General features: G+C 50.0%; 3 protein-coding genes across 3 annotated transcripts; all 3 read right to left on the reverse strand.

The window, feature by feature from the left end:
* Nucleotides 1-5,580: 5,580 nt before the first annotated feature.
* KRT5 (keratin 5) lies at nucleotides 5,581-11,465 on the reverse strand. Its single transcript, XM_046012256.1, has 9 exons — nucleotides 10,908-11,465; nucleotides 10,145-10,359; nucleotides 9,321-9,381; nucleotides 9,116-9,211; nucleotides 8,394-8,558; nucleotides 7,876-8,001; nucleotides 7,400-7,620; nucleotides 6,607-6,641; nucleotides 5,581-6,154 (listed from the first exon to the last, which is right to left on the reverse strand). The coding sequence occupies exons 1-9, from the start codon at nucleotides 11,463-11,465 to the stop codon at nucleotides 5,856-5,858; spliced, it is 1,776 nt and encodes a 591-aa protein (XP_045868212.1). The 3' UTR covers nucleotides 5,581-5,855.
* A 21,817-nt stretch (nucleotides 11,466-33,282) lies between these two features.
* LOC123946702 (keratin, type II cytoskeletal 71) lies at nucleotides 33,283-41,874 on the reverse strand. The gene is made up of 9 exons (XM_046012357.1): nucleotides 41,428-41,874; nucleotides 38,877-39,091; nucleotides 38,132-38,192; nucleotides 37,529-37,624; nucleotides 36,997-37,161; nucleotides 36,673-36,798; nucleotides 35,040-35,260; nucleotides 34,269-34,303; nucleotides 33,283-33,494 (listed from the first exon to the last, which is right to left on the reverse strand). Exons 1-9 carry the CDS (start codon nucleotides 41,872-41,874, stop codon nucleotides 33,283-33,285), a joined length of 1,578 nt encoding a protein of 525 aa, XP_045868313.1.
* An 11,633-nt stretch (nucleotides 41,875-53,507) lies between these two features.
* KRT74 (keratin 74) lies at nucleotides 53,508-60,601 on the reverse strand. Its single transcript, XM_046012340.1, has 9 exons — nucleotides 60,131-60,601; nucleotides 59,313-59,527; nucleotides 58,867-58,927; nucleotides 58,295-58,390; nucleotides 57,656-57,820; nucleotides 56,352-56,477; nucleotides 54,679-54,899; nucleotides 54,198-54,232; nucleotides 53,508-53,719 (listed from the first exon to the last, which is right to left on the reverse strand). The coding sequence occupies exons 1-9, from the start codon at nucleotides 60,599-60,601 to the stop codon at nucleotides 53,508-53,510; spliced, it is 1,602 nt and encodes a 533-aa protein (XP_045868296.1).
* Between the last annotated feature and the right edge of the window lie 347 nt (nucleotides 60,602-60,948).

Raw genomic sequence — 60,948 nt, forward strand, 5'->3', positions numbered from 1 at the left:
AGTCAGGCTCAGACTCTGGTTCTCCTTCCCCATTTGAGAAGCTCCATTAACAGCTGGTTACCCTACAGGCCTCCCTCACATCCTTGAGTAAAGCCCAAATGAGTCCTAGTTCTATGGATGCCAACTACTTACCAGCAGGTTTGATACTCAGGGCAGACATTACTATCCCAGTCACCTATGAATTGGGCCACCCAGCCAAAACAGAGGACATATAGTTAAATTTCAATTTCATGTAAACAACATAAGAAATTCAGTATGTCCTAAATATTGCACGGAATATACTAACACCAAAAAATTATGTGTCATTTATCTGAAATTCAAATTGAAGAGCACATCTCATATTTTTATTTTCTATTTCTGGTAACCCTGATATACACCAATATAGATCTTCCCTCATATTGAACTACAGATAAGGGCACTGGTGATTGGGCTGCTGCTCTGGATTTCTATTGTAAAGGAGCAGGCAATAGGTAATGACCGAACTTTAGACCCTTTCCTTTAAACTATCCCCTTATTAACTACCATGGGTTATTTAGCAGTTTGGTATCTAAATAATTAGGATTTTTAAGATATTTTATTGTTTTTTATTTCTAAATTAATATACCACAGTTATAAAACAGTCTATATAATTTCATTTTTCATAGAATTCAATCTTATAAAACTGGCTTAGAACATGGTCTGTGTTTGTGAATGTCCCATGTACACTTGAAAAGAATGTTGCTGTGGATAATTTTTGAATATCATATAGATATTGTATGTTCTGAATCCAATTTCTTAGAGAGATATATGTAATGTAAACATCTTTTCCTGGGTTGTGGCTTTCTGTTTTGCTCTTTTTATGTTGTTTTGTGAGTAGAAGTTTATACCTTTGGTAAGGTAAGCACTTTTTATGATGTTTAGAAATTTTGTCTATCCTTAGGTCATCATGAAAAATTTGTTTATTTTATATACATTATCATTTTATCTTTCACATATAAGATGATTTAATATAGTTAAATTGATTTTTGTCTATGATGTGAATTAGGACTCATGATACAGTTTTTACCATATGAAGACTCAATTGACCTTATACCATTTGTTGTGCAAAGCCATTCTTTCCCTATTACACTACAATGGCACCATATGTAAATCAAGTGAGTCTGTATGTGTTTTGTTTGTAGAGTCTATATATTATCCTACTGGTCCATTTTTCATTCATTTCCCAACATCACACTCTCTTATTTGATATATTTTTATAGTAAGTCTCAATATCTGGAACTCTAAAAACTTTGGTCTTTTTAAAGATATATTTTTTTCTATTTTAGATCTTTTTCATTTCCATACAAATTTTAGAATAGTTTTATCAATTTCCATAAAATACCACCTGAAATTTGACTGAAAGTACTTTGAATCCATAGTTCAAATAGGGGTTGACATATTTACAATATTAAGTTTCCCAATCCATGAAGATTGTGTATACCTCTCTTTATTAATTTTCTTTAGTCATTTCCAGTAAGCTTTTATAGTTTTCTGGTGCATATGTTTTGCATATCTTTATTCTTAGGTAGCATATTTTTTAAATCTTTTTTAAAATTTCTTTTCAGTGTAACAGAATTCATTGTTTATGCACCACACCCAGTGCTCTGTGCAATATGTGCCCTCCATAATACCCACCACCAGGCTCCCCCACCCTCCCACCCCCCACCCCTTCAAAACCCTCAGATTGTTTTTCAGAGTCCATAGTCTCTCATGGTTCATCTCCCCTTCGAATTTCCCTCAGCTCCCTTCTCCTCTCCACTTCCCCACGTCCTCCATGTTATTTGTTATGCTCCACAAATAAGCGAAACCATATGATAATTGACTCTCTCTGCTTGACCTATTTCACTCAGCATAATCTCTTCCAGTCCCATCCATGTTGATACAAAAGTTGGGTATTCATCCTTTCTGATGGAGACATTTTTGATTTTTTAGAACTTAATTTTCTAAGTGTTTCTTGCTAGTATATAGAAATCCAATGACTTTTATATTAATTTTCTACTAACTTTGATAAATTTACTTATTAATTCTAATAGTTTAGAGAATATTTTCATTTTCAACATACATAATCAGGTCATATGTGAATAACTGCAGCTTGTTTTCTTTCTTTCTAATCCTTAAGATGTTTACCTCTTTGTTGTGCCTTATTGCACTAGCATGATCATTCAGTATGATATTTGCTGGTGTGTGTGTGTGTGTGTGTGTGTGTGAGAGAGAGAGAGAGAGAGAGAGAGAAGGAGAGCATTTGGTTTCTCTCCTTTTATTCTGTTAACATTGTGTATTACATAATTCTGTGCGTGTTTTTTTTTAACTTTATTTTATTTTTTCAGTGTTCCAAGATTCACTGTTTATGCATCACACCCAGTGCTCCATTAAATATGTGCCCTCCTTAATACCCACCACCAGGCTCATCCAACCCCCCACCTCCCTCACCTCCAAAACCCTCAGTTTGTTTCTCAGAATCCACAGACTCTCATGGTTTGTCTCCCCCTCCAATTTCCCCCAACTCACTTCTCCACTCCATCATCCAACGTCCTCTGTGTTATTCCTTATGTTCCACAAGAACCACCCTTACTGTAATGATATTTGACAGCTTCTAAGCCCTATTACTACCTCTTTCCCTCTTCCCAAATCTGAGAAAACAGATAAGAAAGCCTGGGTGTTCCCTTTTTTGTGATCAGTGAGAACTTCAAGCCATGTGTGGGAATCCTCAGCCTGGCCTCACCCCTAGTTACCATAAAAACCCCACTCCATCTCCATTCTCGGCTCTTCCAAGCCATATTTGGATCAGCTTGTGAGGCCTTCCCTTCTCTCCCCAGAAAGCCTTATTATGTGAGTAATGTATTTTCATACCATGTTGGTGTGTGTTTGTGTGTGTATACTGTCATCAGTCTCAATAGATGAACCAAATTTTGAGTGGAAATCCATTCTGCCTCTGTAGGGGAGCCACAATGATTGGTACTGTGAGCAGGTTGTCTAGAGGATGACTGTTACCACTGAGGTCTTTTCTTTTCTTGCTTTGCTTTGTAATATAGCTCTGCTGTGTACTTGTGAGCATTCAGTTTGAGCTACTGCTTTCTATCTAGTAGGTTTGAGTTGTGTTGCTGCCTGCTCTCAAACTTGCATTCTGAGCTATACTGATTTCTGCTACATTTACTGAGTTCTACCAAGACATCTGTTATAGACTTAACTGGCCTATGTCAGAAGTGTCAATAATTGTCATTTAGAGACAAGAGTGTGGGGCTGGGGCCCTCCTTAAAATGGCATTGGGTCATGCACTCAGCCCAGACCTGTCTGTATGTCTCATATTGAATTGTATTTCTCAATCCTCCCATAAGCAATGATTGATGCTAAGATCATGAGAATGACTCTTACCCTGTGAACATTAATGTGTCTCAGGCAGGTGTTGGTCTCCATCCTGTGAAGTGCTCAAAGGAAAGATCAATAACCTGTGCAATATATTGTCCCATCAGGTGATCACTCATGTGGAGAAAGAGCAGTTCCTATGTGGCATGCTAAGGCTACACTCTGAAAAGCAGGTGGTTCACTAGGACCCTGCAAAATGACTTTGATGCCGCTGCTTCTCATTACTTTGTTGCCCAAAAAAGATCCTCACCTTCAGGGCTATAGGGAAAACACATGTGGTACAGCTGTAACACAACTAAGGGGTTAATTCAACTATTTCCATGAAGGAAGCCCTAACCCCTGATGATACAATTTGAAGTTCTCTGGAGGAAGACAGTCATAGATTCAAGCAAGGTAGGGAATAATCCCTCTCTTCCTCAAGTATATCAAATAAACACAACAAAGAAAAAAAGAGAGAATGGGAGGGATAAAGGAAGGGAGGGAGGAAGGGAAGGAACAAAGGAGGGAAAGAAAGAAGGGAGAAAAAGAGAAAGAGAAAGGAAGAAAAGAAGAAGATAAAGTAGAGATGAGAAAGAAAGGAATGAAAGAAAGAAATCTGGAAACAAGGAGGAAACAAAGAACTGAAACAATCTGATACAACCGGAAATTCAGTTTACTAAAAGAATTTATACATCAAGAGATTTTTTTAAAAGGCATGGATTGGCTTTAATATTTGAAATACATTTGAAATACACTAGCTGGAAAATCTTCATGGTCTTAATTCGTACTGGAGGTCAAATTACACTTCTGCTTGGGATCTCACTAAATTTAAACAAGGTATCCCTATAATCTTGGGGGAGTTTTTGAATCCCAAATAGAGAACAGGCAGATATGCTTCACCTTATTTATCAGAGCTATTGATTTGCCTAAATTTCATTCATGGACCCTAACACCTCTCACAGTGGTCATGCACACTTAAAACCAATAAGTAACAAACTAAAATTAAATCAAGTCCTCAACACTTACACATTGGCTTGAAAAAATGGGACTCAATAGACCTTCCCCTCGTTAAAACAGTTAATATGTCCCAACGTAAATTAGAACAGGGTCTTCAAAGAGTAAAACCCATTATATGGGATCTGTTTAGAGAAGGGGGATTATGCTCACTGTTTCTCCATTCAACAACCAATTTGGTTTGGTTTCAAATGTGGAAAGAATAAAGGTATCTCACAATGGATTACCACAGCCTTAATCTAATGGTCACACCCATTAAGGCCCCTACCCAATACTAATGAAATTGCTGACTCTACCCAATCAGCAACTGGTAAATACTTTGCTTTTATGGATTTGGCTAACAATATTCTGTTCAGTACCCATTCCCACAGCCTTTCAGCCACAGTTTGCCTTCACCCCTGATGGGGCACAATACATCTTTAACTCAGGTGTTCAGGGAAAGCCTCAATAACCCTGCCATTGCACACAATCTTTGCCTGGACTTTCGCCAGGAGCACAGGTATAATATTACACTGATGAATCCTCCTTGGAAGATATTCATTGGATACATTCATTCAGAACATGCAAATACAAAGGAGGTCACAAAGAAGGATAGGTCACTTCTCCACACACAGTGCAAATTCTTGCTACCTCAGTTAAAAACCTGGAATTATCTGGTAATCTGAAGGCCACCTGGACACTGTCAAGAAACAGCTAGTTACTTGCTTGGCACCCACAATACTAGAACAGACCTAACATCTTTGAGGCCCTTTCTGAGTTGTGAAGGTAAAATATTCCTTATTTACAAATTTTACTTAAGCCCATTTATGCCATTACTTGCAAATCAGCCCACCTTGAATGGGGGCCCTCTCCAACAAAAGCCCTAAAATCTGTCCAAATTGCAATATAGTGGACATTACCGTTCATACCCTCCAGACATTACTTCATTCTAGAGGTTTTAGCAACATCCTTTCATGCCTCTTGGAGTCTCTGGACCACCCATGTTGGCCACTTGACCCTGAAGGTCATTCTATTCTCCCCATGAATCACCATAGGAACCAATCATATCTGGACAAATTGACCCTCATGGGGTCTCTAGATTAGTTGTACACCTTGAAAAAAATGATTCTTCACAATAGCTTATATTATAAAAGCATTTTATTGAACACACTCTGGAGGTACTCAGAACCAAAACAAAATTTGTGATTTGAATGGGGACCCTGTTCTGAAGGTTTAGACACCAGAAAACTTTAGATTCTTCTCTCATCAAGGACCATGCTATAGAGACCCACAGGCTGATTTGAAGCAGAACATAGAATCAAAACATGGGAGACTAGAGACCGAGGATTAGATACTTCCAGGAACCAAGAACGTTGCTCTGCAATACATTGGTCTAGACCACACTCCAGAAAAAGAAAACTTGGCTTGGGCAGCCACCTGGAAGAGGCAGTCACCACAGGCTGGGTTGCTGCACTTGGGAGGCAGTGACTTGCAGCAGGCTCTTAGCTCTTGAAGCTCTTCCGGGAAGAGGAGGTGGTGGAGACAAACTTCACACTGGAGCTACTGCCCCCACCGCTGCCAAAGCCCATCCCCAGGCTTCGGCCACTGCCTGCACTGAAGCCAGAGCTCCCCACACTGAGCCCTCCGCCCAGGCCAACGCCTCCACTGCTGCTGGAGTAGTAGCTTCCGCTGCCACCTCCTCCAAGGCCACCACCAAGACCACCACCAAGACCTCCACCGAGGCCACCGCCAAAGCCACTGCCGCCGCCATAGGCAGAGGACACGCTGTTTGTGATGACAGCTGCAGAGAAAGGAGGGAGAACTTGGTGAGACCAGCATGCTAGATTGATCATATACATCCAAGTTATTTGATCCCACTAGTGTTAGCACTGTACCTGGCCTCTTTCACAGAGTAGCAAATGAGGCTCAGGACTATGCCATTTAGTTAAGGTCCCTAACAGAGGCTGGTGAGCATAGAAGGCAGGGGATGGTCCTCAGGGGGTAGGACAGCGAGGGGAGAGGGTACAGGATGTATGGGATACTGGGCCTACGTTTTAAAAAATAAGACATGAGCCATGTTGGTTCATGTCTCAATTTGTGCTCTTTCCCCTCCACTACCTCCGTCTCTCTAATATATTGAATAACTATATACTGAGATGGGAGTTTCTGGTATGTCGAAACAATAGGATTCTCAGTTGTCACCAAATACCCACATATTATCATCATTGTTAAGGTTTATTCAAAGTTACTTACAGATGTTGACTGGTCCAACTCCTTCTCCACTCAGTCTAAAATGGGAAAAATTAGAGTAAGAGTTAAAAACTCCCCAAAAGACAGTACTAGTCATGTTTAAATCTTGTCCTACAAGCAAGAAGCCTGCATGCCCCAAAGCTGCTTAAATCAGAGAAAGAGAGCCCTCTAGAGTGACTTCCCAATGAAGAGGAGTATCAGCCTGTTTGACCTAAAAACAGGTTATTGGAACAAGATTGTAATTCATATTCTCCTCCACCCATTATAAGGAAAGCATGAGTAAGAGGTTGTGGGAACTATGCATATGTATCAAGCAGTTTTGGCCTGGTAGGAGCTTACATTCTCTGAGGGAATTTGGCATGGACAGAAGTATTTCTAATAGGAAGGATGCAATGGGTAGTGTCAGAAGATTGCAGAAAACAGAGTAGTTTGAGAATCCAAAGGCAAATGAATTTAACTGAAGAGGAGTGATCATGAAAGACTTCCTGAAGGAAGGGGTACTTGAAGAATGGGGAAGACATTTGTTGAGTTGTTTGAAGGAGAGGAATCTGGTGGTGGGAACAGGGTGAGAAAGAATCCTACTGGTGGGAAGAGTGTCAGAAAAGTGAGTTGGGGTCCCATTGTGTAGGTCAGCTGTTTGCCTAGGTGTCAGATTGAAACTGGATTAGTGAAGAATAATTATCATGTACAAGATAGTGCTCACTCGTGTGTGTGATTTACACCCTGTAGTGGAGAAGAAGCTCCATTTTGTCAAATGGGAGGCCATCCTGCTTGTGGAGTTGGTCATGATGCCCACCTGCACTCCTCGCCCTCCAGCAGCTTCCTATAGGTGGCGATCTCCACGTCCAGGGCCAGCTTGGTGTTCATCAGCTCCTGGTACTCCCTCAGCAGCCGGGCCATGTCCTGCTTGGCCTTCTGCAGGGCGTCCTCCAGCTCGGCCAGCTTGTTCTTGGCATCCTTGAGGGCCAGCTCCCCACGTTGCTCAGCATCAGCGATGGCGTTCTGTAGGTTGGCACACTGCAGAGGGAAAGAAGTGAGTGGGAACCCTTTAGTAGCTGCCCTAATCCTGAAGTGTCTCTTTCTGGGATCCCAGGGAGAAGCCAGCACATTTTTCCTGGTCACTGTAAATGGTGGAACATTGAAATGCTGGTACTTGTTCCAGCTCTGGGGTGGGTGTGTGTGTGTGTGTGTTTATAAAAAGTAAAATAAAACAAATGGGTCTCATTTTCAGAGCTCAGGTCCCTTCCTTGCCTTCTTGCGACCTCTCCCTACCTGCTTCTTGACATTGTCGATCTCAGCTCTCAGCCTCTGGATCATCCGGTTCATCTCAGAGATCTCTTGCTTGGTGTTGCGGAGATCATCCCCATGCCGACCTGCTGTCTGCTGCAGCTCTTCATACTGAAGTCACCGGAAAAGAGGAAAGACCCCATTTGTTTAAGAATGGAAACAGTTTCTCAAAGCTCACAGGCAGGAGCTACCAAGAAGTGGCAAGTAGTATCGTTATCTGAGGCCTGGGGCTGGTTTCAGCTTTGTCCAGGTGGACCTGGTCTTAGATACTTTTCCCCTTAGTGCCTTTGCTTTCATGGAGACAGAGGTGTGGGATTCAGAATGAGATTCTTAAGGTTCTTAAATTTATGTGGCTAATGTCATGCATGACTGTTCCCATAAGTCACCCCACAAGGCCTCACTCAGCAGGTTTCAGGAGCCCTATCCTTAACATTTTGTCAATGGCCTGGAATCCTAGACACATGTCCATCCTTCACTCAGGATGCATTTTCCACAGCACCCACCTTGGTCTGGTACCAGGACTCAGCTTCTGTCCGGCTGCGGTTGGCGATCTCCTCATACTGGGCTTTGACCTCAGAGATGATGCTGTCTAGGTCCAAGGAGCGGTTGTTGTCCATGGACAGGACCACAGATGTGTCTGAGACGTGCGTCTGCATCTGAGACAGCTCCTGTGGGGAGATTTGAAGTCAGTCATTCCTTTATTTAATGTTGGGTCCATTCAAATCTCCCACTCATTGTGGTATGTAAACTTGAGAAAAGAAATAATAACCACCTACATCAAAAATTAAGATAAGTCAATAAGCAATCCAGATCATGACTCAAGCCTAGTTGTTAAAAAAATCTTAAACAACTTTGAGTTTCCAAGAAACCCCTATCATGTAACCTCTCAGACTCTCATCTTCTTGGACCATAACATATTTTTAAAATAGTGTAGTTGCATGGATTGCATGCTAGGAGAAAACAGAGAAGGGAGCCACTCCAGAAAGGGGAGGTGGCCAGGAAAGCTGTGCCTTTAGTAATGCACTCCATACCTCACTCTGTACAATGACTGTTGAAGAGATCTTTTGCTCTAAATTTGACTTTCTTTTTTTAAACTGTTGGTTTCATAAGTAATAAAGTGTGAGTAGTACCAAAGGGGAAGGAGAGACACTGAAGTCAATCCTGGAGCCCCTAATTCCTGGTGATGTCCCATGTCTCTAGGTCCCAAATAGGAGGCATTTCTTACCGCCTCAAAGAACATCTTCATGAAGTTGATCTCATCCATCAGGGCATCAACCTTGGCCTCTAGCTCCACCTTGTTCATGTAGGCAGCGTCCACATCCTAGAGAAACAGGAATTGTTGGCACTGCACCCAATTTTACCCTGCCTTAAATGAATGACCCCTTAAGACAGCATAGCCTTGGGCTGCGGACTGTCTTCTACCCACTCACCTTCTTCAGCATCACAAACTCATTCTCAGCAGTGGTACGTTTGTTGATTTCATCTTCATACCTGGTGGTAAAAAAGGATGGGAATTGCTGATCAGAGAATGAGGGACAGGTGGGGCCTGGGGTCTTTGTTGCATGAAGACCACTGTCAGCCTGCCTTCCTGCGGGAAGGGTCTTCTCACACCATACAGCCAGAGAGGGAGAGAGTGCTGGTTGTATGAGCCCCTGGGCAAGGTCCTCACCTATAAGGACATCAGTTTTTCTGCAACTGCTTACCAATCATCATTATGTTATTGCTATCATTCAGTTGGTTCAAGAATATTCCAGTAAAGAAGCTGTGTTATTTCTCCCCAACTCCATATCTAGTCAATTTCCCTAGTGCTTTTTTTTCATCTTTCACAGCCTTGTGAAAAAAACAAAAAACTATCAACCCAGCTGCTGCTCCATAAGGACTAAAGAAATTATTTGAGTCACTAAGTTGGGTTTAGGGAAAATCCATCAGAGAACCCATGCTGTGGACTTCGAGTATACTGGCGAGAAAAGCCCCCAAAGAGTAAGGATTACATGATGGCTCATTTCACCAGGCGGTACCAAGGGCACTGAGCCTGTTGCTCTGACTGGTGGCTAAGTGCTGGTGGTACCAAAGGACTGATCTTGGGGCTGGTACTTTTTAAACATGGCGGGATTTTTTTCCCAGTACTTCAGGTACCCATGGAACACACATGCATCTAGCCCGTGGGGAAGGCATAAGTGGCAGAGTGTGTTTATAAAGTACATCTGGTGTCAAGAGGACATCACCCGCCCCATCTCTGCTCCCTGCAACCCACTTGTTCTTGAAGTCTTCCACCAGGTCCTGCATGTTCCTCAGCTCCGAGTCCAGGCGGCCTCTCTCCCCCAGGATGCTGTCCAGCTGTCTCCTGAGGTTGTTGATGTACTGTTCAAACAAGGGCTCCAGGTTCTGCCTCACGGTCTTGGTGCCCTGCTCCTGGAGCAGAGTCCACTTGGTGTCCAGGACCTTATTCTGCTGCTCCAGGAAACGCACCTGGAGAGGGCAGTGTTTGAAGGTGGAGAAACTTGAATTTCAGGTTTTGATGATCAATTCATCAGTTTCCCTCCCATTTCATGCTGGTCCCCTATGCCTTCCATGTACAATGCCAGGTCCTGGGCCCCAAGAGTGGAGGTCCAGAGTGAGGAGCTTGCCCTCACTCCTCTACGGGAGACAAGACTCCCAGACTGCACTGGACACAGCTGGGTGGCTGTAAAGACACTCAAGCTACTGCCAGATGAGCTCATCTATCTCTCTGTTCAATCAGCCCTGTTATAGGGAGCACAGAACTCTTCCCTTTGCCCCATAGTCATCAAGGAGCCCTTATGAGGTCATCTCAGAAGGGGAAGAAATAAGACCCTCTCTCTTAAGTAGCCAACGAAGCAGTCTAACTAAGAAAATGGGCCACAAATCCAGGACACAGAAAAAACTGTAACGGCCAACTCTGAAGGTCTTTGCACAAAGTCAGAAAATCTCCCATCTTCCCACGTTCTTTGGCATTTACTCCACATGCATGGTGGTTTTTCACAAACGATCCTACTTACCTTATCGATGAACGAGGCAAACTTGTTGTTGAGGGTCTTGATCTGCTCGCGCTCCTCAGTCCGCACCCGCTGGATGGCGGGGTCAATTTGCAGGTTGAGGGGAGTCAGGAGGCTCTGGTTGACGGTCACCTCTTGGATGCCTCCAGGGGGGCACACAGGGAAGCCAGGACCACCAAAGCCTCCTCCAAAGCCAGCGCCGCCACCAAGCCCAAAGCCTCCACCAGCTCCACCGCCAAAACCAAATCCACTCCCGGCTCCACCTCCGAAGCCATAGCCACCTCCAGCACCAGCACCTGCACCAAATCGGTTCCTGAAGCTGCCACCACTAGTGCTGATGGAGATCCTCTTGGAGCCTCCCAGGTTGTAGAGGCTCCGGCTGCCATAGCCGCCGGCTCCACAGGCACCCCCCAGGCTGACCCTGCCAAAGCCGCCACCGCCACCCCCGGACCGGGACACGGAGGTGAAGCTGGTGCGGGAGACAGACGGGGTAATGGCAGAGGCAGCGCTGAAGCTACGGCTGCCTCCGCTCCGGAAGGATACACTTGACTGGCGGGACATGATGGCTTGTTCCTGGTGGAGCAAGAGTACCGGGCACTTGGGGTGGGAAGTGCTGGAGAGAACAGAGCTCAGCAGGACGCAGAAAGTGGCTCTGTTACCCAGGAACTGCAATCCCCCCTTTTTATTCTCTAGAACTGGGTTGGGCGGGAGAGCTGTCGAGCTGTGAATGATTAAGTGGGCTGGGCATGCCCGGGGGGCAGCTGTGAGCTCACCGGCACACCTGCACAGTAGTGTGGGGAGCAAACGCTTGCTTCCTGGCAGGCTGTGCTCAGTTAGGAATAACCTTGCCTTGCAGCGCTGATGTCTTGGCAGAAAGTTGGCGATGTTGCCAGCCAGTCTCTCCCCACCATGGGGGCCCGGGGCTGCAAGCACCCAAGAAGGACACTAGAAAGGAAGGGTGCATTTGGCCAATGTCCGGAGGGCTCCTTACAGGACTGGAGAGATCGTCAGCCATCTCAGCATGGGGCACACTGTCCATGAATTGGAGGCCAAGCGAGTCTTCCACTGCCAGGGATCTGCTCTTTTTACTCTTTAAGGCAGAGGGCTGTTGCAGGGACCTTGGCACTTGGAAAGGCAATGTGACCTGACGTCTCAGCTATGCGCTAGAGGGGAAAGTAGACTTCTGTCCTTTACTGCAGAATTCCTTTTCCTGGGGGGAGGCGAAGTTATCATCCCAGAGCCCACTGGGCAGAGTCTTTGGCAGGATTTGGGCCAGGAAATCTCCCCAAGCCACAAGCTCCAGAAACAGAGAATGTGGGATATTCTCAGCCACAGGTCTATAGGTCTACAGGGCCAGGCCAATCCCTCCACATCTCCTCCTGATTCAGTATTTTCTGTGGCTGTGACCTCTCCCCTTGCTCTTCGGCCTCCCCAGGACCCTGCGGGGCCTTAGCAAACCCGGGGTCCCCATGCAAACCTTCATAAAAGGTCCTTAGACTCAGCCTGGCAGTCACGTCTCTCTTCAGAGGGAGCTGCTCAGCCCGCTCCCCCAGCCCCCCAGGTGTGTTCCAGCAAGCCCTCAGTTATTCCACTAGGGAAGAAATGAGTCATCGTATCTGTTGATACAGGCTGAAGGCTGCCACAAACACATACCTGCAGGAGCTCCTAATCTCATCAGGAACATGTTGAGAATCCGCCGGCCTGTTATAACGGAGAACCACCCCGTTGCGAGCAGCGGGGACGGCTGCGTTCTCTCTGAGCGCCAGCCCAGAGTTTCCTTGAGGGCCGGGGGCATGGAAAGTGGAATTCTGAGACTGTGGATTGTCCTGCCAGTTAGGCCCCGTGGAGCCGATCCGGGGGACCGGCAGCTGGCATCACAGTCTGACACAGCTGCTTTAGGGAGGACTCCTGCTAATCCCCCCTGCCGTGCTGGTCCTGGTGGGCACCACGTGGGGGAGAGGGGTCTGCTTAGGTTTGATCACGTGTCTGTCTTAAAGCACGCTCCCCTTTTGGCTGCAGACATGAGTGGGGTCACCTCTTGGCCTCCCTAAGTCCGCACAGCACTGGGCCATTAGGAGCTGGGACAGGGCCAGGGGAGCTCCTGGCGAAGTAGGGGATGGATTGAGAGCCTTGGGGCCGAGAAAGTACATTCTCAAGAGTAAAGGAATGAGGACCCAGCCCAAACTGGAGAATCTCTAGTCAGGCCTGCGGTTGGCTCCAGGGAAGCCGCAGCTGTGGGAAAATGACTCTTGGCTACCAGGGATCAGCTAAGATGTGCTTGTTCACCAGAGGACTGTGATGAGCAAGCAGTGGACAGGTAAATCCAGACAGACAGACCGATAGCCAGAGTTCACCTCCCAGGTCTTGGGCAATGAGGTCTGGGTTGCTTTGCTGCCTGGAGAATTCCCGAGACTCTCGGAGATTAATTTTACTGAGTTTGCCAATTTCACACTTTGTTGCCTCTTGGGGGACCGATGTGAGTGTTTAGGGACCCTGAAATATACTGGCGGACTCTCAGCCCCTGAGAGACTAGATTCAAGCTGAAAGCAGATGTCTGAGGACTCCTAGCATGGTTCTCCCTCTCCACTGGAAGATCACCATCAGGCTACGCACCCTGCACCCCCGCACAGGTCCTGGGTTCAGTCCACTGCCCTCGGGGAAGCCCCACCCCTCCCAAGACACTAGGACATTCTCTTTCCTCCACCCCTCCCAGCTGGGTAGAGGAAAGAGAAGGACTCAGTGGAACAAGAATGCATTCTGGCCAGTCTGAGAATCTCTAGAGTGTGCCAAGCTCAGATTCAATGCCAGGGACCAAAGGTGTGTGGGTGGCGAGTAACTGTGGCAGGGAGTGTTTAGATGCCTGACTTGGGGTGGGGGTGGGGGGAAGCGGCACTTTTCAGTCCGAGTTTTGTGAGAACCCTCCTCCCAGCAGGTAAGGTGGTCCCTCCTGCAGTGCCAGACCTGGACAGCTATAAATAATGGTGGGGGTGGGGGGCAGGCACTGGTAACACCGCAGTGTGGGAGAGTCCCACCCCAGCCCGGCATTGCACTGTGGCAGGAAGGGAGGGATTACAGGGAGCTCACTGAGCTTCTCTGCTGGGCACCCACGGAGGGGGTGACCAAGTCATGGCAGCACACGTTGCCTAGCCTTTCCCATCAGCAAAGACGAGCACAGTGGTAAGTAAGCTGTAGTGGCTGGCCCTGTGGGTCTGCCCGCAGAGGGGGCAGGACACCCTAACCTCCCTCACAGAGCAGGCAGTGAGAAGGGTAAATCCAGGTGTCCATGGGCAGGGATTGAACTCATCCTGCAATTCCAGCCCAGGGTTCCCTCCTCAGAGCCCCATTGCAATCTGTAAGCCTCTCAGGAAATGTGAGGAGTAGACCCTACGGGTAACAGAAGATGGTTTTGCACAGCCTCTGGGTCTCACCGAATCGGACACGCCCCAAGGTTAGGAAACACACCTGACTCCCCTTCACATTACCACCACACGTTCAGGCCAGCCTGACACGCTGAAGGTGCTCAGCAAACGTTTTTTGAGTTGACTTGGCAGACATAGGCATTTCTCTCCATTCCTTCCCCAGATCTTGGTGTGAGGCTCTCCCTAGCCCCATGCTGGGTCTCTGAGTCCCATCCATCTGCTTCCTTCCTGGGTCCATGTCCAGAAGGTGGACCCCTGTCTGCTTTAGCCTGGGCACCCTCTGACGGCAGAGCTTATGACTCTTCGTCCTTTGCCCTTCACTCCATTCTTCTTCTACCACCTCTGGCCCTATGAGCACTTAGCCCCTGAGCTCCCTAACTGCCCCTATGCCCTGCCCCAGCCGTTCCATACCCCTCTGAGAGAGAAAAAAGTCGTAATGTCCTCGCCTTTGCAGGCTTTCTATCCCATGCATGTTCAGCACAAAAAGTGGGGAGCAATAGTTAGAGCATGAATCACCCTATTCACTGGGCAGCGGCTGGCAGCCCCGTCTGGGAGTGCAGAGCCAGATTCAGCAGGATGGGCAAGGGCAGAGGGACTGTGTGCCAGCCCTGGCGCCTCCTCACACACCCCTGCCTCGGGGAGGAACCAAAGGAAGATTTTTCCTGCCTCCACCCAGAGTCAGCGGAATCCTGCCCCCCACCTCAACTCTGGGTCCCGGCTTTGATCTCAGCTAGATTCTCGGGACTGCAGGGCCATCGAGGTGCCCAGCCCCTCTGTGGACTGGGGAGCTGGTGACACCTGCCCACCCTCCTGTGGCCATGTGCGCCGGGGCTCCCCATGCTGCTGAGAGGGCCTCCCTGCCTCTCTGGGACTGTCAAACTCCACAACTGGAAACAGACCCGGCTAGCAACGCAAATGTCCCCAAGCAAAGCAACCACTTTGCCTTGGCATGGGTGGTTTTTGGAGGTGGTGTCCTGTTGCTGTTACTTGGGTCACCGTGATAAATGGGCCCTTGGAGTTGACTTTTCTGGTGCGAGGGCTTCGCACAAGCTGTGGGCTACAGCCTAGGTAGAGAAGCTTGTGGGCCTACTCTGGGCTATGTCTAGGTCCACAGGGAGCTCTTGCACTGTTGGGACCCCAGACACATAGCCTGGCCTTGCACCATTCTTTCCCCCATCACACCCGGAGGAAGCACGGTCTGCAGATGCAGAAGGAAAGGGGCCGTGCAAGTCGGAGTTGTAATTTCGAGCTGGTTGGGGTTGGCAGGAAGGGTGGGGCAAATATTCAGGGGGCCCTGGGAGCAGCCTTGCCCTTCCCCCTCACACTGAGCAGGCGATTGGCACTTGTGGGATAGAATGCTGAGCTGCCCTCCGACAGGCCCCTGCAAGTCTGGGGAATGCTCATTCCTCATTTGAAGGGTGTTTTGCCAATGGCATGCCAAAGCCTTTGAAAATCTCCCTGGGTTGATTGAAACTATGGGCTGGAAATCAACAAATACTTTAATTAGTCAGAGGGACTTAAAAAAGGATATACAGCAAAACCCTCTGTGTTTGGCTTTCTCATGGAGGGTGGTTTTATTTTTTTAAAAAACACTTACATAGGCCTCACCATATGCAAGGCACTGTCCTACAAACTCCGCATCTGTACATCTAAAATGGTGAAGAAACAAAGAAGGGCTTTTTACCGCTTTCTTGGCATTCGCTTTTGTCCTCACACATGGGTATGAGTGTGCCTGGAACTCTGCGAACTCGCAGTACTTTCTCTACACAGGAGAGGCAGGGACACTACTCACTGATCCCAGGCTTCTATCCTGATGGGGTCAGAGGTGGCAAGGAGCCCCTCTTGCGTCCCTAACCTGCACCTTCTCTTCCTCCCTGCTCCTTCCTCCTCCCATCACAGCAGCTGCAACTAGGGAAGGGAAGGCAGAGGCAGAGGCTAGAGCTGTCCTCTCCAATGGAGCCTCTGCTAAGTGCACTGTCTCCTAGTCCTGCCCTAGAGTAAGGCCCGGGGAGAGAGACTGGTTTCCATTTGCCACCCCCCCAACCCTCCCATCCCCCCCCCCGTCACTGCCAGCTCTGCAAGAGCTATAATCACCTGGGGTGAGCCAGTACAGACAATGGCGTAGGGGAGGTGGAGAGAAGACCCCAGGGCTGGCTCAGGAAATACACTGGGCATTGGGACAGTCCTGGAGGCACACCAACACCGCCTGAGCACAGCTGCACCCTCCACACGCTCCCAGATCCTGTCTTCACACCGTATAGGCATAAGCTGCTGGCCTCGCTCACTGTCCACTGGGACTGACAAGCACTGTCAAGGGCCCATGGAAACAGGTCAGCCTTTTCCAAGAGAGACACAATGTCCAAGACAACTGCGAAAACACTTGTACCAATTATGTCATTTCTTCATTCAACACAAGTGTTTTGAGCCGTTGCGGGGGTTCCACGCAGTGAGCCGCCACCGTGGGAGTGTGACAGTGAACAGGAAGGGCCCGTGGGGTAGACACAAGGTCTGAGGACAGGATTGGGTCCCCCCGATCTCCTTGCCAGGCCCAGGATGGTGACCCCTATCAGCCGCCTAGGTTCAGCGAGTGGTCGTGCAAGGGCTGGGTGGAGACTGGCCTCTGAGCCAAAGTCGGCACCAAGGCCCTTTCCCCTGAAGATATCTGCCCCTGCCAGGCCTGGTCTCTCCACAGGCTGGTGCCAGAGGTGATGACGAACGGGTACTGGAAACCCCTTTGCTCCTGCCCTTCTCCCATCCCTCCTCCCTTTGATGGAAGGAGTGAGAATCACACACTGTTCACCTATGTCCAGACCACATTGTGTACTCAGCTAGCTGTCTACTCAAATCCATATCCTCTAGAGTCATTTTCAAGGGCTCCCATTGTCCCTCAATCCCACCCAATCCCTGGATTCCCATGGCCATCCAGCCAGCCAGGTGGATCCATTCACATCCCTCTAGCCCTGGGCCCACCCTCTCCCTGCCTTTCATGCTAAGAGGGGCAGTTACCCTGAGTGTTGTCTCTGTCTCTCCATCTGTCTCTGTCTTTCTGTGTCTCTCTCTGACTCTTCCTCTGTCTTGCCTTCTCTGCCACAAAACATGACACAGAGACCCAGAGGCTTCTCGGGAAGTCTGTTCCAAATGGGTGCCTGACAATGGCTAGTTGGGGTGCCTTTCTGACCCTGGACTTGTCCATGATCCCAAACCACTCAGAATGTGGGATGGATCGTGCTCAGGATGCGTTCTGTGGTATGACAGAAGACAGTAACCATAGGCACAGTTAGCACTGGCTGAGGGCCAGGCCTGAGTCTGGATATAGTAACTCATTTAATCTTTACAACCTCATGAGCTGGTTATTATCCTTATTTTACAAATGAGGAAATTGAGGCCCAGAGAACATAAGTAGCTGGTAAGTGCCAGAGCCTCGACCTGATCATGGGCAAGTGTAACACCAAAAGCCCTTGTCTTCACCATTGCTGATGCTCAGGTTGTTGGTCCATGACCCTGACTTGACCTGACGAGGACCTCGGCGGCGTCTCTGGCCTCCGGGCAGCCTGTGAGGGCAGCAAACACAGAGGGCCTCAGATGCCACTCAGCCGTGAGTGTGTGTCAGCATCTTGCAGCAGCCCTGGTGAGGAGGTGCCCATCCTTGAGTGGGGATAGAGGGGTGGTCCTTGGGGAGAACCCTTCCTTCTCGGGACTGCTAGGACCTGGGGTAGGGCAGCTGGGACTCTGGGGCAAGACTCCAGCGGACTGGGGTCATCCTATACAATGTCCCTGGCATGGAAGCTTGAGGATCGTCTACTACTACTCCTCTCCCTGCATCTCTGGCACCAGATACGGGGCAAAGGCCCAAATGTTTCTGTGGCTGTCTATCCCAGATGGCCGAGATGTGTCTGACCACCACTTTTCCCAAGGCTACATGTGTGACCAAGTGTCTTGGTTTGACCTCCAACCTTTCCCTCTATTGCTCCTCTTTCCCACCCTTGAAACTCTCTACACCAAGACACCCGGAGAGTGTCCCCCAGAACTTTACTCTGGTTGAAAAGAGGCCATGAAGACAAATGGGTAAGAAGGGGTGACCCAGCCTGAGGGTTATTTCGCATTTTTGATTCTTGGGGGTGAATGGACTACCAAGTGACCTCATAGGGATTAGACTAACTCCTTAAGTTAGGCCACACTACTCGGAAAATAAATGAACCCCATCTCACTCAGATGAAGCCTCATTTCTTTTGGTGACATTGGACCTGATTTCCTCTCACTCTTCTTTGAAATAAATGGCTATTAAAGCCTCACTATGTGCCTGAAATTGTGCTAAGATTGAACATACCTTGTCTTATTTACTACTCACATTACCATAGGCAGCAAAGCCATTATTATCCCTGTTTTCTGAACCTCAGAAAGGAATTGTGTCTTGTGTAAGGTCATCAGCTAGTAAGTAGCAAACCTGAGATTTGACCTCGGGTCTGGCTGTTCCTAGTGCCTATGTTCTCAACCAGCATCCAAGTGGTGATACCCAGGGAACCTCAAGGAGCCCAGCACAGCCGGAAACTCCATCAGCAGCCCACTCACCAAAGCCTTCTCAAATCACCATACCACCTTAACGAAAATGGTGTGCTGCTCTGCACACCAGCTCTGAGCCAGCCCTGTCATCCCATCGCCCCTTTCCAATTAGATCACAGTCCTTAAGCTCCAAGCCCTGCTCATGCAGAAATTCTGGAGGCACCCTTAGGACCATCAACACCATGATGCCCCCGCAAGGTGAGGCTTCCTGACTCCCTGGATCTATGAGGCCTTGTTGTTCTCCACTTACCCATTTATCTGCCTTCCCAGACAGGGTATGTGTCAAGGAGTGAACAAAAGCTTCATTCACAGTGACCCCCCCACCCCACCCCCACCATGCCCTACTTCCCTCCTCAGTGGCCCAGGAGCCCCAACCGGTTTGAGTCTGCCTCTAGGGCCTGTCCCACCCATCGACCTCCTCACCCTCTAGACCTCCTCGGAAAGGGCAGTCTCACCATTCAGGACCAGGAAGACACTCGGTGGCAATCGATATTTCCCAGGCTTCTACCCAGTCTATCAAGCAGTCCCTAGCTCCCAGCTGACCTAGGCATATCCGAGGGCTGGGGCCCCTCACTCTGGCGCCAGCCATGGCCTCCTGCAGGCTGGCACATTGCCCTCAGCAGAGAACAATAACGTGTTATGGTCTGCAAGACCTCAGACATAACATGGCTTCATTGTTCTGAGTCTGGAAAATGATCTCACATTAACCCTGAGAACTGAAGTTATTCCCCAGTCACTTGGTAAATCGTGGCCTTCCTTTGCTCGAGAACACACAGTAGCTTCCTACTGGCCTTATATTCACCTCCTCATTCCTCTGGATCCCCCTTCCTCACCATCCCTACTACCATCTGGTATGAGCACAGGTCCATGCCCTAATGCTCACAACCTGGACAATGATATGTTACCTGGCAAAGGGAAATTAAGGCTGCAGAAAAAATTAAGGTTGTTAATCAGCTACCCTTAAAATTAGGATAATTACCCTAGATTATCTAGGTGAATCCAACATAATCCCAAGGGTCCTTAAATGTGGAAGAAGGAGGCAGAGGGGAGGTCAGAGTGACATCAAGCCAGAAGCCCACCATGGCCATATTTGAAGAAGGGACCTGTGAGCCAAGGCAGGTGGGTGGCCTCTAGAAGCTGCAAAAGGCAAGAAAATGAATTCTCCCCTAGAGCCTCCAGACGAAACACAGGCCTGCCCACACCTTGGTTTTAGCCCAGAAGATACCCCTTTCTGACTCTGACTTCTGCAGCTATGAGATAATAAGTTTGTGTTGTTTCCATCATTGAGTTTCTGATTGTTTGTTACTGCAACAGTAGGATACAAATACACTCTCTATCCAGATTCTGCTTTGGCCAAAGAACCTGCTCTTTATCCTCCACACCACACCCAGTTAACCCTCTCCCAACCTCAAGACCTCACCCCTGCCTCTTCCACCCAGTCCTGCCCCACCTCCCTTCCAGTCCCTCTTCTCACAGCCTTCTTGCAAAAGCTGCTCACAGCAGATGACCACCTTAGGTCTCATTTACTTGCCCATTTCCCATGTTGTGCCACCAGGCACTGGACTAGGTCCATAGAACAGCACCATCCCCTATAGTTCCTCTGCCAGACACATGTTTTTCTGACCCAGGAACTATATGCAATCTGAGTTTTTGTTCACTGATCTCACTTGGAGAGGTCATTCCAGATAGGTCCCTGAGTCCATCTTCCTCAGTATTGACCTTTCCTTCTTGACCCCTCCACATTGCTTTGCCCCAAGGTGCAGCAGGAGGAGTGCCTGACACAAACTGACAGTCACAGGTGCTCACTTGTTGGCAGAGGATAGGAAGAACCTGGGCTGGAATTAGACCCATCCTTTGGTTACTATTTGATAGTTTGAGCCTTCAAGTTCACGTCTGCTCCATCCTGCAGCCTGGCCTCTTGGGTGGGGCCCAGACTGCTTGGTAAAGATCACTCCACTTTGCCAGGCTTCATCCCGGTTGTCTTGAGGGGAATGGTCTTGACAGCTCAGTGGCCTCATTTCCTGGTCACCTGACTTTGCTCATTCCTGTTCTTGTCCACCTTGGGTTCTCCCCCTGTCACTAGCTATAAGTCTTCATGCTGGTGTGACCAAGAAAGGCAAGAGGCCAATCTGTAGGGAAGTCTCTGATAGTTGGTGAAGAATGTCTTTCCTGGAAAATGACACCACAGCTGGTATCTCCCTGAGGACTTTGGCCTCATGGACAAACACTGACATTTCCCAGTGGTCCGGTTCCTTGTGAACGATGCAGTGGAAATGGTCCCACCCTTTTCCAGACATCCCCAGAGGGCTTACCCCAAACAGAATGGGCTCTGTTCATCCTCCCAAAGCCCCACAGTTTTCTTGGTTGGCCAAAAACAGAGACTGCCTTTTCTTTGTATTGGGATCTTGACCAAGGTTCTCCTCCTTGAGAAGAATGGGGCATGCCTAATATGAAAATAGTTCTGGGTTCCTTGGGAATTCTGCCCTCCCTGTCACCTTGCACCCTCACGAGAACTCCCACAGCCTGGTCCTCTCCACGTTCCTCCAGGGAAATGAGCATGTCTGGCTCACGGCTCTTCCACTGGTGAAGGATAGCCCCAGATGGAAGTGGAAGGAGTAGAGTAAGTGATGTCTGGGTTTTGCTCCCTGAAGAAACCTAGGCAGCATTGCTGTCCTAACACCCAAACACAGGGTTCAGATTGCCAAATTGGGCCCCACCTCATGAGTCAGTTGGGCAGACACCTCCAAAGGCCTCCAGCACCAACAATTACCTGCCTCAGTGTGGTATGGGGATTCAAGCTGGGCCTCAGGCTGGGCAGCAGGTTGGCCACGTTCTTCATTCTGACACTCTCAGCTCCAGGCTGTGGTTGTTTTCCATGGACCAGAATCTCGAGATGTCTGAGGCAGGGCCTCCATCCAAACATCTCCTGAGAGCTGAGGGAAAGAGCGCATTCTGTCAGGTTCCACAGAGTCTCACTCTCACTGTTCTCATTCATTCCATTCCCAACAACCAGAGTTGGCCTCAACTGGCCATGAGCCTCTTCTCAGCTGCCACTGAGAGCGTGGTGGTTATGTCCTTCCCACCTTGCCTCATTGAAGAGTCACACTGTACTTGCTAGGAGGAACCCGAGGGGAGGGGATGCCCTTCCCCAACCCTACTGGAGGTCAGTGAGAGGACCACTTTCCCCTGGCCCAGGGCCCATTTTCAGACAGTTCCTTTTAGAAGAAAGTCCTTCCTAACTGCGTGTTAAAGTCACCTCCCCACAACACACACTTCTTGGTTGTGGTTCTGCTCAATGGAGAGACACAGATGAGGCTCAAATTTCTCTTTCCCTTTGCCAAATGTTTCCGTATTTGGGGACATTTCTAAGTCTCTACCCCCTCTCTGACTTGGAGGACACTTACTCCCAAGGAGAAAAATGTGCTTCTATCCCAAGTTGTCTACACTGTGGCAGCTTGCCCAACCCTGAGCTTCTCACAGCCCTCAGGAGCTGGCCCCGCCCTGGCAGCCAACCCAAAGCTGTGCTGGGATAGCTGGCCTCTGGCCAATGGTGCCTGTTTGCCCCTCTCTAACATGTACATGTCTCCTCCAATATTTCCCCATCTATAGCCATTCAGGTGCCAACGTGGGATTTTGCCTGTATCTACAAACCACCTGGACTGCCATTTTCTTTAATATTTTTGCTTTAGATGGGCCTGCAAGTTTACCCAATATATTTACTTTTAAGGCAACTGTTTAAACTATTGAATGACATCTTTTCTAATACACATCAAAATAACATCAGGACTATAAAACAGGCGATGGCAGAGCCTGGGCTGATTTCGTGTGCCAGCACAGGCTGGCATCTGTGCTTTGGGAAGCAGCCTTTTCACCTGTCTGCAGGGAGGGAGCTAGGTTCCAGGGTCCCTCCTGCTCATCTCAGCCCCAGCCTCAGGCGTCTGCCCCAGACTCCTTGCTAACAGGCCTCCAGGTTCCTCCTGGGGTTCTCCAAAATAGGACTAGACTGTCTGCTCTATTTCCTGGCTCCCTGCATCTATTCTCCACCACAAGTCCAGGTCTTGCTCTCTGTTCTCAGGCCTCCTCTCCCACCAGGTGAGGAGGAGACCCTTCTGTGGCACTTAGGGTAGGGGCAGGGAGAAATACCTGGGCTTCTTTCTGTCCTCAGAATGTTCAGCTGCAAACCCTGGGCCAACAGGTACACCTGACCCAGAGTCAGGGAGGTGGCAAGTCCATTTCTGTAATTATACCATCGAGTGTCTGGAAACCACAAACGAGCACTTAGAAAGCGCCAAATTACAGTCCTTAGAGGGCGAGAAGGTGAATGTAGCAAGCAGCAGCTTCTGACAGGGCAGTCAAAACAACTGGGGCTGTGGCCGATTCAGTCCTGGTGTGTTTTGGGGAGAGAGGGCGGCTTTGGCACCTGACCTTACCCACCCTGGGATAGGTGGTGCCTACCTAGAGATACCGAGAGCCACTGTCACTGACCCCAAGCAGGACCCAGGAGAAATTCCTAAAAAGCTTCTCCTTTTGAGGCATTTTCCCCCTCCCCCACACACCAGGGGTCATTACCATGGCCACACTGGCCATCCCCTAAAGATGACCTTGACCATATGTCACTCGGGCCCTTGCATGTCCTTGAGCATATCTGGTAGTCCTGCCCAGTTTGCAGGACTGGCTCCAGCCTCTTCCTTTGCTCTCTTACACCCATATCTTTGGTCCCAGAGTCCCCAGCTTCATAGTACACCTCTCCCAATACCAGTGTCTCAGACCTGGTTTCTGAAGACAGAGCCAAGGCCTGGGGCAGAAACAAGAGGGAAACAGAAATTCCTTCTGCCCAAACTCTAGCACACATGCACCATCCAGGTAGGAGAGTGTGGAGGCCACTTCTGGTTCATGCCCCAAGTGCATTTCATAGTCTCTTTGCCCCTAAGTTTTCTTAGTGTGGGTCCTTATACTAGGTCACTGCGGCCCCTGCATTGGACCCTTATTTAGCAGGCCCTGTTTTGGTCCTTCCCAGCTGTCCTCTCCCCACAGAGCTAGGAGTCTCTAGGGTCACTGAGACGAGTTCCATCTGCAGCCACTCTCCTCTATTAGGCAATCCAAACCCCAGAATTTCCTACCCACTACCCCCAGTCCACACCCAGGCTTATACAGGCCTCTTCCCCAGGTCCATCAGACTGCTTTGCTGGTGGGCACTCCTCTGGTCTGTCTGCAACTGTGGCTGGAGCTTGGAATTGAAGGCCAGCGTTTGCATGAGATCCTTACAGTGAGGACAGAGCCAAGGGTAGGAAAAGAAGGGCAGGCTATAGGCAGGGAGGTGGGGGCCCTCTCTGTGCTGCCACATTCAGACTTGGAGCTCTGAGGAGTCCAAGAAGACACCATTTGAGCCTGGCCTGCTGGCCCGTCTGTTGCAGACCCAAAGCCTGGATCAAGAACAACTCCTATATGCTCCTGTTCCACCAGCCTTTGGCTCAGTGTGTAGGGGGGTTGGGGCTATCTGGGGTGCTTGGGGCTCTCAAGAGGTCCGACGGTGAGTCTCCTTGGTACTTCAGCTTTGTGAGGTAAGGATGGGGATGCAAAGAAGACACTACTGGGGTTTCCCCTTGTGAGAACAGATGCAAGGCCAAGGTGTCCAAATATGCAGACCCTTTCTCAGAGAATAATAAAAGCTACTTATTTAATCAGTTGTTCTCATTTTTTTTCCCTTAGGCATTTCATAGTATTCTCTCCCTGCCATTTTCTGAAGTTGCCTTTCTGAGAGACCTGGACCAACCCTCCCCACCCCCAACCCCATCAATGCATCTAGAAATAAGTTGCTAACTGGGATAATTACATGAATGTGTGAGTTTGGGCATGAATGCATAAATTAAAAACATACTTATCTATATCAAGTCAAGGGGACCTGATTTTTCCACCTACTATCTGTGTGACCATGGGCAAGTTCTTTGACGTCTCTAATCCTCAAGCTCCTCATCTACTAGATCTCTAAATAAAATCTAAGAACATGGCCAACTCTAACAATCTGGTGTGTGCCCTCTTTGCTCTTCCTTCCCCTTTATTCTGCAGTCACACCAGGGTAATCATTTCCTGAGCAAAGTGTCCTCCCCATTCCTGCCCCTAAAGTGTGACATCATCTAGGAAGCCACCACTGCTCTTGTCATCTGAGAAGACACCTCAGCAGCTGGAAGAGAAACTTCTCATTCAACACAGAGGAAGCTGAGGACAACATGACGCAATGACCTGAAGACAGAGCCAGACGTCCTTTTACCTCTTCACCTCTGGGGTCCACAGCCCTTTGGGTCACCATTAGAGCTTGCACAAGTTACGTTTTCTGCAACCATCTGTGCCTCCCTTAGATCTTAAGACCTCTGAGGGCCAGAATCATATTCCCATCCTCCCTTCCCTACACTAGCCCTCTTACACAATCCCAATGCCAGAAGGGACCTCAGTGTTTTTGGCAGAAAGAAACAGAAACTAAAAAGAGATAGATAGATAGATAGATGGATAGATAGATAGATAGATAGATAGATAGATAGATAGATACAGGTATTCATTACAGGGAATTGGCTTACATGACTGGGGAGGCTAAGAAGTTCCAAGATCTGTAGTCAGTAAGCTAGAGACCCAGGCGAGCTTGTGGTGTTGTTCCAGTGGGTGTTCGAAGGTCTGAGAACCAGGAGAGTTGATGTGCAAATTCTAGTCTGAGGGACAAGACCAATGTCCCAGCTCAAATAGTCAAGCCAGCAAAGTTTCTTCTAACTCAGCATTTTTGTTCTATTCGGGTACTCAGTGGATTTGATGAGGCCCACCACGTTTGGGAGGAGCATCTGCTTTACCCAGTCTATGGGTTCAAATGTTCTCTTCATCTAGAAACACCCTCACAGACACACCTGGAATAATGTTTGACCAAATGTCTGGTAGCCCAGTCGAGCTCACACATAAAATTAATCGCCACTCTCAATAAATGCCTGTGTAGTTCAACAAAGAGAAATCCTATTTTCATTTCTGCCAAAACCCATTGGCCCCTTTGAAGTCTCTCTTTTTTCTTATCTCTCACCGGTGTTGTGCTGGGACAAGTTCAGTGGGCTGACGACAGCCAACTGCTAGATTTTTAAGAATTTGTGGGCTGCTTATTATACAGAGCCACAATTCGTCTTAAATTATCTAAACTTACAATTAGATAAATTAAACTAAAAGCAAAGTTAAGAAACATTTAAAACTCATAACTTCCTAGTTAGGTTACTGTTATCTAAGCTCTTGAGATGACTTACATCTCTTGAATCAGTATGGTGGAAATGCTATGCAATGATGTACACTCTGTAATCATCAGCATCGTACTGGTGATGGAAATCACCATTATGGGAATATTTACACCAAAGGAATCACCAAACACTACAAATCAGAGCTTCGTTCATTGTTTTTTTATAATTTAAAAAATTGAGATATAATTGACGCAGAACATTATATTCGTTTTGAGTGTACAGCATAACAACTCAATATGTGAACGTATTTTGAAGTGATGTATTGTTCTGTTTATTGTCTAAAGCCTTAATGTCTGTTATAATTGCCACTAGCCCCACCTGGCCACTGAACACTTGAAATGTGGCTAGTCCAGTTTAGATGTATTGTTAACACAATACACACGCCGGATTAGAAAGTCTTAGCCTGGGAAAAGAATGTAAAATATTTCATTTACAATTCTGACATTGATTCCTTATCAAAATGATAATATTTGTGTTAAGTATAATATATCATGAGAATAAATTTGAGCTTTTTTTTTTCATGGAGCTACTAGAAAATTTTAAATTATATATATGATTTGCATTGCAATTGGGTTGGACAGTCCGGGCCTAGATTTAATTATTAGAGAAGATGTGGTGCAGATTAAATTTAAAAGTGTGTCGTTTCTGTAGCCATTACATGATGAACAGCAAAAAAAAAAAAAAAGAAAGAAAGAAAGAAAGAAAAAAACCCCTGACAGAATAATCTTCCAGTATCCAGAAACTGTGACCTGATTCGCTGACATCATCACTCCCATCTCTGAGGAGTGAGTGAAGTTTCAACATCCATCCTCCTTGCTTTGCGTCCATCTTCCGCATTAGGATGACAATAAGGACCAGCATCTGTACCTATTTACATACATATGTACATATATGCGTATGTATGTATATCCATGTATACACATGTTTTTCAGAGAGCTGACAAAGCTTTTATCAGCACACAGCTGTCTCCAACCTTCTGGCTGCTCCCTGCCCACCCCCCAGGCCCTGTCCTCTGCGGGGGTGGCCAGAATGTCCCTCCCCGTGCTTCATTTTCACATCTGCAGGCATCAGAGGTTAGTTTCCTGAAGGAGGCAGAGTTCAGAAACATGGACTCAAATACAAGAGCCTGGGGTACAAGGTGAAGACAGGAGGAGACAGGCACTCTCGCTGGCGGGAAATCAAATTAGGATCAGAGTTTCCAGAGAAGCCCTAAACATTACCCAGATTTCCTAGATGGTTACCACTGTCTCAATAGTAGTGAGAATAATAATAATTAATAATAATAGCAGATCACATTTACTGTGGGGCTGGCATTTTATGTCTCAGTTGCAACGGTGCCAGGAGGTAACTCTTCTTCCCCTTTTTGCAGAAGAGGAAACAGACGGAGAGAGGATAATGAACTTGCCATAGGGCCCGGTGCTGCCTTCCACACCTGGAACCAGAGTGACTGCCCAGCAACCGCTCACAACCTAGTCTCTGCAGCGTCTCGCCTGCATCACTGCAAACACTCATGCTGGGTCCCTACCGGCTTCCTTTCATTGTTCCTTCTGACAATTTTATAAACACTGTGTAGTCGACAGAGTGATTTTATCCTCCTTGTTGAGACGAGGACACAGAGATCACAAAGAGATGGCAGCTTGAAGGGGTTTTCCCTCGTCCTGTGCGAACAGAGGAAAGTTAAGAAGGGGCAGTACGGGTTGTCACATGGGCTAACTTGACTTACAGGATTGAACTTCATTCTGAGAGGCGTCCTTCCCACTGTTAGATTGTCCTTTTCCTTTACGAGATGATGAAAGTAGGGGATGGTAATTGTTGCTTTTTTTTTTAAAGTCCCATTTTGGCAAAATGAAAGGCTGGCCGCCGTAGCATCTGATTTGAAATCCTAATGGATCGTGGGCTCTCTGCATCCTGCCTTCTGGTCCTGGGGCGCAGGTGGGTTGTGCTCAGAGCTCATGCCACCCCTCTTCCAGTCCGGCCCATTTACCCAGGGTCTCCATTGCTGCTGACAAAGTGTGAAGTATACTCAAAGGATAGTTCCCAACCTGCCTCCCACTGAGCTGGGAAGACGCCCTCCGTTACCCTGGACTGTGAAGGGGGGCATCTCAGAGAGAGCAAGGGGCCTGGGCTGACTGGCCCGCTGGCGATGGGCAGAGGGAACACTCTGGGCTTTCTGGCTTCAGAGAGTGAGTATCCCCGCCAACCCTCTCCAAACCTGCCCCTTTCCCTGCTGCTCCGCTTGTTTGTCTGGGGGAGAACGTCCAGCAGGGATCCCCTCACCACCTACCCTTATCCCATCCATTCCTTGTCCTTGTCCTTTTCCTATCTGTCCTGAAAGCCATGATTCACCCACCTTGACTTTCTTTTGAGGATTTTCCATGGCAGCCTGGAGGCCCCTCCCTCCTGATTTGGCTAGATTCCAAGACAGTCAAAGAGCCACGCAAACAAACAAACAAACAAAAATCAGGGCCATGTGAGGAGAGCTAGTTCCTAGAGGATAAATATTTTCTGTTTCTTATAAATGGAAAAAATCCATAGGTCATCTGTGCTTCTGAATGACCTGTTTCATGGCTTGTTCTTCATTTTGGGGTGGCTCTTTCCCCTCCTTCACTAGCACCCACGAGGACAGGGACCGTATTCCATTCTAGCGTGGGGGGACGGGAAATAGCCCGGGCAAAGGAAGGGATCAACTTTGATTCGAAAGATAATTTTCCTCCCTCCAGGTGTGCTGGGATTAGCCCCCACCTGACAGAGTGAGCACAGGAGAACCAGGCCATGAGGGTAGGCGGCGGGACCTGGGAATCTCCAGCCCTGAGAAGGGCAGCGGGGGAGGGAGCGAGACAAGAAACAGTGTTTATCACTGGGCAGGACAGTGCATTCATGCCAGGGAGCCAAGGTCCTGTGTATCTGCAGGAGGGTGGTCAGAGGCAAAGCAGAATTCTCTTAATGCCAAATTATGAGACACAAGGACTCCAGAGCCTCCTCAGAGTGCTCAAGAAAAGAAGAGATGTCTCTGCCAGCAGTGGTGGCTGTCTTTGGCTGGCTGGGTTGGTCACCGTACCATTGTCTGGAGAAAGGACAGTGCCCGGAAGAGCCAACTCCCACGAGCGTGTCCACCTCCTTCGTGCTGCTCCAGATTCTTCTTGCTGGTCTGGGATTTCGTTTTGATACTTCTGCTCCCGGAGCCCAGCCAGCTTCTCAGGATAAACTGTGCACCCTAGTCTGCTTCAGCCCATTCCCTTCAAAAGCACCCCTCCCCACTCACTAGGTCCATCCCAAGCCACCTCTACCGCCTTCTTGAGGCTCCCATCTTGTCCCCTCCTGCTCCTACTCCGGATCCAACACCACCCAGCTTTCCTGGACACCTCTGGCACAGGATACCAGAACTTCAGGGGGGGGACTTGATCTATGTACTCCTTTGAACACCCCCAACTCCCACCACTGAGCGGATCCGCTTCTGTGACCGGCAGGTGGCAATGCGGCCACAGCCTCCGTGGGCAGCCTACAGTGGGGAAATCTGAGATGGGTTACAGGGCAATTGTAGGCGTAAAAGGAACCCAGCTCAGTGCCCGGGACACAGAGCCATCAGGCTTCAGATGATGGAATATGATGGAAGTTCCAACAAACCATGGGCAGGGAACCCACAGGCCATCAGGGAAGCCTGGGAACGCACAGCAACTGGGTGGGCCGAGGCAGGTGGTTTCCATACCGGGAGGCAGGGCGGTGATGTGGAAAGAGTGTGGGCTTCGGGGAGGCAGACCTCATGGAATTCTGGCTCCATGTTCTGGCTCTGCAGCCCTGGCTATAGCAGGTGTCTGTCTCAGGAATAATAACGCCCACCTCAGAGAGGTGACACAGGGGACATGCCCAGCTCAGGGAGATTCCAGCCCGTGGTAGGTGCTCCATAAACATCAGTCTCCCATCCCTCCAGCCCCCATCTCGTATGCTGGGCCTAAAATATAGGAAACGGCCGAGGGGGGTGAGGCTTCATGGATGGAGAGGAGTGAGTAGTGATCAAGGCGGGAGGCCTCGGCCTCCTTGGTGGGCACCCTAGGAACCCGGTGGGACCCCTTTTGTTTTCCTTGCCCTTCAGAGACATCCTGAAGGTGCCAGCTTGACCCACGGAAGTCCCCCAGCTGGACTGATGCTGTGTCTGGCTTGGCCTGTTGCAGGGTCCCCTCCAGGCAGTGTCCCCAGGGCCCGCTCCCATCAGTGGCCACAGCAGCAGCCTGGAGCCGGGGTCCCATGGGGGGTGCAGAGGGCTAGTTAGTCCACCAGCTTGTGCTCAGTGCAAATGGTGTGCCAGACATAAGAGTACAAAGGTGAGGACAGTTCAGGCCCTGTCAATGGCTTTGAGGGAGGGGATACAAAGGACAAATAAGGTGGGCTGGGGACTTAATTCACTCGCACCACCTTTTCCTCCACCTGGATCCTTCCTGAGTGGTCCATAGGCCAGAAGGTTCCTGAGAGCAGGGATTGGAACTTCACTTTCTCTCTCCTGCATGCACTCCACAGAGCATCCCGTCACTGTGAGGGGAGGAAGGCAGCCCCGTGTCTCAGACCCAGAGACAGGATGTGGGGTCTGTCACAGCACTCTTACCCAGCTGTCCCTCAGCCTCTGTTGGCACCCCGTACCACCTTTCACCCTGTCCCTCAGCACATGGCCTTACACCTGACTAAAGTCTAGGCTATTAGGTGTAAGTGTTCTCAGTGCCACAACCCCATGTCCCTTTCAGAGCCTGTCCCACCATCTTAATTCCTTGGCCCCATCTCCATTCCCTCATTCCAAAACCTTGCTCCATTTGCTAGGAGTTTGGGTCTTTTTCTCTGCTGATTATATTCTCAGCTCTGAATGCTCGCTAGAATCCCTTCCCTGATTTTCAAAAGATCCCATGAGCACCAGGCTCTACTCCGGTAGACCGCCTTCACTGGTCTGGAGTCCTGGCTTAGACCTCAGTATTTTTTTCAAAGTTCCCAGGTTATTTTTGAGCCTGTAAAGCACCACAGTTCTTGGCAACCGGGATCAAATTGCCACTTAGACTCATGGGACTTCATGGTCACCGTCCCTGCGAGTCATTGTCCTTATTCTCTCTCCTCAGAGCCCTCTCTTGTCCCCCAAGTCATCCATCAGCTCCTGCCTGGTCTGTAGCCCACAGCCAGCTGAGCCCCCTCACTCTAGCACCTGCCAAGCTCGGAACTCGGTTCTCTGCCATGAGCTCTCACAATCTCCCATAGGAAACCCCGCTCAGCCTCCAGCACCCTAGCCAGGTGCTCTGAAAAAAAAATTCCAAACCCAGGATAACTCTGCCCACCCGGGAAACCCATCTGAGCTCTAGGGCACGAAGAGATGTGGGAGAGTTCTTAACTTCTTCCCCAAATCTGGGTGAGAAAACAGTAGCATCTAGAGAATTAGACTCCATCCCTCCATTTGAGAACTCAGCCTTCTTCTAAGCCTTTCAACTGGAAAGTTCCTTCTGCTATCCCAGCTCAATTCTTATTGTTGCAAAGGTAGCAGGGGCAGTGGTTTTATGTGGATCCTTTGCTGAGAAGTGACAGTGTCTCTACCCAGTTCTGAAAACACACACACACACACACACACACACACACACAGAGGCTTGGCCTTGTTGACCAGGGAAGCAAACTCGCCGCTGAGTCTTGAACTCCTGGCCCTCCTCCACCCACACGGTGGTGTTGACGTCCAGGTTCAGAACGGTGGGAAGCTCTCGTTAATTGCCACCTCCTGTGGCAGGGGTTTGAGCCTGGTCCTGTGACCTTGGCCTACACTCCAGCCACTACTCTGAAGTTCTGTCTGCCAACCTAACCCATTCATCCCTTTCTCCAATCCCTGTACCTCTGATTTTTTAGGCTCCTCAGGCCCCCAAGGACTTCCTGGCTGAGGTTTGCTGGCTCATGCGGAGTCACTGGGTGATCTGTCTGTCTGTCTTCCTTATATTCCTCCTCACTCCAGGACAGACAGGTATCTGGGCCAATGACTGAAACACACAGGCTGCCCTGACCCCCGACTAACTTCACCCTCGTCTAGCCTCAGGCTCTCAGAACTTGTTCCCTATCTTAGCATCCCAGCAGGCCCAGACTATGACGTCCCCCTTAACTCCACCCTTCCTGGGTGACACCCCACAAGTCCAGGCCTCTGTGCAGTGAGGAAAGGGTTGAAAAATACAGACCCCTGCCTGCCACGCCCCCAGCTTCCCTCTAGGAAAGATCCAGTTCTTAGATGGAGGCTAGGGTCCCTGTCAGGAGCAGGACCATTTCTGCCGGTAGACACAGGTACTTCTTTTGCTGAAAGCCACAAACCACACTACACATTCACCCTTCCCATGTTCTTCCTTTTTTCTCTCCCTCCTCTTCTTCCTCCGTCCTCCCAAACTCGGCCTCATGCTTCATGCATGCTCTGTTTTTTTTGGCTCTACGGAGAAAATTCCCCTAGAAACACGGGTTGAACAGGCAATCTGCAGTGTGTCTGGTGTGTGTGTGTCTGTGTGTGTCTGGTTGGTACCTGCTCCTGTGGGTTCTGGACTGAGGACGTGTACACATCTTGACTACTCAGAGACCAAGCCGTCAGATCGTGCTGTTTATTGAGGATGCAATGGGAGGACCTCTAAGAAGAAAGGAGTTGTGGAGGGGCTGCCTCTTCTGTTTCTGGATACAGGAGAGCGAAGAGAGACCTGAGCCATGAGATGGGGCCAGGGTGGGGTGGGACTGGCCTCTCTTGGTCGGTCGTTGTCCTTCGGCACGCCCAGAATAGGCAGTTGTTGGGACTGCGGCCCCAGTGTGAGAGGGGGGCCTGGGTCCGAGACCCAGGAGCCGGACAGAGTAGTTGGTGACTAAGCGGGGTGTTGTGTCCAAGCGGAAGGCCGGGAGCCTGGAGCTGAGCCCATGGCCTGGCTGGGGGACCTCAGCCAAGGAGCTGAATGCCAGGCACGTGCCAGGAGGAATTTCACCAAGTTTAGCCATCCACACCTGTCCAGGCTCATGAAGACGCAGCCTGGGAGAAGTGTGGTGGCCAGAGGGACAACAGCAGGGCAGGGTGGAGAGTGGGCTGACAGCAGGCTGGGGGACAGAGCGTGCGGGAGACAGCTGGGGATGCAGGGGTGGCGGGAGGGCAGGGGGCAGCCCTCTCTACCTGCTGGCTTTCTTGGAGGAGGTGCTCTGGCTGGAGCCCTTCCCCAGGGTATCTTTGTAGTCGCTGCTGCTGCCCCTGCCCCGGACGTCCCCGCCGCGGACGCTGCACACGCCAGAGATGCAGCTACTGCTACTGGCCACGTAGCCGCCGCTCACGGAGCTGGGCCGGAAGCCATAGCCGCCGCTGCCGCTGGTGCTGCTGATGATAGCTGCAGAGGGACACCGGGGGCGGAACCCTCAGGGGCGGGGCTAGGCGAGGCCGCCGCCCTCCCGGGACTCAGGGGCTCTTGGAACAATGGGTTAGGTGCCCGCCCTGCGGCTCCGCCCCCTCCCCTGGGGAAAACAGCCCAAAGACCGCTTCCCCCGTGTCCTGCCCTTGCCATGCCCCCCTTAGACCCAATCTAGCTGGTTCTTAATTCTCAGAAGCCCAACATTTTGGTCCGGGTACCAATACAACCACCTGTTATTCTGGATACACACCCCCTCTTCTATTAGCCTTTTTGCCAAACTTTCCCTCCAACCTTTCTTTCCCTCTCACTAGCTGCCCTATAAATGGCATCTTTTAGAGCTCTGGTTAAATTCCTAGTCCTGCTGAGAAATACGGAGATGCAACACTGTCAGCTTATGCTCTGAGGTCCCCATTCAACAATTCCCTCAGCCGCCTCTAATTCTCCAGCCCAGGGCTGGTTGCAACTTGTGGCCCTGGTGCCCCAGGCCTCACAGACACTCATGCTCTACTTCCCCTTCTAGCTTTCCTAGAGGTCACCCCCTGGGAGCAGGGAGACAGAGGGATAGGAAGGAAGAACTCTGCTCTGAGAGTCAGGAGACCTGATTGCTGGCTATGCCTCTGCGATGTGGCTGTGTGATCTCAAAAGTGTTTGCTCTCTCGTCCTGAGTTTGCTCAGCTACACACACGGGTGCAACTAAGGCCCTTTCCTGTCTGCAGATTCTACAGTTCTAGGGCCCAGCACACAAGTACTTACAGATGCTGACTGGGGAGGGAAATTCTCCTGACATCCTGTAAGGGAGAGAAATAAAGTAAGAGCAAGCAGTCATCTAACCCACAGTCTATTAACCTCAAAGCTTGTGTCCCCACTGGCCTGTTGTGGGTTTTTGAACCCAATAGGCACCTCTGGAAATTTCCTGGGCTTTTGGTGAAAGCAGAGCTTAGGAAGCTGTGGCTGCAGCCCCTGAATCTTTGGGGGGTAAGCAGGCAACAACCCAAATCAAACAGTTGGCACAAAGTTCACATGCAGGCTGGCATGCACACTTCCCAAGGACCGGCCTTGGCACTGAGTCTTTCTCAGCTGCTGAGAACATTGGGGAAGCTGGAATGGTTGCCCTGGGACACGTCTGATAAGCTCATCTTATTTCTGGACTGGTAAGAATGATGGAACAAGAAGGCCTAACATAGTAATGGGGTGGGGTTTATTTTTTTTATTTTTTTGGTTGGAGTTGTGGGGGGTGGTAGTATGCAGAGGTATACCCAGGAAAATTGTAAGATGGAATGAGCTAATCACTGAGGCGCAGTGCTTGGCATGAGTGAGGGCTCACACAGGGGTAGGTATTATTAATTACTGTTATTATTCCCATCATCACCACCCCTTCACTCCCAAGGACTCATCTTTTCTGGATGAGTGTGTTAAGCATTCTCTTTTGTCCTTCTCAACCCCCACTCCCCCACCCCCTCACCCCTACACCCCCACACCCCCACACTCCCCCCAGGGCTTTCCTGCTGGAGCACCGCCCCCCACCTGCACTCCTCGCTCTCCAGCAGCTTGCGGTAGGTGGCGATCTCCATGTCCAGGGCCAGCTTCAGGCTCATGAGCTCCTGGTACTCGCGCAGCATCCGGGCCAGCTCCTCCTTGGCTTGGTGCAGGGCGGACTCCAGCTCGTCCAACTTGGCCCGGGCATCCTTCAGGGCATTGTCACCCCTCTGCTCGGCATCAGCGATGGCCGTCTCCAGGTTGGAAGCCTAAACAGGGAATCAGAGAAGTTGGAAAACTGGACGGGGTGATTAGAGTCATCCACATCCAAACCCCACTAGTACTTGGAGACTCCTGGGTGGGGATGCACATTTCTATCCTTCCCACCTCCCACTTCTCTAATAGGCTGGAGCCCCTTCTGGGACCAGCAAGTCCTTCCTAGCTTTATCTCCACTTGCTTGTATTTAGTCCTTTAGGTGGTGATGAACAATAGCTCACCCTGCCCTCCTGCCCTCCTGTGATCGTGGCCAGTTCAGTACCACATCAGTTCATTAGGAAAACATTTACTTGGCCGTCCATGTACCAAGGATATAGAAGAGCTTTCTGCTCTTGAGTTGTTTCAAGTCTGGGATGAGAGATCCTTGGAATGTTGTGTTGTGGGTACATTGAGAGTAGCCGCCCAGGTACATAGGACCACAGATGAGGGGCACAGGGAAGGGGGTTCCCTAAAACTAACTATGACTTCCCAAGTGCTTACCGTATGCCTGGCACTACCCTCAGCCCCGACATGCTTTTTGTATGTCTTAGCTCATGCGGTCCTTACACTCGCCTGTGCAGAAAGGACAACTTGCCCCATGTCATGAAGTCACTAAGTGTTAAAGCCCCTGGGAAGGTGGAAAGAGCACTGGACTAGGAGTCATAGTGGGTTCCAACCACAGCTCTGCCATTCGCCAGCTTGCAACCCACTTAACCTCTCTGAGGTTTCCTCATTTGTAACAATGGGTAGCTCTTGCTAATAGAATCTTTGAGACACTTTGGATGATAAATTGATAGGAGCCACTCCTGTTGTTATTCTATAACCTCATCCTGTCTCCCCATCTACTCAAGCTGAGACTGTAGCCTAGAGCCCTGGGAAGAGTTTGAGCAAGGCCTCACTGATAGTTAAATAGTTACAGAAGGCTCTTGAATGGCGCTCTCTGAGCCCACTTGTCAGTCATTTCATTAACAAATGTTTACTAAGCTGCTACTATGTCCTGGCATTGTACTAGATGCTGGGAAAGCAATGGGGGAACAGAACAGCCAGCTCCCTGCCTTCCTCCAGTTTCGTGGAAGAAGGGACAGGCTGGTGTGGGTCAATCACCAAAGTGTGACAAGGACAAGAGAAGCATAGATGCCAGAACAGCATGTGATTAAGGCAGAAGGCACAGGGGGGTGTGGTCCTACCCCATTCTGGGGAATGAAAGAGACGGCTTCCTGTAGGAAGGGCTTCAAAGTAGAGGTTCTTGGGGAGAGCGGGAGATGAGACGCCTCAGGGATGTCTGCTCTAAGTATTTGAGGCAGTGACCTCATTGGTTCCTTTCCTTTCATGGGCAGAGATTTGAGAGGCTGATATTCTTGACCAACTCTTTCCCCTTCCAATTATGCCCTCCTGCCCCAGGCCATAGGAAACCAGTTCCCTCACCTGCTTCTTCACATTCTCAATCTCTGAGCGGATTCTCTGGATGAGCCGGGTGAGCTCTGAGATCTCATTCTTGGTGTTCTTGAGGTCATCCCCGTGCCGGCCAGCTGCCAGCTGCAGCTCCTGGAACTGGGACCCCAAAGCACAGAGCATGGTGAGCATGCTGGGTGTGTCATAGGACCACATGATATCTCGGGATTGCAGATATCATGGGGGAAGGACATGTTGGACACTCAACTGGACATGGCCTTTGTTCTGAGAATGATCAGGCCCAGTCCTCATGCCTGCTGGGGTTGCCCTCCCCGGTCCTGCTTCAGCCAAGCTTACCTTGGTCTGGTACAGCGCCTCGGCCTCAGCCTTGCTTTTCAGGGCGATCTCCTCATACTGGGCACGGACCTCATCAATGATGCTGTCCAAGTTCAGGTCTCGGTTGTTGTCCATGGACAGGATGACAGACATATCGCTGATGTGGGACTGGATCTGAGCGATCTCCTATATGGGAAACAAGGCTGGTCTCACGTCTTGACTTTCAGGGGCTAACAGCCCTCCCACCCATTCCTTGAAGCAAGATAAGCAAATCTGGATAATGCTAACTCAGAGACTCTGGGCCAAAACTGTTGCTCCCAAGGCAAAGTGAGTTTCCTCCAGGCCACAGATAGATTCCTGCCTCCATGAAGCCAGGATATGGACCATTTCCTTTCCACCCAGAAGGTGGAGACTGGGAGCCTCTCAGGGCTGAAGTGGGAGATGAATGGCTAACCACGGGATCTCCCCGAGATCAAAGAACCTCTCTCAGCCCCCAGAACAGAGTTTTACTCACTGGCTGCCAGCAGAGGGGTGGGTGGAGACACAGACTTACGGCTTCATAGAGACACTTGAAGAACTTGATCTCCTGATCCATGGAGTCCACTTTGGCCTGAAGCTCAACCTTATTGGCATAAGCAGCATCCACATCCTGGAAGATGCCCCCGACACCCCTCGGTCACTGCCAGTGCAGCAGAGAAGGGAACACCTACCCCACCCTGGGTGCCCAGCACACTGAAATAGTTTCCCTTTTCTCTCTGAGAGGCTCATGGGAGAGGAGACGACGGAGCAAAAGGCCCAGCCTTGTCCCATCCTGAGAATCTGCTCCTTCAGCAGGGATGGGGTACCCCTCTAAGGAAGGGAGCCCCAGCCAGGCTGCTGTCAGTCATCCCTTTGATGTGAAAGTCAGGCCCTGTGGCTGTAGGGGAGCCCCTGCGTGTCATCTTCTGCTGTTCTTTAGTGTGGACATGAAACACTCAGAAAGGCCATCATCTCTCTGCCTTTTCATTCCCTTTCTGGGTAGTCCATTGTGGTTTTCCTCAGCCTTTACGTCATTAGTTTGGAATCAGCTCTTTCACTGAGAGCAGAGGATACTGGTAAGCTCAGCTCTCCCTGGTCCCAGGCCAGCCCTGAATTCAAGGCCTGTCTTGCCCCTCACCTTCTTGAGCAACACAAACTCATTCTCTGCAGCTGTTCGCCTGTTGATTTCTTCCTCATACCTGCAAGAATGCCAGAGCTTTGTCAGTGAATATGTCTCACTTAGAACCCTCTCACTGAGAACCTCTTTCACTCAAAGAAGACTTTGAGAGGCAGTATGACCATCTGAGGGACAGACGCTAATGGGCCACAGAGTCCTGGGCTAGTGAGGCTACCAAGCAAGGAAGTCTTCCTGGAGGAGGGGGCATGGTAACTAAGTCTGGAGAGGAAAAAAAGGTGATTATTGAAGACCCGGCTACAAAACTGAGGTAAGAGCATGTGGAGCAAATGTTCTATGGGAAATCTTACAGGAAGCAAGAAACAAGCTCTTCCTTGAAAATTTGAATGAAGCCTTACAAATGAATGGGAGTATTTCCTTAGTTCCTCCTCATAGCCATTCCTCCAGTGAAGACCCAGAAGCTCCAGAAGATTATGAATAGTTTAATCAAGGTTTCCCTCATCCAGGCAGATACAGTCCTTTGACCACTGTTCAGCTCAATGGACATTTGTCCCAAGGGCCAGACCAGAGGCTGGAGGAGCAGAGAACAGTTTCCAGAGTTGTGTTGGGATAATTCTGCTTGGTAAGACAAAGAACAATGCCCCTCATCTCCAAAAACTTTAAGCCGGGGTAGCTGCCACTCCTGCAGAAGGAGTTCAGAGGGAAAGGGACAACTGTCCAGCTGCAGGGGGATCCCTTCCCCACTCACCTCTTCTTGTAGTCCTCCACCACGTCCCGCACGCTCCTCAGCTCCGAGTCCAGCCGCACCCTGTCCCCGGACAGCGTCTCCAGCTGCTTCCGCAGGTTGCTGATGTAGCCCTCGAGGATGGGCTCCAGGTTGTTCTTGCAGTTGTTCAGGTCCAGCTGCTGCAGCAGCTCCCACTTGGTCTCCAGCACCTGGTTCTGCTGCTCCAGGAACCGCACCTGGGACCCAAAGAGTAGAAACTGTTGAGCCCCCGTGGGAATAGTCACACCTGTCATTCACAAGGCTCTGTGCAAGGCGCTCTGCCTGCATTTTCTCCTTCACCCCCTCACAACAGCTGCACAAGGCAGGCAAGTTGTTAACCCCATTAGATGGGAAGGAAGTGGAGCCACAGAGAAGTTGAGCCTCTTTCCAAGGTCTACCAGTTTGTTAAGAGGGGGAGCCCAGAAATGAACCCAGACTTGTGTTCCATAACTCATGCATCCAGTCACTTAGAACCCAATTATGGCCAATCCAGGTCAGGACAGGGGAGTGCCTAAAAACTACCAAGACGGGGTCAGGCTGGGTCCATCTTTGGAAAAGTTGACTGTTCTGAAGAAGGGAATCTGCTCTTCATTTTGTAGCCTATCAAGCTCAGTGAGGCTCAATGGGCCAAGAGCTTCTGGGTATTCGAAATTTCTGCATCAGGCCCCAGCTCCATCATTGCTCATGGCCTCCTCCCTCTGCCCTAGTTCGGCCCCTTAGAACCATCTTCCGCAGAGCAAGCATGGCACTGGGGCAGGACGGATAGATGGGGCTCCCCGTGCCACTGTCGCCTCACTGGGCCAGGAAAATGACCAGAGGGAGGGGACCTACATATTTTTCTCTTGTGCGGTTTGGTGGGGGGGGGGCACAAGTTTTAAAAAATGACTTAATCCACATGAGCACAGCCATTATCTAAATAAGGTTGTGTTCTCTATAATTATAAGCACAGGACCTCCGAAAACTGGCTGGGATTTAGCGTTGAGATGGGAACAGCTGTCAAACTGCTTGCCCCCTGCAGATCATCCAGCCTTGATTTGGTTTAATCAGTCCTAACTCTTTCATGTATATCCCTAAGACTGAGCGTTAGTCGCAGAGTAAACCCCATACTCAGGATGCCACAACTGGCATCTGGGTTGCACATTGGACTGTCAGGATCACAAATAGGTTGTGTCCTCATTCTGAGAAATAAAGAGCCACAGAGACAGTGCTGGCCCCTGAGGCGAGCAAGGGATGCTCAGAGCAGGAGTCTAGAGCTGGGGCTTGGAGCAGGGGGATGGGGAGGCTCCAATGGCTACTGACCATTTCAAGCATAGTCTTTGTCCTAGGTTGACCCACCCTTGGTGCCTTATTGTCATGTAGCCAACACAGCCCCCCAGTGCCCAGGACTGGGTCTCACCTTCCTCCCTCCCACTCTCGCCCCAGATGCCATACCCTGGCAAGGCATGTCCCTCCATGCTTTTGACAACTCATAGAATGAGAGTAATAATTTCTCATCTATCAAAAGTCAGGATCCTCTCTGGCTTGGATGATGCCTTGAGGCCTCCTCCAGACCTCTGGATCCTCCCCTTCTCAACCCTCCTCCCCCATCTCTCTGAAGATGAAAATGATAGTAAGGCTAACCATCCCTTGGGAGCACTTCTGTCTGTGGGAGGAGGCACCGTGCCAAGATCTTCGCATGCATTTTCTTTTATCAACCTGACAAAACCCCGGAGAGGCAGGCTATTATCTGCATTATGGAGATAAGGAAACGGAGGCACAGACAGAATAAATAACTCTCCACGCAGCTGGTCTGTGGCTGGCTTAGTCAAGACCCAGATGGTAAGTGATGGGGCCAGAGCAGAAGCCAGGTCTGGCTTCAGAGCACTGTGGAGGCGTCCTCCCCACTGTACTTTCCTGCTTCTCTCTTGAGTCCTTAGCCAACTGAAAATAATACCAATGGCCGAGCCATCTGGCAATGACCTGTCAAATGACTAGTGGATGAGACCCGCTGATAATGGACGGGAGGAAGACTCTGGGGCAGATTCCCTCTCACTGCTTTTTTTTTTTTAAATATTTTTTAAGATTTTGTTTATTTATTTGACAGAGAGAGATCACAGGTAGGCAGAGAGGCAGGCAGAGAGAGAGGGGGAAGAAGCAGGCTCCCTGCTGAGCAGAGAGCCCGATGCGGGACTCAATCCCAGGACCCTGAGATCATGACCTGAGCTGAAGGCAGAGGCTTAACCCACTGAGCCACCCAGGTGCCCCCTCTCAGCCTGCACGGACCCCAGGCTTAGCAATGGCACCAAGTCAACCCTCGAGTAAGAGATAGAGATCTTTCCTTCGGAGGTCCTGCCAGTAACCCCCATCAGCCTCTGACAGTAGAGACAGACCTCCCTCTGTGTTCTCTTGAGAAAGACTGCAGGGAATCATACATAAGTAACCCTGATGAAAGAAAACATCTGCTTTATCCACATTCAGTGCCTCCTCATATCTACCTTGAACCCCTGCTCCTGTAACAGAAGCTCATACCCTGAGAAGAGAAGGTTAGACCCACCTTGTCGATGAAGGAGGCGAACTTGTTGTTCAGAGCCTTGATCTGCTCCCGCTCCTGGGCTCGCACTTTCTGGATCTCCGGGTCCAGCTCCACATTGAGGGGGGCCAGGAGGCTTTCGTTGACAGTGACCTGATGGATGCCCCCTGGAGGGCACACAGATGGACACACGGGCCCCAGGGCTACACTGCCAAACATGCTGCCAGCAAAGCCACTGGCCCGGCCTCGACCAAACCCATAGCCTCCGCTCTTCCCGCTGCCGCTGGCCACGTTGAAGGAGATACTCCGGATGCCCCCCAGGCTGTAGAGGCTCCGGCTTCCAAAGCCCCCACTGAGCCCTTTGCCCCCTGCCCGGTAGGAGGATGAGCTGCCCCCTGAGAGCACGGCTGAGCAACCACTGAAGCCCCCCTTGGTGGCAGCTCCGGACTTGCAGGTAAATTGGCGGTTCATGCTGGTGGTGGAGAGAGGGTTCAGTTGCAGGAGGGATGAAGACCAAATCCTACACAGGCTCTGCAGGTTGCAGTGAGGACCAGTAGGCACCCTTCCTTATATGTGCTTGGCATTGGGGCTCATGGATGGGCAGTCAAGAGCTTAATTCATGGGTTTGGCTTGCCTGGGAGCAAGAAGTCATTTACTCTATGCTGAGCTAGAGATCAAGCCCTCCCCACCTCTGAAACAACATGAAACCTTCAAATTGCTGGGCTTGCAAGCTTTGCTCATGTAATTTGGGTTTTATCTAATTAACCTGCTGTTATAGGGTAATTTGCCCCAGGCCCCAGCCTCTCCAGAGGGATGTCACTGGACTTCACCATCCCTATCCTGATTAATCTCTGGGTCATGGACTTCCTCCTGGGGGCTCAGGGAGTTAGAAGGGGATAGACCCTCCGACAGGGCAGACTCCTAGGTATAGTATTTGGGGGTTCCATCCATAGGTGTATCCTCCTCTTTCCTGGAAAGACCCCCTTCATTCAGGCCTCCCAGAGACACACCCCGCTGGTGCCCCCTTCGCCCAACCCGCAGAGGACAGTGGCCATGTCTGCTGGGCGGTGAGCCGTGGAGTGACCTTCATGGACATGACCTTCATGGACATGAGCCCATGGGGAGTCATATGCTTCCATCAGTTCTCCAAGAACTGGGATCTCTACACTTCACCTCTCTCACACTCCTACAAGGCAGGCTGGAGGCTACACAAGTCACGATCATTGTCTGGTCCAAATGCTGGACAGAGTGAAGGAGGCTGGGATTGCAGCAAGTGGGTGAAAATCCAGGCAGTCAGCGCAGAGGAGGCAGGGAGATGGCAGAGAGAGGCTCGCCAGGGCCTGGAGGCTTCGAGGGAAGTCTTCCGAGGGAAGACTCCTGGACCAGCGGGGGATGTCTGCACATTTCTTCCTTCTGATTGTGTATCTGTTAGTAAGAGCAGGAGCAGCTGAGGACAGAACTGTTTGTTTGTTTGTTTGTTTGTTTGGGACCATCTCTTCAGAGATCAAATGGAGGAGCTTCTGTCCGGGTGACATTGAACCCTGATACCTCTCTCCAGACGCACGCGAGCCAGGGGTGCAGGCTGGCTGGGAGCCCCCCAGAGAGCAGGCATCTCCACAATGATTCTGTGGGCTGCTCCCATGAGTTCCCTCTGAAGGCTGTGTCATATGTCATCTCAGTGTTCCTTTGTAAGGAAAGTAGATGGTCCTTTGGCTCAGAGACCCCCTAGTTACTCCTCCCACCCTCCCTCCATCCCTCCTTTTCTCCCTTCAGTCACCTCTATTGAGAGCTTCTGTGTGCCAGGCAGGTGCCCAGTGTAGGGGACATGGGGGCTTGTGGTCTAATGCTAAAGGCTTTTCCCAGCTCTTGGAACCCTTCCTAGCCCTTTGTCCCCCTTGATGGCTTCGCTGGCTGTATGGCTTCACTGGGACATGCTTAACAGCACACCAGCCCAGGCTTTGACATCCCCACAGCTGCCGCCCTGTCCCACCCTGCCCACAACTGTTGTCCTGACTGTTCCCTGCCTCAGCCAGGGACATCTCACCCACATTCCTTATCTCCAAATATCTCCTTGATTTTGCCACACTATCCCTATGCAGCCTGAAACACCTTTTCTCCCCAACCCTTCTGATCCAAATCCTCTGCTCTTTCAAAACCCCACTTCAAACCCTGGTTTAACCCCATCTCCTCTTCTGTGTGCTGATCTCTTCTGTCCACTGAGAACTGAGCTGCTGTGTTCCCTAGGACCTGGGGTCTGGGTGAGGGTCCAATGTCTCCCAGTCAGCTCCTCCCTCTTTACCTTTCCTTGGGGCCCAAGACCAGCCTCTGGACATCCCTTCCCACATGCCAGAGGACTGCCGATTGTTGGAGCAGCAACCAAACAGCAGGGACAGTGCACCTTCAGGGAGCCCCTGGGCCTGCATCCAGCTAGAAGGCCACCAGGTAGGAGCCCAGACCAGGAGCTGGCTGCAGGGGTCTGAATCTCACTCCACCACCCAGCAGCATGTAACCTCTCGAAGCTTCCATTTCCCTGACATAAATGGGATAATAAACTCCTCATAGGGTAATAGTGACAATTACAGGCACTAATCCGTGTGAAGTGCTTGATATGTGCCTGCTGCTTATTCAGTGTTTAACAGATATTTCAATGACCAAAAGTAGGGAGTAAAGTGGAAGTTAGGACTTAGCCTATCCTCCTCCTCTTCTGCTCTCTCTCCTTCTTCCTGTCCTCTGGGAGAGGACATCTGGATCAACAACTCCATACGGTGCCATCTGCTGTTGGAGGATAAGGAGGGACTGATATTCCCAGAGACCCCAGGCTTAAGGAATCTCTCCACTCAGACCGTGTCTGGTCATGGAAAATTCGCCAATAGAAAGCTGCTGTCTAACAAGTGTCTGCCAAGTGCAAAACTCAGTAGGAAACACTTTTCAGACATTAGGCCTGTCACCATTGATCCATTTATCAGATGCTTACTGAGCACCTACCAAGTGCTGAGGGGGGCAACACCAAGCATTCTGTTCTTAAAGAACTTAGTTTCTGGATCCATCCAAAGGCAGGTGTCCCTGGGAAAAGCATCCCATCAAGCTATTAACAAGTCATTAACACCTTAGTGTGAAGTAGTTAATCAGATACTGGCCATTGGGAATGAAACACCCAATGTTGTTGATGAGGATGATGATAGGAGAGGAAGGTGGTGAGCTCTGGATCACCCACAGGAAGGGTGGGCCCAGGTAAGTCTCCTAGGGTGCCTGTGTTTTTGCTGCAGGAAAAAGGGAGGGACAGAAGGAAACCAGAATAGAGCCACAGTTCAGCAAGGTTACAAAGGCCCTGCCCTAGCTTTAAGTCTCTGGAGAGATTCAGGGGTAGGAGGAAGCAGAGCCCCCTGCCTTGGGATACCTCTGCCGCTGGCAGGGGAGACTGGAGACAATTTCCTACATCCCATGTCCCGGCTTCATCTTCTCTCACACCCTTTGAGGTATCAGAATCACTTGGTTTTCTAGGGGAGAATTAAATTTGGAGCCAGGCATGGACATCTCTGAGCCTCAGTTTTACTCATCTGTGAAATGGTGGGGAAGTATGTCATATCAGAGAATCAAACCCCCAAGTTTCTAGGACCCCATAGTTTTCCTTAGACACTCAATGAAAATTTAAACTGCTTGTTAAATAAAAGACATTGGTATGGTTCTTGATTTTATAGCCAAAATGTTTTATTTCATTTACCTAAATAATTTGTAGCTTTTTTGGTGGTCTTTGTTTCTACATTGTGGTGATCAGTTGGACATGCTTATGATCCCATGGTCCCAGTCGAGACCCATTGACTCCTTACTCTCAGCCTTTAGGGTCTGATAAACCATGAGAGAAGGTCTCAGAGGGAGACGGGCAAGAAATCTAGTATAATCCAAGAGAGTAATTGCTGGATGAGAGAAAAAGAGAAAACACAGAGGAGAGGGGATGCTGAATTCACAAGGGCTGCCTGGAGGAGGGGGTTTGGGTTCTGTTGGGGTCTGTTAGGACATTTATGAGGAAAGAACCCTCCAGCTGCAGCAAGCACTAGTGAAGGGCAACCACAGGTGATGATTCATAGAGCCTAAGCTCTGTATGTGGTAGGATGAGTGATAGGGAGCCACTGAGGGCTCTTGAGCCAGGCAGAACCTAAGCAATACAGTCTGAGGAAGCAGAATGTGACTGCTGATGGGTAGGAGTAGCGGGGGTGGGGAGAGGCTGGAGGCACTGAGAGGGGCAGGTGGTTCTCTGAGCAAATAATCGTCTCCAAAATTAAAGAGAATGAGCTGGGTTATTTGGATGACATCAGCTCTGATCCTGCCAGCTCTGCTCAGCAGACCAACTCTGGAAGGGAGCATGCTGCCCATGAGCCCCCCCCCCCGCAGGGGTCCCTCCTTGTACCCTTGTACCCCCTGCAGTTCCAGGCAGGTGAGGCTCTGAGCCCCAAGCCAGCTGGATGGTGTGCAGTCTCTGGGGGTCTTGGCCGCATTCAGAGCCACTCATCTGGGGGCAGGATGGCTGTTCAGCAGGTTTGCAGCTGGCAAGGCTGAAGGTGAGCTCATCCCAGAGGAGCTGGGGTATAAAGGATGGAGAAGGGCTGTCCTGCCAGGCACTTAGCTCCACTCCCATTCACAGTGTGGCTGCCAGAGAGGCTTACTCCTCACTCAGCTCTGGGGCCAGGAGCATCTCCTTCGAGCTTTGCTGGCCATCTTCTTACTCCAGTACCATCCTAAGCTTCTGGTGAAGGGTGTGGATTACGGAAATCTGAGGACCCAGGTCCAGGTCCTGCCAGGTGACCATGGGCAGTTCTCCCAACTTCCTAAGCCTCTGTTTCCACATCTCTAAAAAGGGGGCTGTTCATACCTGCTGCACCTGCTCCCAGGGGTGGATGGGAGACACCACTTAAATAATCATGATGATGATGTTGCTGATACTACTAATGATAGCTACCACACGCTGTGAGCTCTGCGGGGCACCGCTCTGAGCACTTCCTATGTAGTAACTTATTTAGTCCTCTCAACAGCTGTGTGAGAAAGATACTATTATTACCCTGTTTTGAAGATGGAGATACTGAGGCACCAAGAAATTAAGTAACTCACTGGGGGGCACACGGCCACACAACTCATAAGCAGAGGAACCAGGGCTCGATCCCAGCAACCTGGTGACAGTGTGCATGGTCAGCCTCTATGCTGCCCTGGCTTGCTCCTGTACAGATGTCCAGCACAGGTGCCTGTCCTTTTCCAGTTGCACGGAACCAGCTCTAGTCTCCCCCAAGCTCTGGTTCTGTGTCCCTGCTCTCCCTCCATCATCTGAACCTCAATGTGATGAAATGTGCTCGCCAGGACCAACTTCCTCCCACCCCTCTTCCTGCCACTACAGACCCTCCAGCCAGTGGGATCTGACCCTGCGCTCTCCTTCTCAGCTCTCCTGAAGAAAGTTAATATAGTGTCAGGACTTGGGTGAAGATGGGTGGTGGGAGCCTATGAGATGGTTCCGTGTTTCTCACACACAGCAAGGCTTTTCCCTGATGTCCTGCTCTGGGCTGTTCCCCCAGCCTCCTGCCCACTAGGGCAGCTTGTCCCATCCTTTAAAACAAACCAAGACACACCTCCTCTAAGAAGCTCCTCCCCAATTTCCACATCCTCCCTATCAGGGTCAGCTGCACCTCTCTGCACACACCTGATTGCCCAGGTGCTGTGTGCATCCCTCCAAAATGATCGAAGAGGTCCCTCCGAGGTCAGGCAATGCATTTTGCTCCTGTGGCCCCAGGATCCAGGGCTTGTGCCAGTTGATAGATGTGCTCTAGCACATGTCAGAGGGCGCGTGTGGGTGCATAGCAGTGTGGGGGTGGCCATGAACATGGATGTGAGCACCGTGGGTAGCCTGCCTGTAGGGAGTGGCATGGCGGTCCCAGTGATCTGCAGCTAACAGCTACTGTGATGGGCCAGAGCCTAGCTGTATGGGCCTGTGAGCCGCTGGCATGTGTCTGAGCACATATACACTGGCTTCTGGTGACAGTCCACCTGACAGTGGGTCCCTGTCAGATTAGCTCTCTGTTCTTCTCCGTTAGTGGCACATGGGTGACAGTTCCACCTTCATCATATCCTTTTTTTTTTAAGATTTTACATATTTATCTGAGAGAGAGAGAGAGTCCGCACAAGTGGGGGGAGAGGCAGAGGGAGAAGCAGGCTCCCTGCTGAGCAGAGAGCCCAACACCAGGCTCGATCCCAGGAACCCGGGATCATGACCTAAGCTGAAGGCAGATGCGTAACCAAATGAGCTACCCAGGCGCCTTTCTTCTTTTTCAATAATAGCCAAGGGAGGAAGCATGGTGACTCCCAGCTGGTGACCAGTTGAGGGAATCGAATTCATTCATTCATTCATTCAACATCCCCAAAACCATGAAAATTAGAGGTTCTAGCTAGCTGGGCCTGAAAAAGCATCCTTTCCTGGGGGCAACAGGATGGACAAGGGGACTTCTCAAGGTCACAGAGCATCCATTCCACTGAGACCTTCTCTACCAGAGAACACAGATGAATCAGTGAAAGCCTCACATAATACCAAGTTTGGAAGCTAGGGAGAACACTTCTACAGGTAAAAAAATGGGAAGGTTTGAGGCCAAGGGAAAGGCACAGGGAGGAAAGGCTCGGAAGAGTGGTGGGTCAAGGAAGCAGGGCACATACATTGTGACTGCCTTCTTTCACATTGTGTGATTCATTCTCCAATTACGGAGCAAGCACTCTGGGCCAGAGGAAGAGGGAGGCTGGTAAATTCCTGGGCTTGCCCTTGGCCAATCAAACAGAGTGCTAGTTATATCCGTGCCCCTACTGGCCCCAACTGCTCCCCCATCTTTATTCCAGGTTGCTGTTTGCCATATAGTGGGAAAGGCCAGGGGCGTGTCCAAGGACATGGTTTCTTTGGCGTCTTCCTTGCTACCCCTTTGCCCCAAATTTTTATTTTTTATTTTATATATTTTTATATTTATATATTATATATATTTATATATAATAAATATATTATATTCATGTTTTATTTATATGATTCATGTAACATAAAATTAACCATTTTAAAGTGAACAATTCAGTAGCATTTAGTGTATTCACAATGTGGTATAAATACCACCTCTATCTATGTCCATACATCTCATCACTCCAAAAGGAAACGCAGTACCCCCTAGCAGGCACTCCCCATTCCCCTAACCCAGTCTCTGCCACTGCGTAGTTTCCATGGATTTACCTGTTCTGGACATTTCATATGAATGGAGTCATACAACATCTGCCTTCCCTCACTTAGCATCACGTTTCCAAGATTCATCCATATTACAGCACGTGTCTGCACTTCATTCCTTTTTTATGCCTGAATAATACCCTGTTGCAAAGTATGTACTACAATTTTTTATAACCATTCATTGTGGACATTTAGGCTATGTCTTTGTCCTGTCATGGTGCTACAACAAATACTGCAGACCGGTACCTTATAAACAACAGAAATTTACTTCTCACAATTCTGGAAGCTGGGAAGTCCAAGGTCAAGGCAGTAGCAGGGTCACACTGCAGAGGGTGCACAGCCAGCAACTTCCCCTATGTCCCCATGTGGTGGGAGGGGCTAGAGAGCTCTGGGCGGTCTCTTTATTAGAGCACCAGTCCCATTCATGACCTAAAACCTAAGTACTTCCCAAAGGCCCCACCTCCTAATACCACCATCTTTGGGGATTAGGGTTTCAACATGTGAATTTGGGGGAGATACAAACACTTAGAGCATAGCAATCTGTTTCCACCTTTGGTTATTGTGAACCATGCTGCTGTGAACATGCATGTACAAGAATTTGTTTAAGCACCTGTTTTCAATTCTTTTGGATGTATAGACCAAGGAGGGTAACTGCTCACATGCCAGTCCTATGTTTAACTTTATGAAGACATGCCTGACTTTTTCACAATGGCTGAACCATTTTACACTCCCACCAGTCACATACAAAAGTTCCAATGTCTCCACATCCTTGTCAACACTTTTTATTTTCCATTTTTTTTTTAAATTACAACTGTCCTAGTGAGTGTGGGGTGGTACTTCACTATGGTTTGGGCTTGCATTTTCCTCATGATGAGTCATGTTGAGCATCCTTTCATGTGCTTTTTGACCATTTGTATATCTTCTTAGAAATAAAGTCCATTAAAGTCCTTTGCTCTTGTTTTAATTGGGTTGTTTGTCCTTTTGTTGTTGAGTGCTAAGAGTTCTTTATATGTTCTGGATGCTAGACCCTCAGCAGATAGATGACGTGATCAGCAAAGGTTTTCTCTCATTCTGCAGGATTTCTTTTCACTTTCTTGGTAGTGTCCTTGGATGTACAGAAGTTTTAAATTTTGATGAAGTTCAATTTAATCTGTTTTTTCTTTTGGTGCTTGTGCTTTCATGTCGTATCTAAGAATCCTTTGCCAAATCCAGGCTCATGAAGATTTATCCCTTTATTTCTTCTAAGACCTTTCCGGTTTTAGCTCCTATATTTAGGTTGTTGATCGATTTGACGTAATTTTTTTATATAATGAGAAGTGGGAGTCCAACTTTATTCTTTTGCATGTGGCTGGCCAGTTGTCCCAGCGTATCCAGCAATGGTTTTAGCATCCTTGTCAAAATGGCCATAAATGCATGGGTTTTCTCCCTCAAATCTTTTTTTTTTTTTAAGATTTTTATTTATTTGACAGACAGAGATCACAAGTAGGCAGAGAGGCAGGCAGAGAGAGAGAGGAGGAAGCAGACTCCCCGCAGAGCAGAGAGCCGGATGTGGGGCCCGATCCCAGGACTCCAGGATCATGACCTGAGCTGAAGGCAGAGGCTTTAACCCACTGAGCCACCCAGGTGCCCCTCCCTCAAATCTTTTAAACATATTTGTGCTAAGTAGGAAGACCCTACAAGCACTATCCCTAGTTGTCTCTGCTAGGTGAAGCTTCCTTCAGTGGAAAGCCCAGCAAAGAATAAGGCCAGTTCTTGCCCTCGAGACGCCCAAGTCTGGCACTGATGGAATCAGTCACACAGAGATCATCTCAACGGCATGTGGACATGTCATGTTGGATGTGAGCAGTGGGCATAGCAAGGTCCTAGAAAACAGACCCTCAGACAGGCCTAAAGATTCAGAAAGATTTCCAAGAGGAGTGAGTACCCAAATGGAATGTCAAAGGAGCAGTAAGAGTTGCCCGCATAATAAAAGGTGTAAATGGAAGTCTCCATGCCCAAAGCCCGTGTGAGCACAGGCATCACCCAGACAGATGACTCAGCCCCTAAGTGGACGTTTGTTGGAAGTCTACAGAGAGCAAATGAACAAGATACTTATGCTCCCAGACAGTGTGGACACTCCTTCGTTCCCCACTTCCCTAGACTGCTCTCCAACCAAAACCGATGCACACATCTTCCTTCCGGTCACTTTGCCCTGTGTACTGAAGTCAGACCCACAGAATTTAAGTTGGCGACCATGGTCCTATCTCTATGATTTCCTCTCTTGGGCTTCAAAGGAGTCTTCAACTGAGTCATAAGGCAAGAGTGCAGTCATCCTTATGCACTTCTCAGGATCTTAATTAGGCCCCAGATGACAAAGAATCCCTCCATTTCTCAGGCAGATAAATTGCAACCAGAGGGGTTGCCCCTCTGCCCTCCTCAATACCCCAGCATAGGACATGTTGCCTCAGTCCCCCAAAATCATATCTGCCTAGCCTCTGGGTCCTTCACTGTGCACCCAGCACCGGGCACAGGACCCAAGCCTCATAACCCAATGGTCAGAGGCATACCAGCACTCTGGTCCTGGAGGAGGCAACCCCATGGATGACTCATGGGTTCCTCTAAAGGCTGTCCCAGGTTGTAGATCCCATCTGCCCATCCCTTCCCCATAGCCCTCTTACTGGGTCACTGGGAATTTGGTCTTTGGGGAAAGGCAGAGCATCAGCGCTGGGAAGGGCCTTAGGGTTTTCTGGTCCTGGGGTTCATGACCCAGGGAGTCCATGGATAGGCTTTGGGCGGTTTGCAAACCTCTGAACAGGTAGACATAATTCTGTACCCTTTTCAGGTGGAAAACGTCCATAGCTCACCTCAGTTGGTCTGAGTGTAACAAGTGACTGGTTAGTGGCTGAGCCAGAACAGAACCCCCGTAAGTCCCAGGGCATTATTCCCCATAGTCACCACAGCAGTTACACCAGAGGGAGGCATTTGGGCAGAAAGCCCACCAGACTCTTGGGATCTTGTGCTTCCCAAGGTTTACTGCATCTTGGCACACAGAGGAGGACCTCCATAATACATGAAAGACACAGTGAGGCTAATGGAGGTGGTAGCTTGGGGCAAGAGGCCCTGTCTTTGGAAGACCAACCACTATTACCTGAGGGATGGGAGCAAACAGCTCAGAACACCCATGCTACTAGATGGACCAGAAAGTATGTCCACGGGCTGAATTCTGCACACCAAAGTTGAGGGACTAGAAATCCCACCCAGCCTCACTACCCACTTCAGAAAATCTAAGATCTCCCAGCTCTCACCAAAATAAGCATACAAAACCTGTCCCCAAACCTATTGTGACGGTGTGATTTAAGTTCTCTCTCCAGGAACCTATGTGCCCATTTTTCTAGTTATTTGATTAAACTTTCCCCCTCCACCAGGAGGCCTTCTTTGTTTAGCTTCTGCATCCTGGTCCCCACTCAGCGATGCCACAGAGGGCTTCCCTTCCCTGATTTGTGCCAGGACATGGTTATGCGCATATGTCCATCTCTCCCATCAGCCTTGAGATCACCTCCAGAGCAGCCTGCTCTGATCTGCCTCCAGACTCCCTAAAGGCTTGTACACATGTGTGGGCCAGAGCCCATTATCATTAGGGGGGTGGGCAATTTGGTGAGATTGACACACTAACAAGACTGACACACTGATATCACCCAAGGGCAATTTATTGAATGTACAGCAGAAATCCTGAGTCCTTAACTCAAGTGATGGAGGGACTGGGTGTTGCCATTCTTGGGAATATTTACACCAAGAGCCATGACTTCCAGGCTGGACAGCACCACCAGAGATAGAGCAAGCTCCCCTCACTGAACACAGCTCATAGCAACAGGAATTGAGGATCACAAGCACTGCAGGATACAGCCCTAGCAAGAGGACTAAAGATAAATCACATACCACAGTCCTTGACAAAAAGGCAACATAATCATGTTGCCCTCATCAAAAGAACCTAGTGTTTGAAACAATTCCCTCTGTTACAGAGACAGTGATAAGCCATGGAAAGAATATAGACTGTGGAGTCAGCTAGATCTGGGCTCCACTCCCAGCCCAGGGAACTTAGTGGGTGACAGGGGCGCTTTCTGCAACCTCTCTCTCAGAGGCTGGGGCTTCTCCTCTGTCCTGAGGTTGCCAATTGCACCCACCTTGCAGGCTAGGTAAGCACGAGGGGCAACACATGCAGGGAGCCTGGCACATAGCAGCTGCTTATCATAGGGAAGTAGCTCTCACCAGTAGTAGAGGAGTGGGTGGGTGACATGAGGTGGCAGAAAGCCCCCAGTTCTCTGTCACTTGGCTTTGTGAAGCTGGGTACAGCTGGTGGTCTGAGCATATACACCTTTTCTCCTGAATAAAGGGGTATTCAGCAAAGAGCTTTCGGAGGGGACAGGCAAAGCCTGGCTGAGCGTGCCCCTCCCGGGCACACACCTCCATCCTCACCCCCGAAGCTGGGGTTGTGGGGGGATCTTCCCAGACACCTGCTGATTCAGCATAAGCCCAGAACAAGACTATTCCTCTTCCTCTCCCTCTCTGCCTCCCTCCTCTTCTCTCCCTCTGGGGAGGACCATAACTTCCCAGAGCCAAGAAGGCAATTATAGCCTGGGTCCCAAAGCCTTCTGCCAGCTGGAGGCAGTAAGGAAAACAAGAAGTCAGTGTCCACATGGGACCTGAGAGGGTAGAGAGGTGATGGTGCCAGTCAGAGCTGGACAGTGAGGGGGGCCAAGGCACAGGTGGTCAAGTACACTACAGACAGTCCAGGACTCAGGGGTGGAGGATGGGGAACAGCAGATATCTCTGGGCTTGGTGGCAGCAGCAAGGGCATCTCTTCTCCCAGATCCTGAGGGGAATGGGCCCTCAGGGCTTATCGGGTGGCTTTCCTGGCTGGGGTGCTGGCAGAGGTGCTCTTGCCCTTGAGGTCTTGGGCGTCCTTGAGGTCTCCCCCACGGGCCCCTTTGGCGCTGGACTGCCCAGCCCGAGAGCTGCTGTAGCTGCCCACCACGCTGCTGGCCCCAGTGTCGGCACTAGAGGAAGAGCTGGGATGGTAGTAGCCGCTCCCACCGCTGCTGATGATGGCTGAGGAGGAAGGGCCAAGAGCAAAAAGAAGGGCAGCAAGGATCAGTCAGAAAAGGAGCCATCCCCCCTTGTCCCCAGCAACCCTCAGCAGCCAGGAAACACCATCGATATGAACGAGCACCCTGCAATGAGCCAGGCTCTGGGTGGGGTGAGGACCACATGACACAGATGCAGTCTCTGCCCTCCTGGAGTTTCCTGGACCGTCTGAGCCCCAAGTGCACATTTGCAACCTTCTCTCTCATTAACAATGCCCCGGGGAGAGACAGAGAAGAAATGCAGTGGGCATGACTTCAGCCACTGTTTCCATGGGTCAAAGGGAAATAGGTTTCCTCTGAAGCCAGAGAAGTTTCAAAAGACAATAACAGAAACTCTCCGGTTGGGGGAGACCATGAGTGGAGGGGGCATCACCCTATCCTGGGGTCCCCGCCTGCCTACCCAGCCAGAATCCCCACCCGACCTATCTCTCAGGGATACTTACAGATGCTCACAGAGGATGGATTCTCACCAGACATCCTGTAGGACAGAAAGTTAGAGAAGGATAAAACCTCAGTGAAGTGTCTACACTCAGCTACAACCTTGATGGGTACCTGCTTTACCATGCATGTTATTTTTATTCATCCTTAAAACACTCTGTGAGACGGAGATTATAATCCCATTTTACAGGTGAAGAAATAGAGACACAGAGACACTAAAGGATCTGCCACAACCACAGCTTTTATGTGCCAAAGGAGTGAGGAAATCTGGTCTGTCTGATCCCACTGGCTCTCTTCACAGCATCACCGGTACTGCCTGCTTCATGTTTGAGCTCCCCTCGCAGGGAGCAGCAGCTGAGCTCCCCAGTCAAACCAGCACTCTGTGCTTATGTCTTTCATTTCCACTTCCCACATGTCCCCGGCCCAGCAGGGAGCCACCCACAGCCCCTTCTCCCCAGAGTTCCCCTCTACATCTCCCCCACTAACCTGCACTCCTCGCCCTCTAGCAGCTTGCGGTAGGTGGCGATCTCCATGTCCAGGGCCAGCTTCAGGCTCATGAGTTCCTGGTACTCGCGTAGCATCCGGGCCAGCTCCTCCTTGGCCTGGTGCAGAGCGGCCTCCAGCTCGTCAAGCTTGGCCCGGGCATCCTTCAGGGTGCAGTCACCCCGCTGCTCAGCATCGGCAATGGCTGTCTCCAGGTTGGCACACTGAAAGCCAAAGAACAGGGAGCTCATCAGAATGCAAAATAGTTCTCAGATCTTCTGGGTTCTGTAGCAAAACCCCCTCACTTCCCAGGTGAGGCCCAAGGTGACAGTGAGTAAGGCTCCAGGGACAAGACTACAGCCCAGCCTCCTCTATTTTCTGTTGCAGATGGATTTTCTGTGAGAAGCTATTGAAGCAATTGCATTTCACGAATATAAGAAGAAACTTGTGATGTTTGTAAAGTTGACTAGTTCCTGCTGTTGGAGGCCACCAATGGCTCTAGGCTGAAAGGATACCAGGTCCAGGAGAATCAGGCTGAGACTCCAGCTAGTTCGCCTCTAGGGATCAGACAGCATGACAAGGCACCACTGTAGTCGGATTCCTGTCTGCAGGACAGCTCCAAGTGGGGACCTTTGACCTGTTAGCACCAAGAGTGAGCATTTCTGGAACACTCCAGCGTTTTGCAGGAGGGTCTGGCTAAACACTCCCCTTGTCAGCTTGAATTGGGTGAGGGAGGCTTCCCTTAGAGCTGGAGGTTAAAGGCAAGAAATCATACCTCAACCTCAGAAACTGGGCTCTGACAAACATCTAGCAGCACTGGGATGCCTTGTGCTGGTGGAGAGGAAAGCTGTCGCCATGCTCCTTACATTGTCTGGCGTGGAGGTTGTGGGGACAGAAGGAGGAGAATGAGCTCCGATCTTTTACCTTGGTGTTCTATCACTAGTAGAGCTGACCTGGTTCTTTGGGGAGGACAAAGAAAGAATTCCCCACCCGCTTCATATTATCTCCCCGCTGCCATGGTGTTTAAGCTTTGCTGCTTTCAGGGAAGACAGGATTCCCTAGATGAAGTGGACATGGTACCATGGTACAGGGCAGGGACACCCAGGAGGGCTTCATCTGCTGCTGTCCTCCCTTGGTCAACAGGATGATGCCCCACCTTAAGGGCAGGAACTTAGCATGGCCACAGAAGAGCCTGGGATGCATTCCCTATGCACTCCTCCATATGTATTGCGTGTATAGTGGGAAGAGAAGGCGTGGGACCTGCCGTCAGAGGATATGTCTGAAGGGAATGTAGAGCAGGTTTGCTGCGCACAGAAAAGGTCTAAATAAAAGAAGGAAAGAAGGAGGAAACCTGATTTCTGTCCTGACTGCTGATAACAGCTGGGGACCTTGTGCAAGTCACTTCCCCTCTCCTTATCTGCCCATCTTCTTTATCTGCAAACTGGGAGTCAGATGAAGTAAGCTCAAGGGACTTCCCAGCTCTTAGCAGAGTGCCAGCCAGCTCTGACCACAGGTACAGAGGCAGGTAGGAAGGAGAGATGTTAGATGGCTGAGGGGCTCCCAAATCCAAATTGGGAGATATGCTTTTTACTAAACTGGGCTCCAGTTTCTCCATCGCAGAGGATGAAATTGAATTTCACGAAGAACTTGACATTCTTGGTGAGGTTGCTGCTCACCTGCTTCTTTACATTTGCAATCTCACACCGGATCCTCTGGATGAGCCGGTTCAGCTCTGACATCTCGTTCTTGGTGTGTTTGAGGTCATCACCATGCCGGCCTACTGCCAGCTGCAGCTCTTGGATCTGGTTTCCGAGAGATAGAAAGTTGATTATGAGACAGGACTGCACCCCCGATTCAAAGTAGGGGAAGGGTCCTGAGCAAAAAATTCCATGGCTCAGGCCAGACAGGGGAGGTGGGTCCAGGACAGGGCATGATGGAACCGGAGCTTGGGCATCCTTCCGGCTGTGTGGTGGTGGTTCCCACTGGGAAGTCCACCCACTTCTCTAAGCAGAAACTGTGCACTGGACACATCCTTTCTCATTGCCCTGCCTGCAATCTTTTCTGAGCTGGCTGAAAGAAAAGTGCAGGTCACATTTATTAAGCACTTTTGAAATGTAAGAAGAACTCTCCACTCATTAAGCATCTCTATATAGAGGCCTCTGCTGAAGGCCAGATTCTACTACTCCACTTGCTAAGGATGCAGCAATGGACAGGATAGGTGAGGTCCCTGCCCTCACAGAACACGAATTCTCCTGCAGCCCTTTCTCAGTGACAAGTGGAGGGCCAGAAGCTGAGGGCAGTGTGTACACTTGGGGTGGTTGCATTGTTAGCTCAGGGTTTATAGCTCATACCTTCCCCTCTTCCTTGCTCAGTCCTCCAGAGAAGAGGGGATGGCATATCCATGGACAGGGGATGAGGAACCTATGATCTTTGCTGTGGGTGGGATTTAACAAATGTGAAAAGGAGTGCCAGAACAGGGCAGGTGTAAAGCCCTGGAGAGCAAGCAGGTAAAGGGTCTTCTCCCAGCATTACTCCCAGTACCCAGAAGTCAGATAGACTTCCACTTCCTCCCCTTGGAAGTCTTCCCATATGGGCCAGAAAAAAGCTCATGGCTTCCTTTTCACTCCCTACCCCACCCTGGATTTCCCATAGCTGCTCTCCATCATATTTGTTACTCTCTCTCCTTCTGCCCCATGATGACAAGCCCTAATCCCCAGAAACATATTTGTTCTACCCCAGAAACACCTCTCTTCTTTTCTCCATCAGAGGATTACCTGTCCTTTTCTGTTGAACATGCCCATCAATTCATCTTTGATAATAGTCTCTACTGAGAATTCTTTGCATAGAATATCATTAAAGCACTGGTTATAATCCTTTCATTCAATACATCTACAAAGGTCGCTCTTGCATTCCCTGGTGGAGGTATCCCTTCCCAGGAAAGGAGAGGCTGGTGGAGGACAGAGAGCCTCCTGGTGCCCACCTTGCTCTGATACAGCGCCTCAGCCTCAGCCTTGCTCTTCAGGGCAATTTCCTCATACTGAGCTCGGACCTTGGCAATGATGCTGTCCAGGTCCAGGTCCCGGTTGTTGTCCATGGACAAGATGACTGAGGTTTCACTGGCATGAGTCTGAATCTGGGCCATTTCCTGAATTGAGAGATGAGGACAGAGTCAGGGTTCCCCAGCCTGCCTTGTTTGCCTATTCATCTTCTGGGCTGAAGTGGTGGGAAGAAGTTCCTGCTCCAGATCTGAATGTTGGAGCCAAAGGAGAAGACTCACGGCAGCAGGATGCACCCTTCATGGGCAGTGGGCAACGAGAGACATTTCCTATAATTCACAGAGTCAAGAGCCTGTGCTTGAGTAGGACCTCAATGGGTCATTTTTTTCTGCCTGAGTGCAAGATCACTGTCAGCCCAGGTGGGATTGTCTCTTGCGTGTATGGTCTCTGGGGACCAAGACCGTACACTTCCATGGTGTCCTGTGCAGAGTTTTGCACTTTCCTAGCAAAACATCCTTCATTCTGTTATCTTAAATCCCTCTTACTGGCATCTCCCCAGAAAAGCCAAGTGAAGCCCTCAGCTGGAAAGAGGCGGGGTGGGGGAAAGGCAGGAGCATCCTCACCGCATCATACAAACACTTGAGGAACTTGATGTCTTTGTCCAGAGAATCTACTTTGGCCTGGAGCTCCACCTTCACTGTGTAAGCTGCATCAGCATCCTGCCAAGAGACACCCAAAACATTCAGTCAATACAACCCTCATCTTGTGAGTTTCCCTGTCCCTGCTCCCAGAGCCATCTGATTTCCTATTGTTTGCCTACAAAGGGAAGCATAATGATGAACAAAATTCTTCAATATTGCTTTTTATCATAGTCAATGACTCTTTGAAAATAGAGAAAGGGGAAAGGTGCTCTGTTCCATTGGAGGAAACAAAGCCCAGAGAGGTAGAATGAGTTTCCCCAAGTTACACAGGAAGGCCAAGCTGGACCAGAGTTTCCCTTTCCCCAAAACAGAATTCTCTCCTGTCTGTCTCTGTCCTTTGCTTGGGAGTTATCCTGCCTCTAGCTAGAGGCCAGAACCATGACTCCATCCCAACTCAGGCATCTGCCCCTCGCCAGAAGGCCTGAGATGGAGTCCTGAGCATAGTTAGTTAGGAGGGGGATGCAAAAGAGAGCATAGACTCTTTGCTCCCTTACCTTCTTGAGCACCACAAAATCATTCTCAGCTGCTGTGCGCTGATTAATCTCCACCTCATACCTGTGGGTGAAGAGAGAAGATAGCAGATCCCTGCAGGATCTCCTAGAGGTGAGTGCCACATAGGCTGGGGGTGGCAGGACTCTGCCCCTGAGTTACCTCATATATATTCCACTCACTGGATCCTAGGAAAATATCCAAGTGCCTATTAGGTTCCCCAAACTGGCCACTGAACCAATCACTGGATCAAGAGCAAGAAACTCCTTCCAATCAACCAGGTAGGAAGTTCTCATCAAACAGGGCAGGCTCTTCCCCCACAACCAAGGGAGGGATGTGAGCCCCTGGTCCTAGTTATTGCTCTCTCCCCTCCTAAAAAGTAGGCACAGAGATTGGGTTTTCCCAGGAACCTCTGGGAACATGACCCACGACCTTGGTGGGGCCTGCTCACCTCTTCTTGTAGTCCTCCACCACATCCCGCACGCTCCTCAGCTCCGAGTCCAGCCGCACCCTGTCCCCGGACAGTGTCTCCAGCTGCTTCCGCAGGTTGCTGATGTAGCCCTCGAGGATGGGCTCCAGGTTCTTTCTGCAGTTGCTCAGGTCCAGCTGCTGCAGCAGCTCCCACTTGGTCTCCAGCACCTGGTTCTGCTGCTCCAGGAACCGCACCTGGGACCACAATGGAGGTGACCATGTCCATGGACATAGACTATTGGCTCTCAGGTTACATAGACATTTCTAAAGTCATTAGCCTCAGGTGTTGACTCTACTCTCATGGAATTCCATGCAAACTAGACCCTGTATGAGTGCTCATCCCATAGCTTTCTAGACAAAACCAATCCCTGAAAGCTCATGGAGGAAGGAAATACCATAATTTTCTTTCATTGTCTGACTCAGCACCCAGGAGATGCTCCTCCTGATGACTCAGCCAAGTGTTTCTTCTGTACCATGAGCCCTCCCCTCCCAATGGTGTTGACTCTACCAGTTCTTCATCTTCTTTAAAGAGCTGGAGATTCATCCAACTGTCCTCCAGAAACCCAGCACTTCTTTCTCAAGGTGGGGCTATACTTTACTCAATTTTCCACCCGTCTCTGCAAAATACCCTGCAGAAGCAACACATTCATTTATTCCTTTGTGCTACCTAGCTTACAGGATGTTATGATGGAGGAGCCCCAGCTGCCACCTTTCCATCCACAGTGCCCTGTCCATTCCCAGGCAGCAGGGAATTGCTCACATCTCACTGAACTCTCATCCTCCTCCAGTGAGACCCACCTTATCGATGAAGGAGGCAAACTTGTCATTCAGAGCCTTGATCTGCTCCCGCTCCTGGGTGCGCACTCTCTGGATCTCAGGGTCCAGCTCCACGTTGAGGGGAGTCAGGAGGCTCTTGTTGATGGTGACCCGGTAGATACCCCCAGGTGGGCACACGGATGGGCACACAGGCGCTGAGGCTACACTGCCAAACATGCTTCCAGCAAAGCCAGTGGCCCGACCCCCTCCATACCCAGAGCCAGGCCCAAAGTTATAACCTCCAATCCGAACACCACCACCTGCCATGTTGAGGGAAATACACCGATTCCCTCCAAGGCTGTAGAGGCTCCGACTGCCAAAGCCAGCCCCAGGTCCTTTGCCAGCTGTGTCGTAAGAAGCTGCACTGCCCACAGCCTTCCTCAGCAACACTGCTGAGCGCCCACTGAAGCCACTCTTGTCACCACCAGACTTGATGTTCAGTTGCCGACTCATGGTGGGAAAGATGGAGTTGACAGAGTTGGAGGAAAGCAGTCACTAACGGATAGAGACCGCTCTGATGAGGCACCCAGAGGGCGGCCTCCTTTTATCCTGTCAAGCCCAAGACACCGGAAAAGGGCGTCTCTCCACTATCTTCTTTCCTTGTGCTGAAGGGCCAGGAGCCTTGGGTAATTTGTAGAACAGAGATCTCCAAGCCCTTTGTGGCAACAAAGCGTTTCCGATAGCCCACAGAATATGCTGTCCTTGCAGACTGGAGTGGTCTAATCGGGCATTTATCTGTGCTCTTAATTAGGGACCTGGGACTTATCCCCTTCTGAGATCTCCTAGCTTTCTTTTTCCAG

This window comes from Meles meles, chromosome 7 (genome assembly GCF_922984935.1).
Source record: "Meles meles chromosome 7, mMelMel3.1 paternal haplotype, whole genome shotgun sequence".
NCBI classification, from domain to species: Eukaryota; Metazoa; Chordata; class Mammalia; order Carnivora; family Mustelidae; genus Meles; species Meles meles.

Bases quoted from the DNA above. Each gene is read 5' to 3' on its own strand.
- KRT5 (XM_046012256.1), bottom strand. From the start codon at position 11,465: ATGTCCCGCCAGTCAAGTGTATCCTTCCGGAGCGGAGGCAGCCGTAGC. The intron at 8,002-8,393 runs GTGGGTGCTGTG...CGGTGACTTCAG, and splicing joins AGTCCTGGTACCAGACCAAG to TATGAAGAGCTGCAGCAGAC. The intron at 6,642-7,399 runs GTGGGCATCATG...TTCCCATTTTAG, and splicing joins CTGGAGGGCGAGGAGTGCAG to ACTGAGTGGAGAAGGAGTTG.
- LOC123946702 (XM_046012357.1), bottom strand. From the start codon at position 41,874: ATGAACCGCCAATTTACCTGCAAGTCCGGAGCTGCCACCAAGGGGGGC. The intron at 38,193-38,876 runs GTGAGTGGGGAA...GCATTCTTGCAG, and splicing joins GTGGAGGACTACAAGAAGAG to GTATGAGGAAGAAATCAACA. The intron at 35,261-36,672 runs GTGAGGGAACTG...TTCCCTGTTTAG, and splicing joins TTGAGAATGTGAAGAAGCAG to GCTTCCAACCTGGAGACGGC.
- KRT74 (XM_046012340.1), bottom strand. From the start codon at position 60,601: ATGAGTCGGCAACTGAACATCAAGTCTGGTGGTGACAAGAGTGGCTTC. The intron at 54,900-56,351 runs GTGAGCAGCAAC...TTTGGCTTTCAG, and splicing joins TTGCAAATGTAAAGAAGCAG to TGTGCCAACCTGGAGACAGC. The intron at 53,720-54,197 runs GTAAGTATCCCT...CTTCCTCCTCAG, and splicing joins TCCATCCTCTGTGAGCATCT to CCATCATCAGCAGCGGTGGG.